The sequence below is a fragment of the Rosa chinensis genome, chromosome 5 (genome assembly GCF_002994745.2).
Source record: "Rosa chinensis cultivar Old Blush chromosome 5, RchiOBHm-V2, whole genome shotgun sequence".
Taxonomy (NCBI): domain Eukaryota; kingdom Viridiplantae; phylum Streptophyta; class Magnoliopsida; order Rosales; family Rosaceae; genus Rosa; species Rosa chinensis.
This window is the reverse complement of record NC_037092.1, coordinates 10946388-11006715: the sequence shown is the minus strand read 5'-3', so window position 1 is coordinate 11006715 and position 60328 is coordinate 10946388. Positions and strand designations below refer to the sequence as shown.

General features: G+C 37.7%; 8 protein-coding genes, 1 long non-coding RNA gene, 1 other non-coding gene and 2 pseudogenes across 11 annotated transcripts; 5 read left to right on the top strand and 7 right to left on the bottom strand.

Annotated features, from left to right (window-relative positions):
* The first annotated feature begins 2120 nt into the window (after window positions 1-2120).
* On the top strand, window positions 2121-2211 carry TRNAY-GUA. The gene is given in 2 exon segments: window positions 2121-2157; window positions 2176-2211. It is a non-coding gene; the product is annotated as a tRNA-Tyr (tRNA).
* A 167-nt stretch (window positions 2212-2378) lies between these two features.
* LOC112165666 (kxDL motif-containing protein 1) lies at window positions 2379-4746 on the top strand. The gene is made up of 3 exons (XM_024302269.2): window positions 2379-2543; window positions 3437-3589; window positions 4398-4746. The coding sequence occupies exons 1-3, from the start codon at window positions 2428-2430 to the stop codon at window positions 4498-4500; spliced, it is 372 nt and encodes a 123-aa protein (XP_024158037.1). The 5' UTR covers window positions 2379-2427; the 3' UTR covers window positions 4501-4746.
* Window positions 4747-5891: 1145 nt separating this feature from the next.
* On the bottom strand, window positions 5892-8988 carry LOC112165664 (DNA-damage-repair/toleration protein DRT111, chloroplastic). The gene is made up of 2 exons (XM_024302266.2): window positions 7920-8988; window positions 5892-6464 (listed from the first exon to the last, which is right to left on the bottom strand). Exons 1-2 carry the CDS (start codon window positions 8796-8798, stop codon window positions 6168-6170), a joined length of 1176 nt encoding a protein of 391 aa, XP_024158034.1. The 5' UTR covers window positions 8799-8988; the 3' UTR covers window positions 5892-6167.
* LOC121049391 lies at window positions 6665-7913 on the bottom strand. Its single transcript, XR_005799906.1, has 2 exons — window positions 7225-7913; window positions 6665-7120 (listed from the first exon to the last, which is right to left on the bottom strand). It is a non-coding gene; the product is annotated as an uncharacterized LOC121049391 (long non-coding RNA).
* A 3040-nt stretch (window positions 8989-12028) lies between the features above and the next one.
* On the bottom strand, window positions 12029-15261 carry LOC112201489. Its single transcript, XM_040519672.1, has 3 exons — window positions 15161-15261; window positions 13680-14621; window positions 12029-13272 (listed from the first exon to the last, which is right to left on the bottom strand). Exon 3 carries the CDS (start codon window positions 12984-12986, stop codon window positions 12279-12281), a length of 708 nt encoding a protein of 235 aa, XP_040375606.1. The 5' UTR covers window positions 12987-13272; window positions 13680-14621; window positions 15161-15261; the 3' UTR covers window positions 12029-12278.
* Window positions 15262-17030: 1769 nt separating this feature from the next.
* Window positions 17031-25673, bottom strand: LOC112164639 (serine/threonine-protein phosphatase 6 regulatory subunit 3). 2 transcript variants are annotated; one of them, XM_024300905.2, is made up of 20 exons: window positions 25320-25673; window positions 24388-24491; window positions 23356-23442; window positions 23191-23266; window positions 23018-23092; window positions 22822-22875; window positions 22130-22189; window positions 21827-21943; window positions 21355-21449; window positions 21043-21245; window positions 20832-20929; window positions 20403-20506; window positions 20151-20316; window positions 19889-20011; window positions 19203-19285; window positions 18800-18941; window positions 18648-18677; window positions 18212-18282; window positions 17693-18089; window positions 17031-17562 (listed from the first exon to the last, which is right to left on the bottom strand). In XM_024300905.2, the coding sequence occupies exons 1-20, from the start codon at window positions 25356-25358 to the stop codon at window positions 17515-17517; spliced, it is 2172 nt and encodes a 723-aa protein (XP_024156673.1). In that variant the 5' UTR covers window positions 25359-25673; the 3' UTR covers window positions 17031-17514. The 2 variants fall into 2 exon arrangements, with proteins under 2 accessions (XP_024156673.1, XP_024156672.1); XM_024300904.2 differs by having other exon boundaries at window positions 17031-18089; window positions 25320-25672.
* Window positions 25674-26793: 1120 nt separating this feature from the next.
* Window positions 26794-30547, bottom strand: LOC112168451 (U3 snoRNP-associated protein-like EMB2271). Its single transcript, XM_024305571.2, has 7 exons — window positions 30041-30547; window positions 29162-29504; window positions 28487-28711; window positions 27921-28149; window positions 27626-27783; window positions 27472-27537; window positions 26794-27110 (listed from the first exon to the last, which is right to left on the bottom strand). Exons 1-7 carry the CDS (start codon window positions 30490-30492, stop codon window positions 27015-27017), a joined length of 1569 nt encoding a protein of 522 aa, XP_024161339.1. The 5' UTR covers window positions 30493-30547; the 3' UTR covers window positions 26794-27014.
* Window positions 30548-31872: 1325 nt separating this feature from the next.
* On the bottom strand, window positions 31873-37384 carry LOC112164992 (30-kDa cleavage and polyadenylation specificity factor 30). The gene is made up of 7 exons (XM_024301370.2): window positions 36818-37384; window positions 35797-36180; window positions 34728-34890; window positions 34482-34592; window positions 33922-33990; window positions 33365-33451; window positions 31873-33093 (listed from the first exon to the last, which is right to left on the bottom strand). The coding sequence occupies exons 1-7, from the start codon at window positions 37195-37197 to the stop codon at window positions 32212-32214; spliced, it is 2076 nt and encodes a 691-aa protein (XP_024157138.1). The 5' UTR covers window positions 37198-37384; the 3' UTR covers window positions 31873-32211.
* An 8428-nt stretch (window positions 37385-45812) lies between these two features.
* LOC112203131 lies at window positions 45813-46278 on the top strand (annotated as a pseudogene).
* A 2309-nt stretch (window positions 46279-48587) lies between these two features.
* Window positions 48588-51302, top strand: LOC112201850. Its single transcript, XM_024342773.2, has 2 exons — window positions 48588-49706; window positions 50057-51302. The coding sequence occupies exons 1-2, from the start codon at window positions 48688-48690 to the stop codon at window positions 51087-51089; spliced, it is 2052 nt and encodes a 683-aa protein (XP_024198541.1). The 5' UTR covers window positions 48588-48687; the 3' UTR covers window positions 51090-51302.
* A 583-nt stretch (window positions 51303-51885) lies between these two features.
* Window positions 51886-52758, bottom strand: LOC112203130 (putative F-box/LRR-repeat protein 23). The gene has a single exon (XM_024344145.1). It carries the CDS (start codon window positions 52756-52758, stop codon window positions 51886-51888), a length of 873 nt encoding a protein of 290 aa, XP_024199913.1.
* A 3404-nt stretch (window positions 52759-56162) lies between these two features.
* On the top strand, window positions 56163-58602 carry LOC112203129 (annotated as a pseudogene).
* Window positions 58603-60328: the final 1726 nt, after the last annotated feature.

Sequence of the window (60328 nt, the reverse complement as noted above, 5' to 3'; positions counted from 1 at the left end):
ATAAACTTTTAATAAGACCACAATTGTTGATTAAATTCCACAAAGCCTTCAAATCAAAGAGGCATGCATTCGATCAACTAGTTGTATTTTTTTGCCGAGGAAGAGAAAAAGGATTTGAATACACCATTAGTATATTTGCAACATGTTTCTAATGAGCACAAAGTTATAATCTGTGCTATTTCGACTCAAATGTAATTTCTGAAAAAATCTAAAGCTGCCATTTACTTCACGTGATTAGCACTTTCTATCCCTTTGATATTAATTTACACTCTCCAATGGTATGTAACTTTTTAATGTAATCAGCAATAATAACTACATTAGTTTTACTCTCTTAAGGGGGTTAAATGTAATAACCAATAAGCGCGTGTCACTACTATTTCCATATAAAAACCATGCATGCATTTATATGCACAACGATACCAATGTAGGGTACGTAATAATAACAATCGCGTATCATGCCAACCATGCCCATACATCATTCATCTTCAAACATGTCATACATGTATACATACATCATGAATGGGGAGTCATATTGGGACACAGCAGTTACATGGGTTGGGGACCCTGCCCCCTGGCGCGACCCCTCTTTTTAACCTTTTCATCGTTTTGAAGAATCGAGGTCTGCGTTTTTTTAAAGGGGCGTGTGAGTGCGAAAGGCACTGTAAATTTTCGTGTCTCGTGCATCCTTCCTGGCTAATCCAAGCTCTAAGTTTGCGTATTTCTTATTCTCATTGCCAGTAAAAAGTAATATTTATTGACATGATCTCTCTATCTTTTGGTGCAGAGTAAATTAAAGTAACTGTTCTCGCATGGAGACTCCCAAACCCTACTTTCCACTTTTGTTAAATTAAAAAAAAAATTGATTTTTTTTAAATTTTTTTATTCCAGGTGAGTGGAGATTCGGACCTTTCAGCACAAGCGTGCCTTTGAAAACCCTTTAGTGAAACTGTTTGCTTCTTCCAACAACAAGAAAGATCACTTTAAATGGAGGAAAGAGATATTAAACTGCAAAGATCCCCGGCTTTTGAAACCCTAGCTAGACACCTAATGGTACCCAGGGTTAGGATTTTGCTGAATTGACTGACTCTGAATTAAAGAGATTGAGATCTAGGATCTTTTGGTTGTTGCAGCTCTATAAGATTTGGTAGGGTGGCATATACTTGCTAGACTATCATGATCTAAGAGGGATTTCAGGGTGTACGTTTTAATTGTAAGTGGTTGGGGTTTGGGGTTTTGACTGGGGGAGTTGAAGTTAACTTGTACATTTTGTGAAATGGGTTTTGGGGGATTAGGGTTTTAGGGGACTGTGGGGGGGGGTTTGCTGTATTGTGGGGAAGATGCAGACTATGCACCAGTAGCTAGATAGGATTATAATGATGAGGACCATGAGGTGGGTTTTTTGGGTTTGGTAATATTTGTTCGTTTGAAGATAGAGGAAGGGGATTTTGTGACTTTGTGTATGGGTTGGGGGATTTGTATGGTGGATTTTGGGAAATAATTAGTGTGGAGTTCATCATTGTCTCCTTTAGATCTTAATTAAGGTTTTGGCCCAAGCAAGAAGCAAGTTTATTTAATTGGGTTCAGAATTCAGATTTCAGACCCTTTGCATTTAATATTCAACTAATACCCAATGAATTTCAATGTATTTATGTTTGTGTTTTTCTGGAGGGACATGTATATGATTGTAAATTGTAAAGTACTTATTTATACTATTTGAATAGTTTTATAATTATAACGACTCGGAACTCATGACTACTATTTTAGTTTAACAATATTTGTCTTTCGTGATGTATGAAGTTCGATTATCTTTTTTAGACATGAAATTTTTCTAGTGAAACTTGTACATATGGAGTCAATGTTATGAGATCATTATTGATCTAACTTTTGAATCATAAAAAATTAACATTGAAAAAAGTCAATTTTTAGACACAGAAAGCTCTTATGATCTCATTATTTACCAGTCCCAGAAGAAATGCTTTTCGAAAATAGATTTTGTTCATAAATATAAATAAATAAAGAAGAATAGTACTATTGCATTGTTCTTACAAGTTACAAGCACTTTTATACTCACCTTTCCTCTTCTATTAATAAAACAATTGTTCGCAGAGGAGTATCAACAACCGACCTTAGCTCAGTTGGTAGAGCGGAGGACTGTAGTTGGTATAACCACCAGATATCCTTAGGTCACTGGTTCGAATCCGGTAGGTCGGAAACTTTTTTAATTACAACTTTTTATTTTTTTCAAAAATCCCACGGGACTTAGTGGGCCGAGCTTGTGCTGATTGTACACAACTTTTGAAGCCCAAATCATATGTAGAGTAGTTGGGCCTTGCACATTTAAAGTGGGCCAATCTCTTTCTTCTTCTTCTTCTTGTTTCTGATTCTGATGATCATAGTTGCAGAGAGTGATAGATAGTTAAAGGTGAGATGGAGCAGATTGAGAAAGAAGCGATTAAGGAGGCATCAGTGGAGGTATCAAATGAATTCAAAACCCTAATCGATGCCCAGGATTTGGATTCCCTCAAACAACTGCAGCACCTCATGTACGTATTCTCTTCTCTCTTCCGCTCACTCAGCTTAAAGTTTTGATCTTTATTTGTTTCTCTAATCATATTGCTCATTAAAATTCTCTAATGTGAGGCTTTAATTCTATATTTTTATATTTCTTAATTGGGTATTTGTAAATGTTGAAAAGGAAGAAACTTGATTGATGTTTTGTTTTACTGTGTATATGTGTAATGGAGATTGAAATGGATTGATGAGTCCTTTTGGATTAATTGTGCTACTTTGTAATTGATGGTAAAGCAGTGTGTTAGATGGGAGAAAAAGTTGAATTTGCATCAAACAGTGAGGGAATGGGATATAGCTTTTGTAGTTTTTGCTTCTAGTCTTGAATGCTTGTCACTCCGAAAGATTTAACTTTTGCATCTGCTCTTTAGAGGTTATCTGTGAAAAAAATGATGCAGACTAGACTACCATAGATTGTTTATGATATCGGTTAAACTACAGAAGTGAGCCGGTTCATCCTTTACCTTTATCTTACTTACAAGCCAGCAGATATTGATACTAGTTGAAATATGCAAGTTGATGTCCATGTCGTCAAGACATGATTTTTCAGTGTCCATATTGTAGGAAGCTAGGATGGAAGTATTACCGTTGAAACTTTATTTCTATTATCAATTACTTCAGTTTTCATATATATTACCATGTAAAGGGATTGCGTACATTTCTTTCACGAAAAATTAGCACTAACATGATGTGGTATGTCAGAGTTAAGTTTGCAGCTTATAATGAATGGGATATTGAATTTGTTTTACTTTCTATATTGTATGATTCATGGTTGATCTCTTGTTGGCATTGGTTGCTTAGTTTCCTTGCATTTTTGATACATGTATTTGATTTCTGTTACACATTTCCTTTCCCTCTTTAATTGCAGATTGGGGAGGTTGCAAGATGGCAATGCGGTCCTGTCACACTTTAATGAAGTTTCAGAGAACTGCTTTGCTGAGGTTTCTGGAGATTTCTCTAAAAACACACGCCTTTTGCGGTCTATGAAGTCTGATCTTGATTACATATTTCAGAAGTTAAGGTGTGATCCTTGCTTTCTCTTTTCTTATTTAGAGTACTCACCCACATTTGTGTATTTCTATCTGGCTACACTGTTCCTTGTTCTGGCTCTTGATGGTAACTAATCTGGAGATTCTTTCTGGCATATGTAATTGAATTTTGAGTATGGTTTCTTACCAAAAATGAAAACAGAAAGAAAAAAAAAATGCCTGTCAAGTGTATCTGTAAAAATTCTTTAGCTTGTACATATCCTAGATAGTTAAAGCCTTAAAGGGGTTGAGATTGTACCGCTTTCTACAGTTCAATTGGTGAAATTTAAGAACATATCTTATCCTACAAAACTAAAAGGTCACAAAGACACACAATGCACAGAAGAACAAACCAGGCTGATCCCTGTGGATTCATGTAATTACTGATTTCTCAACTTCACAAGAAAATGCCAGTTTGGTCCTAGCAATTTTATCTTTAGTGTATTTGAGATTAACCTTGTATGGCCAAAGGTTCTGAGTCATTTTAGTATCAAGGATAAGCTATATATCACATAACTTTGTCTTTCATTAACATGCACTTCCGGCATCAAAGCTTAAAGTATAATGGCATACCTGGAAAAATTCACCTTCAGGGTCTAATATTTAATTTGGTAGTGATTTCATTTCAGCCTCTATCCATTTTGATGATGGACGAGGTTTTGATTTACCTCACAGACCTTGCTCTTTGTTGCCAACCCTCTAATATAGTGATTACCTGTCTTATTCTTTTCTTGGATAGAAAGTTCTTGTCATATTCTACTACTAGGGAATGACACAGACATTTTTGTAATATGATAACAGGAGCATGAAGTCAAGAATTTTGGCTACCTATCCAGATGCATTTCCGGATGACTCGAAACAAGAAGTACATGACCAAAGACCAGACCTTGAAATGCCACTGTGATGTTGGAAAGGATATTCAAGTTTTCTTTTGAATGCCCAGCGCAATTTCCATCAGGGTACTAGAAAGCATAGTCAAGTTCTGTAACATTAGAAAGCATAGTCAAGTTCTGTAACATTAGAAAGCATATTCAAGTTCTGTAACCCGATTACTTTCGTTTTGGTTGGTGTGGTTCTGTGTGAATAATTGGTATCTGTATATGATTTGACCGAAAATGAGAAGTAATCCAATTTGTGAGCATTGTATTGATCTTCTGTTCTCAAGATTTAATTACTAGTGATTTAAGTTTATAGCCCCTTCTAAGTTCTTAAAGCACCATATAGAAATGATTGTTTAAAAATAAAAATGAAACTTCAGATACTCATTTACGTTCAGAGTTGCTGAACCCCTCCCCATGCGTGAAATTGAAACATGCAATTGTGACTCTTCACACCTTTTCTTTTAGTCTCTTGAGTGTCATGCAAAACGAAGATACAGTGCATGCAGACTGCAGAACCATGGCCATTGGCTACTCCTAGCCGCGTGGCTCTCTCCCACCTGTCCGATTCCTCACCAACTCCAACCTACAAAGCTTTGTCTGAAAGCTCACACTTTTCATTCCCATTTCCGTATATTATGTGGGGTTTAAGAGAGTGAGCATAGAGCACCAGTAGCAGTTGGAAATGGCGGGAACCAGTGGGAGTGGGAGGAGCGAGAGTGAGAAAGAGAAGACAAGGATACGGGAGAGGCATAGAAGGGCCATCACCACTAAAATCTTCCATGGTTTACGCAAACACGGTGGCTACAAACTCCCTCCTCGCGCTGACATCAATGAGGTCCTCCGCCATCTTGCTAAAGAGGCCGGCTGGCGCGTGGAACCTGATGGCACCACCTACCGCTCTAATGTACCTCCTCAATCCTCTCCTCTCATTCCCTTTCTTTTCTTACATTATACTCTGTTAATTTGTTCTATTGCTATGTGAAATGCGAGAGAAGGTACTGGATTTCTGTCCGGCTTGTGGGATCTCCAAAGCAAGCACTGCCACAGCAATAGCAACGCCAACACCGAGCAGCAGTGTGGTCATGGCTGGTGGTGAATGTTCGACCACAGCTTCGCCATATCGACTCCCTGAATTTAACAGCAGCGGCAGTGGCACGCACTCCATCTGCCCATTGTCCCTCATGTCCGAAGGTGAGCTACACCACCTGCCAGAGGTCAGGGCGTCCGACCACTCCACACCTGTTGCTTCACCTCACTCTTAGAACTCATATTACACAAAATTTAGTGTTGGTTTTGAAATGCAAATTCTGTGGGGATGCAGTGTGCTGTGGTAGAACAACCCACTTTATGCAATCAAATCTGTTTCAACAAGGAAACCTGGTTTTTACAAAAACAGGATCCCGCCACAAATGCATTATGATAAAATTCTAATGAATAGAATTTCACAATCAAAATTGGTCAAGCACTAGAGCTTTGCGCAATTATAACATTTGCTTCACCTCGTGTAGTTTATAGTTATAGTTACATCAGCTTGATGTCCACAAAAGTAAAGCTACTACAAGTTTGGATGCCACAACTGCCAGCAAGTAACATTCTAACTCTAGCCATGGCAATGTGAATCCAAGACTACCTTGTATTTCTAGTAACTCTACAAATGAAGGAAAGATAACTCGCAGACAGATTCTGTAAATCAAGTGAAACCAGGGATTTCTCCTGGCATTGGAGCCAATTCATTGTTACCAAACCTCTCCTCATCATAGAATGAGGCACGGACCACTCTACCTCCAAAATATCGACCATCAAGGTCAACCAATGCTTTGGTTGTTTCTTCAGGTCTCTCAAACTGCACAAAGATTCTTACTGCTTCATCCACTGGGAAGTTTGGCTCTGTTATCTCAAATATGAGCACCCGGGTCACTGTACCATACTTTGCACACTCTGATGCTACTTCATCTTCTAACTCGTCATCCACCTCACCTGGTCCCACCTTCAAGAATAAAGGACATCACATCAGCTTCACATTTCTTGAGTAGACAGTCACATAAACAAGTAGGAAGATATCATTATATTTCTCTCTTTAGCCTCAATGGTCTACATGCATTAATTGTTTTCAATAATAAAGGTAAGTTCTGAAGATTAAACTCATCAATTTCCGAAAAATCAAACAATATTCTAGCAAGTTGTTTCTCTCAAAGTAAAATTGCAGGGAGAACTCATCCTCAAAATTTATATGGAAGATGAATGTATAAAGTCTGTACAAAGTTACAAACCTTTACGACATTTTCAGGGAAGGAGAACTAATCCTCAACTCTTTAGACATAGGACTACCTGGAATTAGTGATGATTATACTCAAGGTCGACCAAAGGGACACTATTGGCATACAAGATAGAAATAGTGGTCGAGATTATGGTTAAGAAGAGACTAGGCCTGTTTGTTAACAATACAGTTAAGAAATTTCGATGCAGGCATGAAAGAGAACAAGTCACCACAGTATCTCAGAAACTTCAAGACAGTCTTCAAGCTGGATCATATGAAAAGACCTAAGAGCTGACTCATGACTTTTTAAAAGGAAAAGAGTTCGAGCCAACACAGTGAATCAGAACCTGTAAGACAATCTTCAAGCTGGATCATATGAAAAAGACCTAAGAGCTGACTCATGACTCTTTTTAAAAGGAGAAGAGTTTGAGCCACCACAGTGAATCAGAACCTGTAAGACAATCTTCAAGCTGGATCATATGAAAAAGACCCAAGAGCTAACCGCTAACCTCACTGCGATTCTAGATGTGATTCTACATATACAGCTCTTGGGTCCCTAGAGTACAAAGGCAACATGTACAGCCCTCTGGAGAGTTTATAGACATATCACCGGTAGTCAACAAAGTTAACTTAATAAAGCAGTCAAATTGATTAATTTAGGGCCAAAAACTTGAAAGTATAAGATAATGCTTTTGCATGTTATACTAGATAGTAAGTTTTATGCATCAAATGAAGAATATATATGTATTAGAAACAAGTACATTTCAGAAAGTGTTCTGTAGTAAACTTACATATTGTTCACTTCTTCAGCTTCAATACACGTTAGCTTATATAGAAGCAACTGAGTCTATATTAACTAACATGTGTATTGAAGCTGAAGAAGTGAACAATATATAAAGTATACTAACAGTGGATTCAACTAAATCTGAATTTCTGGTTTGATTTAACATCGGCTTGTTCTATTCTAGGCTTGTTTAGAGTCAAATAAGAACCAGGAGTATCCACATATTGATCCTACAATAACACTAATGCAACATGCCAACAATCAGACCTACATTGCAAACTCTTAAGAATTCAAGCAACTGTAAATCGCATAATGCATCATCATCAGTTCATCACACAAAGAACAAAGTAGCAAACTTTCAAATAAATGCATAAAGCATCAATGGTAAACCATACGCATACCATGTTTCTGAGCAACAATACCCGAGTGGGTGGCCCATTAAGATTGACACCCTTGGCCTTCTTCTCCGGCTTTGTTTCACTAGCATTCACAATCACCCCGGCTCTCCTATCCGTCTTCTTGGCCATCAAAGGAGTAGTAATCCCCTGCTCTAGCTTCCCAAGCCCCTGCCCCTGCTTCCACCCCATTTTCGCCATCATTCTCTGAGCTGCAGTCATTTGACCTCCAGCTCCCACGCCCAATCCTCCACTCTCCGACTTCCCAATAGTAAAACCATCCACATTGCTCGGCGGAGACGGTGACCTTGGAGCTTCCGGCACCGCCGCTGAGCCACTCATCGCCGCCCTCCGCCTCCACGCTTCCTCGCCGGAAATGTTCAGCCTCGAATCTCCGAAATCCCTATCCCTATCCCTATCTCTCTCCCTCTCTCTTTCTCTTTCTCTCTCCTCCCTCTCTCTCCTCTCCTTCTCCTCCTCCTCCTGTCTTCTCCGATCGAGCTCTCTCCTCACCTCGGCCTCCATCGCCTTCTTCTTCCTCTCCCTCCGGTACTCCTCGTAGTCATTCGGCCTCGCCGGATCGTACTCCTCCAGCACCGTCGACGTGACGCCCACCAGCGCCGGCTGCACCGACGCGTCGCTGTGCATCACCGGCGCGGCCACCGGAGACGCCGCGGCGATTTTGGAAACCACCGAGCTCGCCGACGGTTTGGGCTTGGTCTGGGATTTGAGGATCGTCTGGGGTGGCGCGAAAATCGAAGAGGGCTTGCGGAGAGTCTGGGGCGCCATTTTGGTGCTGCTCGACCACACCGTCGAGTTGGTGGGTTTGTTTTCTTCGTCCGCCGACGACGGAGGCGGGAGGTCGCCGTAGAGCCCGCCTAGCATTTTTTTTACTGGGCTCTTGGAAAACCTAGAAAAGATTCAAGCTTTATGGATGGATGTGAATTTTGGGGGTTGGGGATTAGGAAGAGAGGGGGGAATTGTTGGGATTAGGGTTTCGGCGGTTTGGATTAGAGATTGTGGCTCTGATTCTATCGCCTTCTGCAAAAGGCTACACTGAAGAACTATTTTACATTTTTACTGGTATGGTCGGTTTGGGACGTAGAATTTAGCTCCTTCGTAAATTTATAATTTTTACTTTTTACTCAACCAAAATAAAATTTAATCTTTACATTTACAGCTCCTCGGCTCAAACAGTAAAAAGGATTGCATCCCTACCTAACCAATTGTAAATTGATTCCCTTCAGCAAGCGGTGGCTTCACGGTGGGGAGGTCCGCGCGGTTCTGGCTTCACGGTGATTGATATCTCCGGCAGCCGCAGCGGTTGAGATAGTAAAGAAAGCTGCGCTAGAGATACTGAAGAAAGTACCGCCTCACTGTCTATAGGATCAAGAGCCGACGGACAAAAATTTGATTCCTATAGTTAATAGTAATAGCATTCTTCAATTTTAGGAGAATGTGAGTTTTTACTCTAACAATTAGTTTCGAGCAGAACATTTATTTGAGAAATCCTCATTTTAACTATTGGAAATCAAAGTGAAGCTTATCTCTTAGCCATTCATCCTTCATTATACGAACAAAGTGAGCTGAGATGTAGTAACCCTAAATAAGTAAATAGTATACCATATGTATGGGCTGAGTATACGAGTATTGCACAAAAACATTATATGCAATCTTTAATTTCCTCCAATACATTAACAAAGTATTCCAAAACTAAAGAAAACAATAATAATTAGATCAATGTCACCCGAGTATCAATTAATGTATTACAGGGAACAATTAGTTAGCTTACAACAGCTAGTTACATGAGAAGGTGTTCGTAGCAAACTACCAAGTCTTTAAATTAGTCCATATCACATAACATCATATCACATAACATACATTTTGTATCAGCCAAACGAAACAAGCTTGGTGTTGGACTATGGTCACACACATAAGGTGAGGATTGATGAAGGCATGAAGCCATTGAATCCATTGAGCATCACATATATGTCATCATGCCAAGAGTATTCACCGCCGGCCCTCTTCTCGATTTAGATTGCTGGACTCGGTATTTAAGTTTTTTGATCAGAACATACCTGAGATCGAGCAGCTGGTTTTACTGGAAGTAGAAGTTTCTGTCATTAGTATGAACTTGACGTTCTGTATTAGTATGAACTTGACGAGTTTGTTCTCAACACCAATGGTTAATAAACATCGAAAGAAATGAGATGAACGATTGCACATTGGCACTTACCAATAGCTAGTAATAAGATTAAACTAGTTATAGACCTGAAGATCGAAGATACTGAAAACACTTACGTATAAGTCTAGCTAAAACTCCATAGGTGATCGATATATGATACGTAGTATCTGCATTGCAGACTGAAAAAAGAAGAAACAAAAGGCTTTTATTATGTACTTGAAATTAAATATTGCGACACTATGAACTTGGGATTTGGGAAGTGATCGGAAAACTTAGCAGCTATATTTAGTGGCTTCTTAGGTACGCATCAACTGCCTGCTCCCGCTAAGCTTTGGGGTTTGCATTTACTATTTAGTAATGTGGAAGTTGAAGATGTCATAATTTGATCAATCGTAAGTAGAACAGTTGTTACTTGACTTGTCATCTACAATAAGCTAAGCTACAGTACTGCCTATACAGTGAAAGTTCTCAACTTCTCATCATGCAAGGGAGGGAGACTAGTGAGGCGAACCATGCGCATGCAAGCGAGTGATGCTAACGATGGCTACGCTCGAGTAAGCAAGCGAGGCGAAGCACATGGAAAGATGTGGTGTGATTTTCAACTCCATTTAGAACCAACTGCAAGCCTATGTCCACTTTTTTTTTTTGTCCAAAATCATAATTTTTACCCAAAATTTTGGATTATAGCACACAGTGTTTGGCCAAAAAATTCATATTCTTATTTCCTCACAATTTTTTTAATTAATAAATTATAATTTTTAAGCAATTTTTATAACTGATAGTCTTCAAAAATCTCGACTTTTTTTTTTTTTTCCGATATCCAAAGTCAAAAAATTAGGATAATCATTACAAAATAACCGGGTCCAGATTTTTTAGGTCTATCAATCAGAGAAACTCCTAAAAATCATGTCTTACCAATGGTGAGATTATGGCATGTAAGAATTTCAATAAAAAATGGTGTTGATAAGTATAAGTGCTCGCATGACACCTCCAAAGTGTCAAACCATGTCAAGGCCTTTATTCTTGAAATTTTTTTCATGTGATCATCTCATTGTTAAAACATGATTTTTAGAATGTGCTCCACTAGATGAACCTCAAAAATCTCAAACGTATTTTTTTGGTTTTTTGACTTTGAAAAATTAAAAAACGTAGAAATGAGGGCATCAATCATATTCGGAGCATCTCCCAACAGAAGCCCTACAAATCTTGAATGAGATAGCAGAGAAGCAGACCACCATGCCTCACCCGATTCAAGATTGAGAGCAGAATCAAGTAAGCCCTTCTCTCCCTCTTGTAAATCCAAGGCATGGACCAATTTCTTGATTTCATGTAGTTTTCGAAATGTTTACCTCACAGCTAAGAGGAAGCAAAACAAAATCAGGTCGAGGTTTCTCAAGTTTGATAATTGGAACATTGCGCTTTATTAATGGTGAAAGTATGTCACGAAAAAATTTCAACAAAAAAAAATGATATTGACAATATTTGATTGTTTCGATATGCCATGACACGTCTAAAAATACATGCCAAAATCAGAATATACTAGTTGATCTTTCTTTCATATGAGAATTTGCAAACAGTTTATGAATATGACACCTAAAACCTAGAAAAATCAAAATTGATTGCAGCGCAAGAATAATCCTAAATATCCTAAAGCAAGTATGTTTATGGAGTAATCAAGCACCATGTTAATTTTCCTGGATGAATAAGGATTGTTTAGAATTGATTACACTGGGCTACCCACACTTAATCCAGGTGGTATAGCCCCATAGAGAACGTGATCTCTAGCTTCCATGTGATTGGAGGGCGTCGGGCCGACGCCCACTTGTCACGTGGCATGGCCGCTCACGTCCCCACCAAATTAAGCCTACTTAAGAAATTCTGAAAACTGCATCAACCTTGTAAATATCAAGTTATCTCAGGCTTTGGCATTACAAGGTATCATTACCGGAAATTTGGTTGCATGACAGAGTAAAACTAAGAAGCTAACAAACACAAATGACTACGGTGATTAAAACAGTAGCAAGATAAACTATATGACTGATGAGTCCAAATTTAAACATAACATAAAAGAAGATGTGTGTTTGACGAAGAACAGAATCACAACATCCAGACAAGTAATGAAACAAGGCAAGGCATCATCAGTAAGACAAGTCATGAAACAAAGCAATGCATCAGTTTCTTCATGTCAAACGCTCCCACACTTGTTCTATGGGCCCTTTCATTTTCTCCAGAACTTGCCTCACTAAAGTAGGAGTATCCTTCTGATCATTGTATAATTCCTCCATCCCTTCCACCACCTCTTCCATACCCACCACATCATCCACACCCTCTATATCATGCACGCCATTCAGATCGTTCTCCACCGGTAAAAAGTGGGTTTTCTCCAGGCTAAATAAGTTGGGAGAAGCTATGCCGAACAACAGCAGTGGAAAGCTCAGATTAGACTCCAATGTTGCAATAATCTCTGCACAGTCATCGAGAATGTCATCGATTTCTGCTTCTGTCATGCTTGCATACCAATTAGTAACAACTTGATCAGCAATGTTTCCTTGGTTTGAATTTTGAACCGTCTTCAGTTCTTGGTCTGCTAGGCTTATGATTGTAATTATCTTTCTGTAAACCACTCCATACCCAGCAGGACCTAAGCAAGTGAACAACTCCAGTAAAAAAGGAAACAGAGACTCCAAGTTCTTGATTTTTAGAACCATTTCTGGTATTCCTTCTGACTTCAGCATCAGTATGAGCTTGACAAGATGTTTAGAGATTTGAGTCCCAAGATGAACTGCATACGCCTTTAGACTCTCCAATTTTGTTCCGGGCACAGGCTGGTGCTCTTCAAGCAATTGCCTTACACTCTTTCTATTTCTAGTGGCATTATATCCTTGCATTGCTGTAACTCTTTCAAAGTAGGGACTAGAAACAGAAAAAGGCCATTCAGGATTTCTTATCTCAGAAGGAACTCCTGCCTCCCAGGTGCTGCAGGATCAGACTTTCTATAAAAGTGTATAGAAGTCACTCTAGCAACATAGAACTTGCCAAAGTCTAAGGCTATGCGGTTAGGTTCCTTAAAATCCGTGAATTTCAGGACCACCTTGACCTGATCCTCAAATGTTGCTTGACATATCTTCAAGCGCTGCTCTGCATCTCTGAAAGTTCCTTCTTCAGAGATATCACCTGTTCAATTTATCAGACATTTTAGTAATTTTTCAGTCTCCAAGGAAACAGAATACAAGTTTCAGAGAATCTGCCTTTAGTTCTATTTTTAAAGGTCAACGCACTTGCTAATAATTCTATTCATCAAGCAAAAAATATATGAAAGTCCTCTTCAAATTCCTTATTCATATAAGATAAGTTGACTTTACTTGACTTGTCGGTTCTTATTCTTATTCTGATTAGGATCGATGCATGATTCGTGACAGGAGCTAACAAGAAAAGCAACAAAATATGCAGAAAACTTTACCAAAACTAGCTAGCATCATTGCCAAAGCAGATATATAGTGACAGCATTCCAAATCAAATCAGAGACTTACTAAATCATGCATGCATGCATTCCTTCCAACTCAATTCATTTAATCAGTTACCTGTCATCTGTCTTTTTTCAGGCCTCTCTCCTAAATGGCCCTCCGATTTGATCAAATCCAGCCATCTCTGTTCTGTGTTATGTTCCACAAGAAATGCATCCATTGCCATCAAACCCGTACTGTTATGCTGAATTTTCCCTTTATTTCATTCACCATACTTTCAAACTTGTTCACTCTTGTCTCCAACCTTGTAAGTCCATTTCCCAGCAATTGCAACATTCGCTCTTCCAGCATTGGACAGCTCAAAAGTGTGTCCAACGTTGAAAGTACGAGTACAAATTGATCAAGAACTTTATTAATTTCTTGTTCTGATTCATACCAGCTGCTTGTACTATTTTTGACATCAATGTCAATATTCATTTCCTTCTTCATTTCTTGATCAACTATTTTGAATAGGGGAAGAATCATCTCATATGCCACACCTATACCAGAATTTGAATCCTCTATACCAGTACCATCTTCCATAGCAGCCATAAAGGAAAATAGAAACTCTAACTGTTGAAATTTCTCAATCAGTTGATTTTTTCCCTCCCACATCATCATAAATAAAAGACAGGCAAGACTCGTAGAAAGGCGAGTTCCAAGACTAACTGATTGAGACTTTATTTCCTCCACAATTATATCTTCATCAAACTCTTTGAGTTTGATCCACTGCATACAGCTCATCTCTACTCCTTTTAATCCTTCTTTCAATTTGTTGAACTCTAAATAACTTGCAGAACTGGTAAATGCTTCTTTCATCTCCTCAACAAGTCTCTTTCTCTGGTCATGGTCTTCTTTGTTAGGGAGTACTTGAGGTGTAGAAATGTGGCTTTTGACAAATTTGATCGCTGAGTCATGCAAATTGAATAGGGCTATAGAAATTTCCAAATATCTCTTACGATAATCATCTGGATCAACAATCTCTGCGGCCATTGTTGAAGTCCTGAAGGAGGATAGGTACTAAAAAAGTGAGGAGAAAATGAAGATCCGGAGGATTAACAACATGACATGTAAGCTAGCAACAATGGCTTTATAACCTTTAAAATGTGATAGTTGAAAGTCTGGATTTCACATAATCCTTTTGCACATGATTTCTGTCGAAAATTAATCAATCACAATTCACAATCCCACAGGCCAAAGCTATCAAACATACTATTGTATGTCACAGTTTGCAGTTAAAAATGCTCAATCTATAACAAGTTTTAAATTGTAATACATCTCTGTTTTTACTCTTTAACCAAAAGTTTCTTAGGATATCCTCTTAATCAGACCTAGAGAATAAATGAAATGACCCTTTTAATCAAACATGAAAATAAGCCTAAAATAAGTGATTCTTAACCCTTTCCTAGCCAAAATTTGTTTTGCTTTCAGTTTTTTATTATTATTATTATTTTTTTCTTAAGAAACTTTGTCTCTTCATATCAAATTAGCATTAATACAATTGAAAATTAAAGGATAAATAGTAAATGGCTTCATGAAAGGGTAATAAGAAGCCTTACCTATTTAGATATTGTCGCCACCAAAAAGTCTTCCTAATAATGTAATGATTTAGTCCAATTAACCTGTCCCCAACAGTTGAAAATTTAAATAAAGTAAATACCATAAATTTAAGGCAGGCATATCATCGTCCAAACATCTATAGTAATCAGAACAATATCTTATTTTTTAGCTCAAGTTTAAAAAAAAAAAAAAAAATAGAGTTCACATAATTTTGAACCGAGTGAAAAATTGAAAAGAAGAGCTTTGGTGAATGATGAAAAGATAAAGAGAAACGATGGAACTCAAAGTCTCTAAATCTGGGTTTACAAAAAGACGAAGAATTTAGAGATATATACACAGTGAAGCATTCAAGAAATTTACAAAAAGAAAAAGAGCTTTGGTGATTTCTTCCCTCATCAGCCAAAAGAAAAAAGAAAAAGCCACAGGCTTTCTGGGTTCTCTGTTAGTACGTAGCTATAGTGCTAAACAAAGGAAATAGCTAGAAAGCTCAAAAAGGTAAGAGCTTTCATTTTCCCTTGGCCCAAAATTTACAGAGCTTCTTGTGTATCAGGTAAAATGAGAGAGAAATCTAGCTCAATAATATTATATACATGCATAGTTTGAAATTCTTTCCTGGGTTCTGTGTTAGCTAGAAGCTAAACAAAGGAAATAGAAAGCTCAAAACTGAAAAAGCTAAGAGCTTTCATTAATTTTCCCTTAGCCCAAATTTACAGAGCTTCATGATCTGTATGAGCTAAAATGGGAGAAATCTGATCATGAACAATATTATATAGTTTGAAATGCATGCATTAATTTAACGAGGAAAGAGAGATCCATTAATTTATTACTTTTTTGAGAGACTAACGTTTGCTTATGATGATGATAATGATGATGATGATGCCTACGCCCGGAGAGGCCTAGGTTACTAGTGACTATGAGACTAGTGTATGAGGATTGTGACCTTCCGTTTATATAGTGGAGTTGGGGCTTTCTTTTCCGACCTCGTCCTCGTGAAGAGTTCTATTTACCTTTCTAAGTCCTTTTGCTTCTTCTTTTTCCCTCACATTTCCTTTATTTTTGGTAATTTTTTTGGCTGTCTTCGATTTTGCGATTAACCTTCTGGAATAGTATTGTACCGTTTTGATTTACTGATAATAGTCTTTTTTTTTGTGTAAGTGAGAGATTTTGACTTCGATTCACAAACTAATTATTGTTTATTCTTAATTGATGATGTAATAAAAATAATAATAAAAAACTTACTAGAGATGTTGGTTTATGTCTTTGATAGAAATACTGCGGGTGCTGACAATTTTGTTAGTTATGACTGTAGTGATAAGGAGGCCTTGCCATAGGGCTATCTAAGAATTTCTCCTATAAGAGCAAGTCCACCCGTTGAGGTTGGATAGTCAAGACTATTCACTGTTTTTTGCCTTTTATTTCCACATTTTTTATTGACCAGTTGGATACTGTTCACAAAAAGTCACTATGGGTCACTTTCTGGGTCAATTTCTTGACCTGCCAACTGACATTTGGTGACCTTTTGTGAACAGTATCTGACTGATCAAGAAAAAAGGGTGGAAATGAACGGCAAAAAGTAGTGAATAGTCTTTGACTAGCCAACTTCAACGGGTGGACTTGCTTTAACAGAAGGTATAAATGAAGCATTTTGGTGGACTTGCTCTAACAGAAGGTATAAATGAAGCATTTTGGTTACGTCAACCCATCAATGAATCGCTAGTTAAGATGGTTCAAATAGAGGATTTCTAAGTTCGAAGTTGTTTCTTCCCAGGCCTTTTGCCATCTTTTATACCAAAGAAAAGAAAAGAAAAATGGATGTGCGATTGATTGTACTGTGAAATCGTTTAAACTGTGTAGAGAAAGAGACTCAAATGAACTCATTTCCAAAATCAAATTTCACATTCAGAGAGAGGGAGGGGACAAGTTTATATATTGACAGGTCCTTGCTAAGGATACACGCACCACGTGAAAAATCCAACTTACGTAACACCTAGCTTTAGACAATTGATGAAAGATCAAATTACTTGCTACGAGGTCTGCAAATGAAAACCTTCCCTTCCCTTTTCCTTGAAAAATATAAATAGAGAGGGCGGGGGAGGGAAGGGTACTAAAAAAAGAGAACAGAGATTTTTTACAGGTGGGGAAAAAATTTCATCAGCCCTATATTCAAAAACACTGCCTTTGATGATGTGCGCAAGGCCCTATGAGTGGCTAGGCGCCAACCAACCAGTGTCCAGAATTCAACTTCCCACCCGATCACCCGATCAATGTTGTGGAGTAATGAGTTAGCCCAGTTAAAACCAACTGATCATAAAGAATTTACATTAGTTCCCTTCCTTTTCATCCTTTTTATCCCCTACAGTGGCTGCTGCTTCTTGAGTGCCCTTTGTTCCAACAGCATTTGCTGCAGTGTCAGAAGTGGTTGAATCAGAACTTGGATTCCCATTTCCAGATTCTAAAAGCTCAGAAGGTTTTGAAGTTTTCTCAGCTGATATTTCTGCTTGATGTCCAGCATCAATTTCATCTTTACTCACCAATGGATCACAGGATGGGGAACTTGTCGCTGCATCTGGAGATACCGTTTGAAGTTCACCATTAGGTAGGGCATCAGATGGTTCCCCAGAATCTGAAGTTTCCCTCCATTCAACCCACTCCGGTGGCTTATCAGTTTCACTGGATCCCACTTCTGTAGAATTGTTGGGCACGCTAACTTCTGAATCTTCAGGTTTTGTTCCCGGTTCTGGAGAAGATGTTGCAGTGTCAACCAAGTCATCATCTTCACCAACAATGACATTATCCTCACCACCACCATTGGTAACATTAGCCTCCATGGTATCAGGAGATGGAGAGGTAAGGGATCCAGTTGCACGATCACTGGAAGCCCTATCGTCCTCAAATGCGAACCAGTTGGAATTTGTAAACAGAGAACCACTGCAAGAGCAATGGTAACCATGTCAAGCCAATCAATAAGCCAAAAACCTAAATCAGCATAGCAACACCACTATTATAAGCCTATTAAGTTATTCAACAGGTCAGGCTCCTTGATCACCTACCTTTCCTGGTCATCTCCAAGACGCAGTGAAGATATGACAACTTCAGCAGATTCATCATCAAAGTATACATCCTGCCAAAAGAATATTATAAGGAACCTTCCCATTTACAAACAAGCAATTGTAACTGTTGCAGCTTCTTAAGACCAAAATCCTCGATAGAACAACCACCTAAATTATTAGATCGGATACCTATATATCTATGTTACAGTTGTTACCAGAAAGTACTCGGTCAATACAAAAGTCCAGACATTTGTGCAACATATTACTCCACTTAAAAGCAATTAAAATGGACACTTCTACTAATAACTAGCTAAATGATAGTGTACTATACAGTTTTGGCACTCTAGTCAGTTCCACCATACATGTTGAGAAGATATTGTTATAACTAAATATCTAACAATGAAATTTTATATTCATGGCATTGATAATACAATACCTCATCATCTCGTTCAAGTGAACCCTGGCCCTGAAAAAGAAAAGGACAGTTACTTAGCTAATCAGATGAATGATAAATAAGAATATCTTCATTTTCAAAGTATTCATGGCGCAAAAATGAACAGCAGGAATCAAATGGTTTCAGAGAGTCACCTCATCTAAATCATCATTGCTGTAAAGGCCATATCGAAAAGCCTGGCTCAAGTTATTAGCGAGAGCTGCAACGTCATAATCTCTATCTTGGTAATCATCATCATCACTATCCCTATTTCGATCATGCAAGGCTGTTGGTCGCCTGAAACAATTATTACACCAGTAAAAAGCATGATCAGTAAAATTAGCACCAATAAAAGTATAAAAAAAAAGTGAAATGATAATAGATCACTTACAGTTTCAACCACCAAAAAATGAAAGGCAATAATTATGCTAGAAAAGTAACCAGAACTTTTTTCATGTGGTATACACTAAAAACTATATGTGATTTAACCAAATAATGTAAAATTGCAAATCATGTGAGATGAGAACAGCAACTGCGTTTAAGGCAACCGGAACATACCCACATGCCCACTGATAGACATTCTCCAGTGCATTACGTTTCGATAGAACATTTGTCTGCCAATCAGTCCACTCGCTGTTCTCCTGTCATAATAAGTGGAACTCTCAAAATGACTTTCACAGTGAAAAAGTAGAGGGATTTTTTTTTTCCCTTTTGTTGAATGACTCTAATAAGAAGGGTTTAAATTCTTTCAAATGAATGATAGTTACTGGTTTTTGTCATTAGGGTCAAATACCATCAAGATTGTGCTATTCTGTATAAAGATTATCACTTTTGAGAACTCATTTTAGCTGGTAATAACTGCATGAGTTGAAGACTGGAGATGGATAGAGTTATCAAGAATAAAGGGAATCAATTGAACTAGTATTAACCAACTGTTGAGCATAATAAAGAACAAAAAAGTTGAGCATATCATTTCTCAACTTCAATGACAGTGCTAATGGCAAAAAGAAAACTTGGATATCATTTCTTGATATTCCATACAGATAGCTTACACTCTTTTGATATTCAAGTAAGAATAACAGGAAGAAGGAAGAAAATCAACAGAAAATATAGAGTTTGTGAAACACTCAAACAGCCATCTAAGACTGGGCTTAATCAATAACTAAATGCTTCGCCCCTAATTATTTGTTTAACAAATATTAAGCTATAACGACCAACAAACAAAAATATGCAGAAATAAAAACCTGCAGATATGCCTCAATCTCGCCGTTGTTATTCCCCAGCTGAATGAGTTTATTGGATATACGTGTTAAATGTCCAATATTCCCTATCCTGGGTGCGGGTCTACCCTCAGCAGGAATAGTTGGCTGCAAGAAAGAAAGAAAGAAAAAATGAAACAAACCAATGCTTACACATCATTTTTCACATACAACCAATGGCAAAAATTTAAAAGTACTAAAATATCTGGATATAAGATAATAATTAACAAATTGATGGAAGCGCCACCTTGTCCGAGTCAGCTGACAATGTAGAATTCTTTTCTGCTTGAAGTATTTTTCCAACAAGATCACATCCGCGAAGAAGATGCTCAACAAGAGGAGCATTCTTGCTTTCCAAACATGACACTAATATATTCTCTATGTGGTGATGCACAAAGTTGTTATACGGGTACCTGGAGTTAAATAAACAAGAGAATAAGGCCTCATATGAAACCATTTATTAAATAATTAAGTTAAATAAATAAAAGCTAAAACTTACTTGAAAAACAAGTCTAAAATTCTTTGCACTGCTCCAAGACTAACCAATTCCTTCTCGGCAGCTTCACTACCGACTGTAAGTAATACCGAAATGAACTCTACAATCTGAAAAGTTTTCCATGTTCAGTGTAAGCACCAGAAAGATACAAATATCAGGTACGAATTTAAATTTGGTTATGATCATATCAATTACTGATGTTACAAAGTGATGAAACTTTTTGTGAATATAGTAATGCAGAAAGACATAAATATTTCCTTCCGCACAAAGTGGTTATGGAATGAATCTAAAGTCAGGTTTTAGATATAAATCATTTGAAATCCTATACAATTACAGCCAAGAAATTTTTGGAAGGTTGAGGATAAGTAACACGAAAAAAATCAAATTCTTGAATTAGGATGAGAATCTAGATCAGCCCTTAAAAGCACTCACCTTTAAGCGATGTTTTCCAAGAGGTGGCTGTAACTTGCCATATGTAGTTAACAACGTATTGTCTACTGATGAAACATCCAAGAGTTTCAGCAAATCACCTGCAGGATGGATCAAAAGCAGCATTCAGTTTCTGAAGATAAACCCAAATTCCCATTGCCATAAAAAGGGAAAAAGATTAGCAGTCTGCAACATTCATAAACAAAATTGTTACCTAGGCTCTCCAACATGCCAACAACAGTCTCAGGGTTGGCAGTAACTGCAGATCCATGAGTCATTTGACGTCCATACATATGATATGTTCCCAAAGTTGGCCTCCTAGGGTCTAACAAAGAGATACATACTGACAAAGAGTTAACAAGAACCGATTTTGGCCGAGAGTCCTCCAAAGCATGCCGAAACAATCTTCCTATGAAACTATGTAAAACATGCAAATAAACATTAGCACAGAGGAAAAAGCTACAGTAGAGGTGCTTGAATATTTAGAGTAAACAAAAGAAACAAAAAAATAAAAAACAAATGCTACCTTGGGCTGGAGATTTTAGAAGAAAGTCCAGGTGGAGCAAACCTAGTTATAGCACAAAGCGTCTCTGCTGCATTAGCATGCACTTCAGGAGAATCCTGCAAAACCGTGCTCATAAGAGTGTGCCCATTACCCATTCGTGTTTTGGCACAGCAAAGAAATAATCCTTTGATAGAGACTATGCCAAAACATATAAAAAGAAAGGAAGGGTACATACATCTGTTAAAACTTTTTAAAAAACGAGCAATGCAAAATTGAACATCTTGTACAACTTATTTTAGAATGATATATTGCAAAGCTATCTTTTAATATCGAAGGAAATGGCAAGTTTATGGTTATAACCTAAGTCCTATTCCTCAAAATATTTAAACAAATTTATCAGTTCAATATATACAAATAGAGAAGAAGAAGAAGCTGACACATTGCATAAATATATCACACGCATTTAGCTTATGATATAAATTCATTCACTTACTGAAGAGCTGAACTTGTCCACAATCATCTCTAGCACATCAGTATCTTGTATCCAGTGCATTGCTTCCATATAGTTTGAATACATATGTTCATCAGCACCAACCAGACGTATTAAAACCTGTCAACATAACAAATTGAGTTTTCAAAAACCAGACTGCTTTAGGACAATCAATTAGCAGCAAATAAATACTATATGGCCAAGAATTTTTGCTTATATTACTAAATGATAATCAAGATCTCAAGATTACTATTGGCAACGAATTGCAGAAATTACAAGAACAGAAAAAAGATACCAACAACCCACCTCCATGATTGATGTTATTCCAATGAGGTCAACTAGCTTCTTGACAATATCCTGATGACCCTGGATGCCCACATAAGAAAACTACATCAGCTTAACAATACCTTTAGAAGCAAATAACTGAAAAAGACACACACTTAAGGTACTGCAGCATTACAACAGTCACGAATGGTTAAATCTGCAAGCTGAAATAAGCTTAAGAGGAGACGCTATAGCTCCGACAAGTGATTACATCAAAGAAGAGACGATATAGCTCTTACAAGTGATTACATCAAAGCGAATAGAAACCTATATATAACTAGTCTTTTCAACATATAAGGCACAGACCATACTCCTTTATTAATAAGAAAAAATTAATAATACAAAAATACACACAAGAATAATAGGAGAGCGCAGATAATTTCATTAAATAAATCACATCAACAATGATTTTGAGAATTAAAAATACAGCACATTAGTTGAAAGACTGCCAAAACAGAAAACAATTATTCTCCATCAACGGTTTGACAAGCCACATGGACAGGCAATCCCTTCCAACACAAACAGGTAGCAACTTAAAAAGTTGCATTTGATCTCATTTTGGCCAATTTTATAATTTGTCTACTTTTCCATTCTATCACAAAACATATGCATTTTAAGACATCACAGATTTAATAAAGTAATGCACAAGCACAAAAAACAAATAATGGGTTTACCTGAATATAGTGCAGAAAAGGAACTGCCTTACGCAACAGCAGGCAAACAACAACCTAGGAGGAGCAATTAGGATATATAAGAACCTAGCGGATATGTTAAAACTTTGGACTTTTATATACATTTATAATTTCACATTAGTAAAAGAATATCTCCATAAAATATCAAGATACAGTTAGAAGTTCAAAAAAGTGATACCTTACTGAAGTAGCCAGCCAAGAGTGTGCTATGGGAATGATTTGGTTCCAAAAAGGAGAACAACAAATTCATCAACTGCCAACAAAACATAACCAAATGAATCAAATTTAAACTCGTTATACAATGCTACTTTCAACCAAAAGCAGGGAGATTGAATAGTTGCTGTTTCTAACCTCCTCATCCTCTACCAATGTTTTGAGTATGATATCAACTTCACAAGTAAAAATCTCACACGCAATAAAAGGAAATCTGTGGACACAAGAAATAGCTAAGATCAATCACACGGGAAGAGAAAAGGAACAAGGTTCATGTCATCATGTGCATTCTAAGAAACATACTTGAAAGTTCGCCTCTTTTCAGCATCCTCGGGAGCTTCTTCAACAATATATCGAATGAGTTGCTCCACCTGGACTCTTTCTCGCAAGCTGCAACATACACAACATAGATAAATACACAATTGACATTGACAAATGAAAATGAGCTTTTCACTATATGGAAAAAACAAAATGAACAATGCAAACATTACAAGTACAATATTAGGAAAAGACGACTATAGACGATTCTTTTTTGTTGAGAAAAAAGTTGGGAAAAATGGTGAATTACACAAATTAATTTTGAACTGTAAAAGAGGAAAATCATTCCATCCACATAAAACAAAAATCAAAAGAGCGTTCTTCATAGAGAAATGGAAATCAAGTAAAATCAAACAAAAAGATAAAAATCGATTTATTAGTAAAATCAATTTCAGATCCAAGGCCACAGGTTCTGAAACTTCAGCCATGCAAAGTTTACTCACATATTGAGTAGATTGGTGAGAAAAAAGCACTGAATTAACTCAAATCTACATTCAATTGCACAGAAAATGTAAAGACGTTCACTTCCATCTGGTAAGGAGAAAATAATAAACCAAGTTCTTAGTCTAGGGATTTCAAATCCACTAAGTATCATATCTAGAATTACAAAGCACTGAATTAACTCAAATCTACATTCAATTGCAAAGAAAATGTAAAGATGCTCACTTCCATCTGGTAAAGAGAAAATAATAAACAAGTTCTTAGTCTAGAGATTTCAAAATGCACTAAGTATCATATCTAGAATTACAAATACTTTTAAGGCGCATTCTGAGAATAAAGTGTTCAATTTATTGTTTCACCTCTGAGACCATTAATCTATTGGCACATCTTGATATATAAAAACAAAGCTTCATTTCTGACAAGTGAAAAACAAATAACCCTCTTCTCAATGCACAGTACGCGATAAAAATAGAAACCTTACGGTAACTCACTGTTGAAGCACAATAACTAAAATGAGTCGAAAGAGAAACTAAAATGTGAAAGATACATATAGTTTAGAAATGAAACGATCATTACAAATTGATTAGGCGCCCATTAAGAGCTTTGCATTCTTGAATAATCTCATCTTCATCAAGAAGCTCTTCCAATGTGAAATTATCCTTGTCCAAAATCGTCTCCACCTGGAACATTAAGAAAAATTAAAATAAGAGACAAAAATGCAAAACTTCAATCTACAAAAGTGGTCATAGGACCAAGCATCGGTGACAGGTGGAAACCATTTCCAGCCCTCTAGAGAGGGTCAGGGGGACTTTTAGGGCAACATATATCCATATCCTAATTTTGCAACCCACACTTACACCAACATACATTCAGCAAGTAAGAAAATCAAGAGTATTAACTACCAACTGTCGCTACAAGGAACCACTTAAGCTTCACACAATCATGTCTAATTTAAAACCCACACTAAAGTTAAAGACTCTAAAATTGGATTTCATATCACCACACAATCCTTAATCACCCCTTTTCGCATTACTGTATTGCATTTCATATACATCACTGTAGTCCAACTTAAACCCCTATAAGACACTCTACCGAGTTTTCTAACTCACCTATAACCAACGAAAAAGAACGAAAACCAAACAACTCAATGCCAACTGCTGCAGACTGATTCATTAAAATTATCTTCACTATAAGCACAATTGGTTCTCACTAAACCACTAATCCCAATTCCGGATCCAATGCATTCTTAAAGAAACCACCCCTAGACCATTTTCAAACAACAATTCGATTCCCCAACCCCGAGAATTATCACCCAAGAACACTCCTTGAGATCCAAGATTCCAAATTTCTATTCCTGATCCCACATTTTCACACCAACCACGCACATAATTAACCCCAAATCAACACAAATCCCAAGATTCAATCCAACTACACGAAAACCAATCCATTACGTGCCCAACGGCACAAGCAAAACCAGAAGGCGGTAAAAACGACGTCGGAGAACTCACCGGAGACGCCGTGGACAAGCCGGCCATACGCCAAAACATGGTTGGAATTGTGCCGAACCGAACCGGGGATCCGCGAATCCCGATGAACAAACCCTAGCGCCGCCCCCAATCGAGGAGGATTCAGCAATCGCCGAAGCACCGTGATTGGATTTGATCCAATTAAAAAAAAAAAAACCCTAGAAATTGGAAGATGGGGGATTCGATTTGGATCTAAACGGGAGCGAATAAGATTAGGAATTGAAGCCAATCGCGGAGAAGAGAGGGATATTTGAAGAATAAGAAGAAGATGAAATAGGGACACTATAGAGAGGAGGGTTGAATTATTATATGGCCTCTCTCAAATTTCAATTTTTTTTTTTTCACTTTTTTTGTGTGTGTGTGTTTTTATATAGTAATTTTTTTTTTTTTTTGGCTCTGTGGGTTCTAGAGTCCAAACTCCAAAGTCCACCTCTTTAGATTGCTTTTTCAAGTTTGTGATAGGATGTTTGACCCAAAAAAACAAAAGTTTATGATAGTATTGTTTAAAATGTTTTTGTTGGGTTAAGATTTTAAGACTTTTTTTTTTTGCCCGACTAAACAAGACTTTGTGATAGGATTAATATGTATTTGTTGGGTTAGGATATAAGGTTTTTTGGGCTAGGATATAAGGTTTTTTTTTTGAATGGGCATGGAAAATGCTAGGTTTTGGTTGCTCTTCCTCTAAAGTTGGAGCCTTGGGGGTTTTGTAAGTTAGTTGACCACTTGCTATTTTATTTTATTTTTTTAATAATATTGTCCACTTGCTTGGGGAAGCATTCATTGTGAAATGCCATCACTTTTTCCTTTTTTTGAGTAGTCTAAAATTTTACTCTTCTTTTTTGAGGTCTTTTCCTTCTTGCATCAAAGACTATGAGATTAGCAATTTCCCTTTACCTACTCTCATAACACCACTTGACTATAATTATGAACATTATTGTTCACATAAACTACAGTTTAAATTCTACGATACATTAATGTACAAATACATCAAGTAGACTAAATTTGATATAAAGGTAGATTGACTCTATGAATAAGTAGACTGGCTTGAATTAGTCTATCACTGTATCGAGATAGTCTAACTCTATATTAAACTAGTTTACTTGATGTATAAGTACATTAATGTACAGTGATCAATCCCATCATAGATTAGGTAGTGTTTGACAAAATATAGATTTTTTAGTCAATTCTAATTACTATTGAATTGGGTTTGAAAGCAACTGATAACCTTGAAACAGATAGAACTCGAGGCTTAAATTGAGAGGGCTTAAACTCATGATGACCGCTGCTACAGAACTAAAATGAATCTGAAAGTCGTAATATTAAACCAATGTCATCATAATGTCCCCACTGGTCACTATTCACTACTGGAATTGATGAATTATGTAGTGTCTTTTGACTAAAATAGAACGATCCAATGGGCGGAGGACCCAGAACATTTCAAGCCTGAAAACTTGACTTCACGTTACAACTGAACTTTTGCCTTCTTCTTCATATTAAAAAATGCTGGCCTTCACCTTGGATAAAATTAGATTTAAAGGTTTGCATAGGAGACACGGTACAACAAGAATGCAAGCCAAACTCTCTAACTTTGAACAAAACGGATATTGTTTCACTTCCTTGTCAACTCATGGTAATCAAAATTGGGAGACAAAACATTTGGTACTCTTATGTTTGGAGCTAAAGCTTATTTGTATCTGACGAAAGCTTAAGGGTGTGGATTGCAACTCCATTCTGAGCAGCTGGGATAAGTCCCCACCTTCCCAGACGCGGTTCCTGTAGCAAAAATAATTGATTAGTTAGAAGATGATATTGTTTTCAGAAACTGAACAGTTTTGAAACAATTATGAAAAAAACTGTAGAAAATAGATACAGGAGATAGAATGTTGGTTGGACTTTAAAGATAATACAATACAAAATCAGATCATTTGTGACCAATCAAACACCACTTGCTTTGCCAATTGTAGTCCTTGATAACGTGACCTACTACTACTCATAAGTACACACAACAAGAAGGTACTCGAACAGTAGACTCTGCCAGAGCTATTCTGTTTCTTTCAAGTTTCACGTGCTCGTTTGAAGTTCAATCTTAAAAATGATTTATTTAAAAAAAGAAAAAAAGGAATAGGGAGGTCACCTTTCCGACTCCTGCAACTAGAAAGCCTCCAGATTTTGCAATAGCTAAAGAATTAACAAATCCAACCTGCAAGAATATTGAGGGAAGTAAAGAAGCTTGTAAGTTTTGATTAACAAGAGGTAATCAAGGGTTACTACTTAAGGCTTTGACATACCACGGGGAGACTGTGTAAGGGCTGAATGGCATTGCTCTCACTTTCAATAGACCATAAACGAACAAAGCCATTACCAGCTCCTGATGCGGCAAGGTCACTGCCTCGACAAGAAGTGACTGAACTGATCCAAGAATATGTTGATGAACAATCATAGCTTTCTGTACAGCAGAAATCAATACCATGCCATTAGAACCAAATAGTACATATCATCGCTACATTGACAAAACTGAACTCTGATTTCTGAGGTAAAAGGAGTCTCCACAGTAAAACTTCGAGCTAGCCAGATTAAACTTACCTATGTGACCATTGGGGACTCTATCACCATCCTTCTGTTCAACATCTTTGTGTGCAGCTAACAAAGGATGAGCATTCTTAACTATGCATACAGGCTTCTTTCGCAGCATGGTCCAAAGCTCAACACTTCCATTATCAGAGCCGGATAAGAATTCATCATTGCTAATAAAAGAACAACACTCCAATGAGCATGCAGGGGCACGGAATACTAAACGCGACTCCTCTGGAACCTATTACAGAGCAACAAAAGATTGTATCTAATTAAACATATCATTTAGAAACACCAGAGTATCTCAAAACATGATACTGAAAGAAAGCATGTGAGTATTCAAGGATGTCCATCAAATTTTTTCAACTTGCTACTACAAAAGAAATGCGACCCTAGTTTATAATAAGCTAGAGTTTCCTAAATGATATTTTGGTGGTTGTAGAAATGTCTACAACCAACATTTCCCCATACCAAAAATATGAATGGTGAAAAATAGTAGCTTTGATTAGTGTGATTTATCTAGATTTAATGTTTTATTTGGAAGCTTTCCCTAAACGCATAAAGGATCTACTTCTTACCTTGAATAACATCATGCTTCGATCATGTCCAACAGTCAAAAGCCGTTCTTTCCGTAGGCAATCCATAGATAATACTTCACCTTGGTGACCATATAATGTATTTATGTAAGTTCTGTCTTCTGCATTCCATATCTTAACTGTTCGATCATATGAACCAGAAAAGAGTTCTGAACTCCCTTGCCTGAAAGTTAAACATGATACAGGTCCCCTGTGACCCGGAAAAGCCTGTTTAAAACAGACAAACCGTGAATTAGAAAGAAATGCGTTCAAAAGTATTCTTTGGAGACATTTTATATCAAAAACCACACAAAACTAACATTCTATTAAGTGCATTTAACATGGAAATAAAACACAGCATATGATCCCAAAAATGAGTCAGCTTAGAGATATCATTGCTTTAGCAACAGAAAAACAAGTACTTTCTGTTGGTTGACTAAAGACATTCTTTTGTTATGATGTAAAGGTAAAATAAAATAAGCAAAAACTACAAATAGACATGTAAGTTGGGACACGGTGCATATAAGCCAATGATACAGACTCCTCACCGAATGAGAGGTCACCTTCATTCCTCAAACCTACTGATTCATGGGTCATTGACACTCCAAAACCTCATAAGAATCTTAATATCTTTATTCGTATTTTATAACCAGCAAACAAATAATCAATTATAACTACCTGAACATGCTGTCTGGTACGAGTATCCCACAAATGAATATGGCGATCTAATCCTCCACTTGCCAAATACCGACCATCAGAACTAACTGCAAGGGCTAACATTTGTTTGCTATGCTTTGTAGCTCTACCTAGTGGATCCTTGACCCCGTGGGACTTCAATACTTCGTCACTGGGCCACTGATACTTCTCTTTCTTCCCACTATCTACATCCCAATGCAAAATCGCGCCGTCCTTAGATGCTGAAAAACCTCTGCCATCATCATCAGAGAGAACCACTGCAGTGACAGATTGGCGATGCTTCACTAATATCCGAAACTCATCAGTAGCTTCTGGCTTCTGAACCCTAAAAATGAAGAAATTAAACATCATGGTTCACGAATCAATAGATGAAATAGTAGAATGCAATTGCTCTCCATTCTACATCAAAATAATCACTAGAGCCATTTCATGATCAAACTCTGTACTTCACATAAAAATGAGGTGCAGGAAGCAAAGATCTTCAGAACGCACAATATAAACACTAATTCTTCCAGTTAAAATGTCGACAACAAGATATGTAAGCTAAAAACCTGACGCTAGTATCTGATCAAAATGCACTTCATCAAAACACAACAGGATCTCAATAACAATCAAAATGCCACTATAGATCCAGTTCTGACACAAAACCATCTGATCAAAATTCAAATCAAAACCGGAAGTCCTAAAGCTCACAACTTTGCATCTCAAAAACAATCAAATGCCACTACACACTGATCCAATCTGACACTAAACAACACCATACTAAGCTAATCACACACTAACAACCACATCGAAAACAAAATCCGTCTCGAAAATTAGAAATTGAAAACTCTAGCAATTGCATAAGAAACGGCTTAATACCTAGAAGCAATGGAGCGGCGGAGGCGGCCGCTGTCCTGGAGCTGCTGCTGCTGCAAAACCTTGGCGACAAGCGAGTCTCTGTCGCCTTCCTTCTCGCTGTCGTCATCGCTATCGTCATCCTCGTCTTCCTTCTTCTTCCTCTCATGCTCTCCAAGCCTCTTCAGATACTCCTTCGTCAGCCTCAGCTTCTTCTCCCCGGGAGTCTCCTCTATAATCTCCTCAGCCGCCTCCTCCTCCTCCTCCTCGCCACTACCGACGGCGTCGTTTCGTTCATCGTCGGACGACTCGTCGCTCCGAATGTCCTCGTCGTATTTGAGCCGCTTCTTGGATTCGTTGGTGAAAAATGGGTCTTCCTTGAACGACTGCCTCTTGCCTTTTTTGGCTCCTCCTCTTCCGCCCTTGGGAGCTGAGCCTCCCCCGCCGCCGCCGCCTCGCTTCTTGTTTCTGTTCATCGGAGAGGGAAACAGTTGGTGCTGGTTTGCTAGGGTTTAAGTTTCAGAGGGTTTAAGAATCGGACATCAAAAATACAAAAACTACTTTAGGGTGTTTGACTATCGGGTCGTGGGTTAAGGTATCCAAATCCACAGGTCTTACCCGATCCGATTTGTCCAAAATGTCTTCTTTTTTAATTTATCTTTTATGGAAAACAAAATACAAAATCCTTACTCTGTTTTAGAGAAACGGAATTGAGATTTCTTATTGATAATAGAGGCCTCTTTATATAGAGAATTACAAGGTATAGAATCCGAACCATACAAGGAAAGGTAATTATACATTGAATAGGAATATCTACATCCTTCTAAACCCTATTACCACTAAGTCAAGTAACCTAGATTTACTTGAACATACTCAAGTTAGTCGAAACAAATAGTTCTACTGAGAGAGGAAAGGATAGAGTGCTCCCTCAATTTCGAGGGCCCTAAAGTTGTAAGGGCGTGTTCGTTTCTCTCAAATTTTTGTGTAGAATGTCATTTGTAGAACGAGTTAGAAGCCTTGCTTCAAATCCAATGCCAAGAAGTTTAAGGACTTCTTCATGCACCCAACAATTTCATCAGTACACCCAACAGACCAAAGTCTTTTACTATACATATTATGACGTGACATTTGATATGATAGACGAATGAGAATCACATCGATCTCCCGTGTGAGGACATAATCTGACACTTGGAAATGCAAATATCATATGAGTCTATAATTATTATAAATTTTTAATTAGAGCCTTTAGTATGACATATAATGGCTAAGATGATGTCATGTAACATGAAACATTAACACATCATGTGCATATTAGGCAGTGTTTCGATAAGGAATTATATTTGGGGGAGATGACATTTTACTGGGATTCTAATATCCCTCTCCACATGTCCCCTGTTTGGCAAAATGAGGTAAAGGGATTTAATTTTATCGGGATTTTAACAGAGAACCTGAACACGGAATTTTATTTAATAGAGTCCCTCCGTCAGACTCCGCCTCCATAGGCGTAGCCTTCAACTCCTCCCGACGGTGCAAACCTCACGATTTCTTCATGGCTTTTGTCTTTCTCCCTAGCTAATCTCTATATTGTATATTTGCCATGGGCTTTCGTTTTCTAATTTTATTATAGGGTTTTGTCCTAGTTTGATGTTGTTTGAGATCTCGAGCAATTTCTTCCCTAAAACTATGAAATGTATAAAGTTAAAAAGCAATTTTCTCAAACAAATATAGTATATAACAATCTCTCAAAGTAAATTTCAACCTGAAAATGTATCGAGCATAAGCAACTCCTTTTGAAATGTTCACACACTTCAACTCAGACAAAAGTAGTTAACACCAATATCATACAAAACTACAGATGATACAATATTTATCTCTATGCATATTGAATAAAGATCTTGAGAAATTTCCTATACATATACGTTAATGTGGATTAGTTCTGGGTTCCAGTAACCCATTCATCACCTTTTACAGAATACAGTTACAAAGTACTACAAAATCAGCAAGCATATTGGAAAAATTATCAAAATGGGACCGCAAGAAATTTCTTTAGAACATCTAAATTTTCTTCAGCAACCTAAAAGAATTCATATATGAAGAATGTCGGTTGGTTTCCTAAGAAAGCCGGGTGAGCCTAAGGGGGAAGATGGCTTCCCTGGTCAGTGGCATTGCTAGTGTTGCTGAGGTAGAAGGACCCGCTAGTGCTCAGAGGTAGCATCTCCTTCCGCGTCTCGCCGTTTCTTCTTTCCCTCCCCATGCCTTGACCGCCTCGGTGCCTCATCTTCACTTTCACTGTCATCATTCCTACCATTGTTCCCACCACCATAATCTTCCTGGTACGATTTTGATGATTGCTGATAATGGGTCTCATCATCTGGTCCACCGGCCTGCATCTCTTTGCCATGGCCTGATCCTGCACTATACCTCTCATTTCGATCATTGCCAGCTCCCCTTGGATCTCTCTTCTGCAACCGGTTATTGTTTTGAGATGATGGTGGTGGGTGTGGGGGGAACATTGGCGGCATACCACCTGGACGACCACCTCGGGCTGGATTTGCACCTCCAACCCCCATCCCTCCCATAAATGGTCCACGTCCAGGACCCATCATCATCCCATAGGGACCAGGTGGAAACATACCACCGGGTTGTGAAGGACGCCCACGAAACATCATGCCAGAATTGGGCCCATTAAAATCACCGGAAAACCTAGGACCATATGGATTGAAACCCCGAGGGCCCATACCAAAAGGATTTGGCATAACAAATCCATCAGGTGTAACCGGTCCATATGGCATTGCATCTGGACCCATCATTCCAGGGGGGAAACCCTGCATCCCAGGCATAGGTCTGCCACCTCTTCCTCCTAGTGGCATATGAGGGGGCCACATACCTCTGCCCCTTCCTCTGTTCTCATTTGCTCCACCAGGAACTTGGTAGTCTTCCTCGTCGTCACTTTCTTCCTCTTCCTCTTCTTCATTGTCCTCAAATGGGACAATGTCTGGGTTCTCGCCACCATTCTCTGGATTGACTCCCTTTGCCTTTTCTTCTTCTCGTTTTGACTCTGCTGCAATGGAGATTGCCTGTAAAGATGAAGATAAACTGATTCAGACCCAAAGAGTTCTCACCATCTAATAAAACATAGGATGGACTACGCAAACCAAATCTTGTCCCCCCGCCCCAATATACCATGTCAAATCATCAAGAAGGATGCACATAAGTTTCAGCATTTGGGAAAAATAGAGATAATCACATTAGTTAAAATTACAAAAGTAATTAACAGTAAATAATTTTGCTCTCCTACTGTTTCTGGTAGAGGGGAACAATTTATCGAATATGAAAAATTTAGCATACCATAAGTTCACTATCTGGCTCAAGATAAAGCAAGGATGCCAACTGCTCACCAATGGAGGGCTCTAGCTCTTGACAATCTCTGCTTATCTGCAAGTGCATAACCACAACAATAAGATTACAAGCTGATTTTATTCTGCTTAATATTATAACTACTACAGGAACCAAAATGCATATCTAGAATAAAAATGATCGCAAATTAAAAAGCACGGTCAGACAGCCTTATGCGGCTATTATAATAGTATCTTATGACATACTTTCACTTAAGCTCAAGTGGTGCATCAAAATTTAGATCCATCTGGAATAAAAAAATTCTCTTTGAACCTTGTATACTATTTTTCTTCTCAGTAATGGTGAAAGCAGAAACAAAAATGCAAGAGCAGAAAGGTGGTGGGGGAAGCAGAAGCATGTTTCACTTGATTGAATTACAGACAAGCCACTACCTACTAATACGTGCTGAAAACCACGACAGAAAAAAAAAATTGGGTGACCTCACAATTAGACAAGGCAGGACACACTAAAACTACTTGTGTTAATGTGGTATTAAGTTCAGAATATACCTTCACTGGTAAGTTCTCATTGTATGGGTTCCTCAAGTGACGAGTTTTGTGAAAGGACAATTCACATAGCTGCAAAAGAAAACCTAGAATTAGTCATCAAATGAAATTATTGGTTTGTCCATGCACATAATTTAAAGAGCTTCAGGTTCTATTATGCTTGTTCTAGTTCCAGATGATTCCTTACTGGACCTTAGCTCACGCAGCTCATAGATGAGAGTTGGTTATTAATAATTCAATTCACTCTTACCATTAAAACAAGAACTGAAATCTTGATTTCAACCCAACAATAGGAAGTAAAAAAACAAAGACAAAATAAGAATGACTATTAAAACCCAAGCCTCAAAAGAACAAAAATAATTATTTTTTATTAAAACCAAGCAGGCACCTTCATCAAAGTATACCAATTTAATTTTATTGCTAATTTTGGTATTGGCTCCGCCGGGGGGGGGGGTGGGGGTGTGTACTTGCAACAGGGGAAAAAAAATAAAGAATCAGAAAGAGGTTGCAAATTCCAGAACATCACACAGAAACTTTGTAAATAAGTTCAACTAAAAGAATACCTTTAACCATTTGACAGAGAAATTACGCCCATAATGTGCAGTTCCATGTGCATATTTCCAGTTCCCTCCACTAACAGACCCACCAATTCTGGACATCATCTTTGCACAACCCTGACAAAGCATATACATAAGTTTAGTTCTACTACATCCAGTAGAGCAGTAGAGTAAAATAGGAAAAGAAATCACTTGATAAAACAAAAATTAGTAAGCTATACGAAATCATTATAATCCAATTTGCAAACCTACCTGGAAATGTCGAGTCCGGTTGACTGAGAAAATTAAAATGACATTTTCTGCAGAGTCGAAAGCTTCATTAAGTTTGGATTCATTGCTCCTTTGAGTTGCCCATACTCCTTGTTGTACGGATAATTCCAAATTTTCACGGTTGCAACTTTTAACAATAAAATACCTAAAGTTCCATGTTAGAAATAAATAAGTCGTTTCAATTTCATAGACAGGTGAATAAATTGGGGAAAAGATGAATACAGAAACTGCCTACAGATTCCTTAGATTGGAAGCATAACAAGATGCCAATATATGAATAAACATTAAATTTGTGTAAAAAAAAATCATTTACATTTCTCCAGCAAGCATTAACCAAAGTACATAATCACTACACCAAAAAGGTTTGCCACAACCTTGAATTCAGAAACTTAGTATTTTAATAGTAATGAGGAAATATATTAGCCCATAAGAGGGTGAATAGTTTAAACATTAATGATAATAGTCCTCTACGGAAGTTAAAAATAATATTCCATAGCCGCATGTGATAAGAAGCATTAAATAGAACCTGGTTGTAGCACCTAAAGTGAAAGTAAGTGTGAAATATATTGGATATTACATATTTTAAACAGATTATTATTATTATTTCCTGTAGCTCCCAGGAAATTAGGTCTCACTGTATATAGCCTTTCTCTGGAGTGGAATACTTCTATTGGCCAGTTTTTCTGGATATAATGAAAGAGTAAAAGCAATAGAAAAGGATGGAATTCATCTTCCAATCCCTTAGAACAATTAGGTCAGAAACTTATTTCCGAGCAACAACCCATGCTGTGCAGAAATCATAGCAAGAAAGTAAACTACATGAGAAAAAGAAATATCCATAACTCACATGGTCAAATACAAATAGTACAAAGTGTGTATTATAAAATTAACTACTATAGGTCTAAAGAAAGCTAGATACAGCTTATGGAAGTAGAGAGAACTTGTTTGGGATACTATCGATCAAACAATTTACCTCACATGATAATGTCCAAAAAAGAACACAAAACTGATTTACATAACCTAATAAAAGACCTTGGGGCTCTGAACACACCTAGATATTCCTTGAGGCAAGGGCAATGCAGCTCTATTTGCCTGACTAGGCAGGCCATTGGGAATACTCTGTGCCTGAGTCTGGCCAACCTGTTGTTGTGTTTGCTGAAATTGTTGAGGCTGCTGGACATTAGCAGACTCTGCTGCTGAAGGTCTTATAACCACTTGATTGAATGAATTGGGGACTTGTGCGGGCTGAGATCTATCAGGTTGTTGGGGAAAACCACCATTCCGTTGTTGGAAAAACTTATTCGAGTTGTTGTAATTGTACGAATTCAAATGCTGAATCTTCTGAAGGACTTCTTCCACAGGGGGTGGAGGTCCAGGAAGCTTTGCATGTCTATACCGGCAATCAGGACCATTTGGACAAAAACCTAGCTTGTACCTGCAATGACAGAATCCTTCCATTAGACCACACACCTTTGTTCAGTAAAATTGATGGTTGAATCACTCCGGAACTGAAATAATAATTAGGCCAAACAAGAACTTTAAGATTATCTCATTCCTTCTACAGCCAACCTCATAATACTTAAACTACATTAAAGCCCCAGTCTGAATCTATACAAAGTAACTTTGACTACATACAACAACATATTAGTCTGATGCCAACACCTTAAAAAATTCATCGAAACAAACAATAACCTTTACTGTATCTAATCTGCTATCTCCTCACTCAACTCCGTATAAAGCCTGACCGCATTGCCATAAAGTCTATACCGACAATTGTTGCCCAACCACAAACCCCTTTACACCGTAACATGGCCTCCCTAAACCCTAATAGTTAAAAGTAACCCCCTTTGATTTCAAATTTCCTGTATTTCCCAACTACACCTCAACACGTATACCTACGCATATGATCCCCAAGATCAATAACCAAACTTGTAACGCAATAACTAATAATCACAGCAATTCAATTCTTACAAATCAAGGCTCCAGATTAGAATAAGCTAAACTAGACACCAAAATCAAGCAGCAAATATGAAGATGAAAAATGGGGCGAGTATATATATACATATACATACATATTACACTCTTTAATGTCCTCGTTGGTGTGCTTATAGACGCAATCCTGCTCCCTACACTCGCCGTACATACGGAAGAAGCGGCACACCGGCATGCGCGACTTGTCGTATTGGTGAAGGAAGCCGCAAGCCTCGCCCTTCATACAGAGGCTGCGGAGCCAGTGACGACACACCGTTTGCCGGAAGCTCTTCCGGCCCGAGGGGTTGACATTCGGGTCGGGTTGTGGCGCGGCGGAGGCCTGGTTGTTGGACTGCGCGACGAGGGAGTCGGACTGGATCGGGGCGTTGGAGGCCGGGCCGGTGTGGATGGGTCCGGCGCCGGCGGTGGCGTCGAGGCCGCCCTCGAAGTCGAAGTTGAGGACTCCATCTGAGTCCTCCATTGCTGGAATTCAATGAGAATTTGAGGATTTGGGGGGTTTTGTTAGGGTTTCGGAGAATTAAAACGACGAAGAAAATATGCGTTTTGGAATAGCCTGGAATGAAGAAGAAGAAGCAGAATGAACTGAAGAAGGGACGAAGAAGAGGAGAGAACTAGAAAAGGGTTCGGGCTTAAAAGACCTGGGTATCTGTCCCGGGTTTGGGCTCAGAGTGTTATTACTATTTCCCTTTTTTTTCAACCGACCTAAAATTGTAAAGGAAAAGTTTTACGGCTGTCTATTTCTATTAGTAGACTTGTAAATAGATCGGATTTGGATTGGATCAACCTAAATCTAAATTCGTTTAGTTAAAAAAAATTTGATCCAAAACCGCTCCGTTAACCCGGCAGATCATTGATAGCTCCATCCAAATCTGTATCCGTCGGATTAACGAATACCCAATCCTCTAATCCGACCAGTTTATAATTTCAATTATTTTAAAATTTTAAATAGTAATGTTATGTTTATATCATGATACCACATAAGATATTAATAAAATATTAAAACAACATGAAAAGTATCACCAAAAGTAGAATTACATTATTAAAATTCTTATTGCTTCTTGGAATCTTGGGTGATGGACTGTCCCTTCGATTTCTGCAAAAAAATTATATAAGAAATTTATCGTATTTTATATTTTATATTTTTTAAAAATAATATTTTATTATTACAAAAACAAGCCGGATCATTAACGGATCGGATCGACCTAAATCCGTATTTGATCCGTTAAATAAACGGGTTAACGGATTTGGATCATTAACTGATCAACAGATCAAAGTTTTAGATCCAAACCCGTCCAATAGCCATGGATCTGGAGCGGGTCCGGATCAAAATCCGGTCCATTTACATGTCTATCTATTAGTGTAAGTGCATGTCGGTGCTCTAAATTCATTTTCATAATGTATAAAATAGAGTTAAAGTTGAGCCGCCGTGAGTTATGGTTAGTTATTTTGGCGTTGTAATCATACGGTTGGGTCGTTGTTTATATATACAAACTTGGAATGTCAGTTTTTGATACGTTTGTTCTTTAACACAACTATGTAGTTTTTTAAAACTCTAATTAACAAACCTCTCTTTTTCTACAATAAAAAAACATATGTTTGTTCTTTAACACAACTATGAGGTTATTAACAACCCTCTCATGAGAGAGGGCGATGAGTTCGTCCTTCTCTCATTTCTTAAAAATAATAATAATAATAATAAAAAATAAAGCCAAACAACAACAACAAAAAACTTCAGTTGGTAGTCTTCTCTCTCTCTCTATGTGTGTGTGTAAAATACACACATATAGAATTGAAGCTTAGTGAGTTTTCTATATATAATCTTGTCTGCAGCATTGCCTAATTTCTTTGCCGCAGTAAAATTGTTCTACTACAAATTTGTTTCTATTATTGCAGTTCATAATCCAGAACGGTTACAAATATAAATTCTTAATAGAGGCATCTCATTGAATAGTATATAAATTTGCTAATTGAAGCCTTGCCAAAATGCTAACTTATAAGCACAGGAAGTTAGGAGAATATTATTCTTATGTGCTTTAGAACTGGTGATGTCTTTTGTATGTTAGATTTTTAATATTAAAGAGATGGAGAGATTATTTTTCACCTTTCTTGGAGCATGAGGTTAGAAGCCTCAGGGCACCTAACTATAAACTCATAGGAGTTGGATATTATTTCTACCAATGACCTGACTATGTGTACTTATTTCAAGTGAATAACTTGATCTGATCAAAATCATTAGAAATTACAAGGAAGTTTATTATGACACACACAATCTGAAATCATATTTCAAAGAAACTCATAAGCGAATGATGCACAAACTCATGGTGGTGACATCTCTATATCTGTCCATCCTGGATAAGGGTTTGAATGATATCTTTGATATTGTACATGCTGGCTCGCTTTCACTGCACATATATCTAAAGTGTAGGTGTAGATAGAGCACCTGAAAACAAATAAGAAGTATGGAATTTTGATGGTAATTTGATTGCTTAATTTTCAACCTGGTGTAGCTGTATCCGCAAATCATATTATGTGTTTATGACTACTGGTGTCTTAACAGGGGGCTGAATAGAATTGATGCTGAGACAAAGGGACCATTTCAATGGTGCAACTAGATACCAGGAAGAGTGCAAAACCACATTCTGCGCAGAATGTAGTGAGGTTATTAGTGGTGTCTTTGCTACAAAGGATCCAGATGTTCACCAAGTTGATTGCCCAATGTTAGAGTATTTTCCTAAGGTTGATAGAAATGTTTAATATGTGATAGGCAATGCATAATTTCATGACCAATTTTCTACTTGGTGTAGTTGTTCAAGATTTCCTTGTTGGTGCAGGTAGATACCTGGAATAGTGCAAAACCACATTCTGCGTAGAATGTAGTGAGGTTATTAGTGGTGTCTTTGCCGCAAAGGATCCGGATGTTCACCAAGTTGATTGCCCAATGTTAGAGTATTTTCCTAAGGTTGATAGAAATGTTTAATATGTGATAGACAATGCATAATTTCATGACCAATTTTCAACCTAGTGTAGATGTATCCGCAAATCATATTATGTGTTTATGACTACTAGTGTCTTAACAGGGGGCTGAATAGAATGGATGGTGAGACAGAGGGATCATTTCAAGATTTCCTTGTTGGTGCAACTAGATACCTGGAAGAGTGCAAAACCACATTCTGCGCAGAATGTAGTGAGGTTATTAGTGGTGTCTTTGCTGCAAAGGATCCGGATGTTCACCAAGTTGATTGCCCAATGTTAGAGTATTTTCCTAAGGTTATAGAAATGTTTAATATGTGATAGACAATGCATAATTTCATGACCAATTTTCTATATGTAAACATAAGAACAATTGTCCAATAAAAAACATTAGAGTTGAACCGCGGCTTGTCACTATTTTTTATTCTGGCGTTGTATTAGATACAGTTGAATTTTTGTTTATATCTACAGACTTCACAATTGAAAATTCAATTGGTCTGACTCTGTCTTTACAATCAAGAAAGGTATAACATTTTGGTTGATTAGTTTTCTCCCATTATTCATATATCATTATACAATATACACAACATAAAGAATGGTAGATTGCCATATATATATATATATATATATATTGTTACTGATATAGCATTATAGTTGGATCCATACAACCATTTTCTTTTAAAGAAGAAGAAGAAAAAAACAATTAATCTACCAAAAACATCATAAGGTCTCCCTTGATTCCTGGGTCGAGGTTTGGGCTTGGGTCCTCCTTTTGCGCCTGGCCTGGGTTGATCTCTTTATTTCTGCTTTTATCTTTATTTATTTTAGTTGGTTAGTGTCATCTCGCCTTTGGCGTGTAATAAGTACCTACATATATTTTGTAGGGAGAGTCGGGGTACATGCCTGTGTGTGCACTCTAAGTGCCTTGTCTGCCCTAGCGAGGGGACGATCTATTGTTAAATGGTCGTAACCTCCTAGTGGCAGAATGAAACTAAGTGTCGTCAGATCTGTTTTCCGGCGACAACATAGTAGGAAAGCTGTGATTTTGGTATTTATGTTTCGTTGTAATCGAGTTATCTTTCCGTTATGTCACCGCTTTGTCAAAGCAAATAGAGTAGCCAATAGTGCACTCTTTGCTAATTGGTGCTTGTTAGAATACATGTATTTTGTAGAGTCTTCTGATATTATTTCAGGACGTGCTCTAGATGCTTCTTGTAATTAGGGGTTTAGGCTCAATGTCCCCCCCTTGTATTCGACAGTTTCATTAATCAAGGCTAGAGGGTAGCCGCACCAAGCCCTCATTTCAAAAAAACAAAAAAACAAAACAAAACAAAATAAATACCAGTAAATCAATCCATTAGAATCAATCAGAGTCCATATAGAATTTAAACAATATGTGGATTAAGTAAATCCATGGATTATATAAACTCAAACAAAATCTTTTAAAATGTGAATTGAATACACCCTCCTAAAAGAACTGCAAGTCTTTTTTCCCCCTTTTTGTGTCTTTACTAGTAATTTAACATGAGTTGACAAAGTCAACTATAACTTGAAAAAAAAATAAAGGTCCGATCCATATGTCAATTTTGGAAATATGAATAGAAGCTCCCAAAATGTAAATGTAAAAAGTTACAATGCGGTTCATTTATATTAGTGTAAGTACACATCGGTGCTCTAAATTCATTCCTGTAATGTATACAACAAAGTTAAAGTTGAGCCGCCTTGAGTTACAATTAGTTATTTTGGCGCTCTAATAATACGATTGCGTCCATGTTTATATATACAAACTTGAAATGTCAATTTTTGGTACATTTATTCTTTACCCAAGATTATATCGTCTTTTGAAACCCTAATTAATGCGCCTCTCTTTCTCTACAATCAAGAAACATATAAGATCTTCAAATTTATTGATTGTCAGACAAAGAATATTGTGGAACTCTTGATTCTCTATATTTGTCTTTTAGTTAATCAGTATCTATTTTTGTGGTTCCAGGTGCTAAAGATGAATTGAATGCTTAGAAGACTTGGTAGCAGCTAGTGGTTGCATCGGCGTCCCCTAGAATAAAAGTTCAAGTTTATTGTTGAAAATTGTTCTAAATTTTAGAATGGAGCTTCCACTACCTTTGGTCTTTGAATGAACTAGAGTGTATTTTGAAGTTTTTCTTTACATCAATTTGACCTAATAAAAGTACAGCTTTCACCTCTAAATTTTGGGGCGTGACAGTATGCCACTACATGAAAAGCTTCACTCTTATTGATGAAATGCAATACCGAAGTAATGAAGTTGAGCAAACTACAAACTTGGCCACTATGATATTCTGCTCGAAGATTACCATAACCATATGTCGATTCCTCGCTTCACCATCGCAGTCGAGCAAATTTTGTAAGGTCGAGATTGATCAACTTGAATGCCTTCGCCAGATAATGGAGTTCTTATATATCATTCCGGCATTCGAATTTCCATATATCCCCAATATTTGATCAAACTTCAATTCAATTTTGTCAGATTTTGTATGGAAACAGTAGAAATTTTGAATTGGCGAACAAAAATGGAAAACTACATGGACACCAATATATCGAATCCCTAGCAAATTATTACAAGCACCAACTATATGATCTTCGACATCTTAGAACATATATAAAAATATCTTTATCACTCGAATGTAATTTCCTTTTCGTTTTCAATTCTTAATCATACTGGAGCAACTTAGAAAGCCTACGACCAATTACGTGACGTGAGGCACATATTCTCCAAACTACCGAGCCTACCGTTGATAAACTAGTAGTCCATATATAGGACCATATGCCGAGAGTTGTCTGAGATATCGGTCGCTCTCAGCCGTGACATTACCGACGCAGTTATGTCCTCCCGGAGATCCAACCAACTTTGGCAGATTTGCTTGTGGCAGTATTCAAGTCTGGTTGTCCCAGCAGCTAGCTTTCGTGGTTGTCCCAAACTTGAGTGGTTTCGTATGAGTTTTTCATTGAAGCTAGGCTTATAAAATTGAAAAACTGGATGATAGTTCATTAATTTTTTTTTGAAAAGGGGTTTGGGATAGTTCATTTATTAGTTCTTGTGGGTTTTGTTTATATCTTCAGTTTTATGGATGACATCATCTCACAACCCAGACTGGCGCTTAATATAGCAATTGAATGTCTAGTTAAACTTGCTCTTCAAGGAAAAAGAAGATTAAGATATAATTACCAGAAAGCAGCCTGGACTTCTATCTTTTAAACTTCAAAACGCAAGTTTCCTAATCTTGGGTCAATTCGTCATAGTACTTGATCTAAATAAAAAGTCCAAAGCACGTTTCGATGTCGATCATTCTTGCTTTGGTCACTACGGAATCTTAATTAAAATTTTGACTTTCAATTGATCCATATGCATGCATGGGTTTTCTCTCTCGTTTTCAAATCAAAGATAGAGTACTTGTTGAGAGCTTAATGTATGAGGAATCGATCAGTTTATGCAGCAAGTAGGCAGCTATTCACCACTTCGCCGTATACGAGGAAATGCGGTAGAAAAATCAAACTTCCGTTTTGAGTACGCATGATGAAATTTGCATCAATTTGAAGTTCCAAAAAAATATTCGAGGCCTTTAATTAGGCAGTTTCATATATGCCCTTTTTCCTGGTTGAACAAAGTATATCCTTGTAGAAATTTAACGCGGATTCATTCTAATTGAGGACTTGAATGTTGCTATATAAACTATGTACGCATTTATGATACGGGAAGGAACGTACCATATTTTCTTGCCAAAATGTTTTTGAAGCCTTTGCACTTTTATTCGATCTACAGCCCTCACAGCCCTAAAGCCTGGGATTATTGAAACGAAGACGTTAATTGTGAGATCTTATCCGTTTATGTACTTGAAATCGAATTGATTTTTTGAAGAAATTTCGTCAATTAAGATTCTAGTGTTTTCCATTGACGGTAGAAAATGTCTGCTGATTATTTATTTCTCTCATTGATTTTCTTGTTCTTTTTAAGGCCACAATTTTTGCCCCATGATTGTATTCATGCAAGTATTATTAATTATTAAAGTCAAAATTAAGATCTCTTCCTAAGTTTACTCTCTGCTAGGGGTTTCTGAAAAAACTCTCTTGCCTCTGTCCGGCGGCGCGTCAATGGACGCTGTCGTCGGACGGGCCTTGTTGTTGGCCTCCTAGCTTAGGTTAACTTCAATTCGATAGATAGTAAAAATATTTCTGATTTATGCCCATCTATATACATGGACAAAGGGTCACTGTTGGGTAGTAATATGGTAAAGGTCGGCACCTTCATTCCCAATAGCAAATGCATGAAATAAAAAGTATTTCAATCCAAAGTTCCAATTTCAAGATGGTTGTTTTTCGGGGCTTGCAGGGAAGAAGAGGAAATGGGTTCTTTAATTAAGGTTAGGGTTAGGGTCAGGGAATAGAAGGGGAAGAGGAGCAAAATCAAGGGGAAACTGCAGCTGGAAATGGTGATCTTAACGATTGTAGTTTCAGAAAACCCAATTTTAAGATGGTTGTTTGTTGTCATTGTTGTTTTTTTATTTTTACCTTATTTATTTATTTATTATTATTATTATTATTATTACTATTTTTTTTTTTTTTACTGATCTACACCTGGAAAAGCCAAGAAGGTCATCTTGAAGCATAAGAGGAGTGGAGTTCAAGGTCATCTTGAAGCATAAGACAAGTGGAATTTAGGAACGTGCAGATAATAGTTGCTCATATTATCATATATAGCTCAGCTAGAACATCTTGATCGAGTTCTATTCTTTTACTTGTGGCAAAGTGAAACGAACTGGTCCGGGCTCCTCAAAATGAGATTAAAACTATCAATGGAATTATATATATATATATATATATATATACACACACACACACAAACACACTATTATTAAGAGAATAGGGTTTGTCAGTCAAAATCTAAAATTTTGAGAAAAATGACTCTAGAAAATTAATAAACTTTTGAGAATTAATTAAATCACAAGGACAATTATGACATTTATAAAAAATATTTTTATTAAAAAAAATAAAAAGAAAAACTCACAACCCACTTTTCTCTCCCATTATCTCTTTTCTATAATAAACTTTTTTTTTTCAAGAAAAAAAAATACTTGCACATGCAAAGCATGTATGGAGAACAGGAGAAATGTCCCCTCATTGGGATTAAGGCTCGGGTGAGAATTGACCTCTTCAATTAGCACTTTCATTACACGCCACATTGATATATACAACAATTGTTCTAGACTTGGTTATTAATTGATTAGTTAATTGGTTTCTAGTAAGCAATATATTGCTATAGCCTAGGTCGAATCGATTAGTTAATTGGTTAGAATGGTAAGCAATTCAATGCCGCCATGCATTTCATTCAGGGACCGACATTCCTTTTCGATCTCCAGACCTTATTTACTATCTCTCCATTGTCCAAATTAAAAAAGTAGCTATCCGTTCAATCCGAAATTAGACTCTGTACGTATTTCCAACCGAATCAAACTATAGCTCAAAGTTCAATCAACAGTGGAACTAGCTAGGAGGCACCGAGGCAGCAAGGTGATTGAGTGAGAGAGAAACTAGCTAGAAAGACAGGAACGATGTAGTAATAAATGCCTAGTTCAACGAAATCCTCGATTGGATGACGTGCCAGGGTGTTGGAAAGAAAAGAAAAAAATTAAATATCAACTATACTGATCCAACCATTGATTTGAGAATATCCATTGAATCATACAAATGGATGAGTCTAAGGTCAATACTGGTTCTTTTACGCGCGTGGTTGATACTCTGGACGTACAATAACGTATTGCGCTCGTGGGAATTGTAAAATGATTTGATGTGATGTGATGAGGAGAGAGCTTCACACTCAAATGAGCTCTGTACTTCTCATTTCCACTAATTAGATGATATTAATTTCTGAGAAGATACTAGGTGATCCTTTCCTATCCAGCTTTTTATAGCTCCGTAATTAGTTACCAAGAGCATCCTCTACAAGGAAGTAAACCACAATGTCTGGCGCATGCCGCGTATCGGTTGCTGTGGCCGGCCCCTAGGTCGGAGCCTGATAAAACTGCAACTGCTGGATCACAACACCAAGAAAAGCCAGCTGTAGGAAATGTCATGGGGTCATTGTGCGTAATGGAGCTCCAGCACGTGGCATTCATCATGGTGTTCTCTGCCAGTGGCCTCGTCCCGCTGCTTGATTTGATCTTCCCTGCTTTCGCCTCTGCCTATCTCTTAGTACTGTCGTGCTTGGCCTTCCGATCACATGGCCTTGTCTCTTCTGGCTCGCAAGAGATTTTCTAAGGAAGCAAATTCTTCAGGCTGTAAGTGATTGTGGGAACTACGATTGGACTGTTCTTGCCTTTAGCCTATGTGTTGGGTGGTTTTGCAAGGGGTGATGATTACGCTGTGCGCTCAGAAATACCTCTTGTTCTTGCTCTCCCTACAGATTCTGACTGAAAATGTCATAAGTGGGTTGTCAGTGTTTTCGCCACCTGTTAGAGCACTCATTTCGTTGCTTTACAGAGTTAGGAGAATCTTTGTCATCCTTGATTGGATATGTGAAGCATGTCGGCTGGCTTAACAAGACTCTCCCTGCCAATGCACAATTGAAGGATGTTGCACGGTTTTTGTCTGGAAGGACCTTGGCTAGCTGTGGCCAACTTCTTGTATTTCTTGAAGGACCTTTGGTTTAATCTGTAGAACCTACCGCTCTAGCTCTCCATTCTCACTTGCACCTTGAGAGCAATTCTCTGTTTGAACCTTGCAGTTTCCTTAACTAGTTTGTTGTAGTCCTTTATGCATGGATTGTCAATCTAAATGTGTTTGCTTTCTGCAACTTTTGTTTAGTATTCTCACACCCGATTTAAAGGGAAGGGTCTTGTTGCCGGCAATAACAGGATATGTAGAATTACATGCTAAAAAAAAATAATAAAATGTTAACTAAAAGAAGTGTTAATTGAATATCGAATTAATACGGGTTTTATCAACTGACCTCTTCAATTAGCTCTTTCTTTACGCGCCACATTGATACGACAATTGTTATTGACTTGGTTAATTGATTAGTTAATTGGTTAGAAAGGTAAGCAAATTGCATGCCGCCATGCATGCAACTCATGCATGGACGTACATTCCTTTTCGATCTCCATTTCTTATTTACGTGCTGTCTCTTCATTGCCCAGATTACAAAAGTAGCGCGCCCGTTCATTAATCCTGAATTAAATTGTGTATTCCCAACCGAATCAAACTATATATAGCTCAAAGTTCAATCAACAGTGGAAGTAGCTTGGAGGCACTGAGTCAGCAGAGTGCATGATTAAGTGAGAGAGAAACTAGCTAGCAATTAAGAGAGGAAGGATGCATGTCGTAAAGCCTAGCAGTTCGACGAATAAATCCTCTATTGGATGACGTGCTAGGGCGTTGGGAAAAAAAAAATCAACTATACTTATATATCACAAATGAATCATATAAATGTTCCCCACAAATCACAAATGAGCGGATTCATCAAGTCAACGGTCAATATTGTTATTAGCATTAATGTGTATTTGATACTTCGAGAGTAGAATAACGTATTGCCCTCGCGGAAATTGTAAAATGATTTGATGCGATGTGATGAGGAGATGAATATTGAGCTATGTACTCCTCATTTTCACTAATCAATTAGTAAGGATTCGAACTTAGGTTAGGGATAACATTAAAAAAAAAAAATGCACCTTGCCAATAAAATCAATCTTATTGTTTAATAAAATACAGTTTTTTTTTTTTTTTTTTTTTTTTTTTTTTTTTAATGATAGAAAAAAGTTACAACGAGAAACAAAAATAACGACTAACAGTCATTCCAAGTTGATCCAAATGGAATGCTGGGCAGATAGAAAGGAGGAGGCAGTAAAACCAAATTTTAGGATGAGAATTATTATAGGCTAAGTTTGCTAAATGATTAGCTTCTCATTAAGTATGTATAAAGATAATGTCCTGAAACTTAGTAGCTAACTGTTTAATGTCCTTAAAAAGAGTCATTAAAGTCCATGGAATCGTCGCAGATCATTTAATACAGTCAATTAGAGTCTTTGAAATGTAGTAAAAGACTTGCGCATTTTATTTTTACTTAATATATATTTTTTAATACCCCTAGAAAATAAAAATGTTATGCCCAACGAGACACCGAGCATGAGACGGCATACTCATGGGCCTCGTGTTAGGTCCGGATCGGATTTGCAGATCCACGACAATCATTCCTTAAAAGATCAACTATACTTATCCAACCATTAATTGATTTTAGAATATACGTACATTGAATCATATAAATGTTCCTTACAAATGCGCGGATTCATCAAGTCAACGGTACATATTGGTAGTAGCTTTTATGTGTGTTTGATACTTCAAGAGTAGAATAACGCGCGTAGCCCTCCCGGAAATTGTAAAATGGTTTGATGTGATGAGGAAAAAAAAAACAGTTATGCCCAATGAGACACCAGGTCTAAGACGGCCGACTCATGGGCCTCGTGTCAGATCCGGATCGGATTTGCAGGTCCACGGCAGTGACCGCATGTATAATTAGCGTGAAAAATAAACTAACTATATGTTATATTATATTAGTTAGAACTCAGCTTAATTAACCCAAAAGAAAAGAAAGAAGCTAGAGTCTCAATTTCCAGTAATCAAGTTTCCATTAATTAGCAAGTTAATTAATATTCTCACACCAGATAATTTGAGCTATATCAAGTTACCATTACTCTTCTCACACCAGGTGACACGCACCATTGCGTTGGACTAAACCTTGACCTTGTCACTTCATAACTTGTTTGTTTCTGGCACGTGGGAGTGACTCGTGGCAGATTGTAAATGGACTAGCGTGCTCCTCAAGCCCATGCGTTGTTTCGAGAAAGATCCCAAAACCGAGTCTGAGCCTCCGTCGTGTAAGAAAAAAAGAAGAAAAGGAAAAAGAAAAAGAAGAAGAAGCGAAAAGAGTTTCAGAGCTCTAGTCCGTACAGCCATGGCGGTTAAGATCGAAGCAGAAGTTCCCGAGGTTTACCGACTCGCCGGAAGAATCGCCGGCCTCAACCGTAATATGACGGCGATGAATCTTCTTCTTGAAGATGCGAACCTGACGTCGGAGTTCCGCGATGCCGTAAACGAAGAAATCCCAAGGACTCGGTCAGACCTAGATACGGCGATGTTGGACTTGGCTCTGTTGACCTCAGAACCAGAGGTTGACGAAGTGTCCGAAATCTTGAAGTCCGTATTCGAATCCAACCAGGTCGAGGTCGCGCTGAGAGTACAAGTACAAGAAACAAGTGAGTTCAGGCTTGATGCGGACGGAGGTAGAATAAGCGCCTTGCATTTGATGGAGGAGGGAGTCAATTTGGACGAGTTGAAGGGCCTCAAAACCCTAGGTCTCCAAATTGGAATCGGAATTTCCAAGTGCTTAATGCATTTAATGTACTTCTTCACGCACAAGGAAGAAGCAGCAGAATCGGAAGAGAAGCTCGAGATCGTAATCACTGACTCAAGATTTCAAAGTTTCAGAAATTCAATACCAGAGCTCTTGGTGTCACTGAGCTGGTTGAGGAAGGAGGATGACCTGGTCTCCAAAAAGCTTGTGCCTCTTCTGCACTTTGCGGATGGACAACTGGCGGGGCTCATTGGATGCAGAAGGGATGACAAGATCTTTCAGCTGCTTGCCAAGGAGGGTTTAGATACTTGTCTTGGTCAATTGGAATTACTCATACTCAACGTCCAATCGGCCTTTGGTGTGCCGATTTTTGCAGCTGACGATTCCGCTAAGCTACCCCTAGCCTGTCTTCAAGATCACCTCAGCAAATTGGAGAGAGGGCTGCGGGGCATTGAACTCCAATTGAGCAACTACGAGGAAATCCTCTGCTTAACTGACAAACTTGCTTTCCGGAATCTGGCTCGTTTTATGCGATTCATGGATGACAAAATAATCGGATTGTGGAAGGATTTGGTGGGCAAACCTCCAGTGAAAGCTGTATGTGGTTTGACAACAAGCAGGTAAATTAAGCTCTGTGTACCATTGCTTGAAAATTCTTTTCTGTATGGTGTTTGTGACTTTTTGTAATGCATTGACACTATGCCCTGTTGCTAATAGTGACTTAGTGAATGTATAAATGGTATGTATGTGTATTAATTTCTAATTTGTGAATGCCCCCTTACCATGATATATATGCCTGATATGGTAACTCTGTGATTGGTATTATTCATTTAGAGCCTTGCATGATATATGAAGAGTATATGAATCATATGATGAATAGACTACCAAATTGGAACATAGGTACATTTGATATGGTAACTCTTTGATTGGTATTATTCATTTAGAACTGGTGATGTCTCATGTTTAACAGGGGGCTAATAGAGGGGCCATTTCAAGATTTCGTTGCTGATGCAACGAGATATTTAGAAGAGAGCAAATCCACATTCTGCACAGAATTTGGTGAGGCTATTGGCAGTGTATTTGCAGCCAGAGATCCAGATGTTCAACAAATTGAGTACTTCTTGCATGCGACATTTGCTGCAGCTAAGAGCTTCTCTGATTTCTATGTTGAGACTAAAGCATCTGTGGAGCTTTCTAAGAGCTTTGACCGAAGGAAACAGCAGGCTTTTGTTGCCCAAACACAAAAGATGATGGTAAGACCTCCTAAGAGTCCAGAAGCAGTGAACTTTAAAATGAAAGTCAAGGCTCTCTGGCTGCATAAGCAATTAAGTTTTCTGAAGATTGTTGAACAAGTCAAGGAGGCTCAAGCAGTTTCAAATAATGATCTCAGAGGGCTTGCAAAGGAAATTCATACGTTAGAGCTTGAAGCTTCACAGCTTGGGATGAAGCTCAGGGCCTGTTTTCTAAGGATGCTGATCATGATGAAGTCTGAGGGGAATTTGACAATGATAAATCTGTTTAACAAGTACCATTCCCTGCTTGACCTAGTCAGTGATATTCTTCATCAAGCCACACCTTCAAATTGTGTGGGATTTGTATTGGGCAAAGTTAACCATTTGCTAACCAAGGGACAAGTGGAGCTGAATAATATCCTGACCAAAAGGAAGTTGAGCAATATCTTTGTGACCACAGAGTGGCTTCCGACCATTCGCATACAGCAGATCGACAGTACACTTGATGATCTCTTAGAAGTCACCACAAGAATGGATCTCCTATTGACCCTTCCCATGCTCCCGGATGCGCCCAAATCTCAGACCTTGGATTGGATAGCTAAGGAGTTGAATGACATGAAAGCAACATTGGCGAAGGTTGAAGAGTTCATAGTACGGATGTACAATGTTTTTCAAATCAATCAGCATCTCAAGGATGTAGCTTCGGTGGACGAGTTTCTAGAGATTTTTGTGAGGCCTGAGCTGGTAAACTGTTGGAAGCAGGGCAATTGACATTGACAAGATGCTTGTTTACTGTGAGGATTACATTTCTGCGTTACTCATATTTCCTATTTTCGGATTATCATTTGCAAACTTTTGTGAAAGAGGAGTAGACCTGTAGGTGGATCTTGGCTATTTTCTGATGATAAGTCATATATGCTTTTGTATATGTTGTGGGACGTGGATCTGGCTATTTTCTGATGATATATAAGCCATGTTTTTGTACTGTATATGTTGTGATATGGTTACGCGTTTGGTAGAGTTGAATAGGTTGATTTCCAATTTTTATCTTATATAATGTTTGGAGCAACATGTTATATAAATTTCAAATTATTAATAAGGGGGCGGATCATGAAATGTCTACATTATGAATGCGCAAATGTAACACAATAATAAATCTGATATGAGTTGCCATATATGGAATTTATTTTCAACCATTGATGTCGTTTTTATTTTATTATCATCATCAATTTGGGGTGTCAATCTATTAAAGTAAAAAAGGAACCAAATTTCAAGCAATTAAGTAAATGTGTCTAAGAAAAGAAAATACCATTAATTATCCCAATCAAAAAAAAAAAAAAAACTGGATAAACATGAATGTTTACATTGTGAATGGAAAAATGTAACACAATATTTTCAAAAAAAAAGAAAGAATTTTGTTTATTAATAATTTGATGTGAGTTGCCACATATCGAATGTGGTACTCCAAATTATAATAGCAAATGAAAAGAAAATACAACACGCTAGTGCCAAAACTTGTCCCCCGTATCGAGTCACGAACATTGATCAATGCATGGTTTGTTTTCGTTCAACTCTTGTTATTCGTTACTTGTGATAAATACTTCTCGATGTCGTAGTTTAGCCTATAGGGAAGCTCCAATTTTTTTCTAATTTGTTCAGCACATCTTCTTCCCAAATCTTCCTCTAGATATGGAAGAAAACTCTCACCCAAATCAAGTGTTTCAAGACCAAGACAGGACTCGAGGATTTTTCGCAATTCATCATTAGTTAGGTTAAATTTGGAAAGCGAAAGGCTGTGTAAACCGCGCATGTTTCGTGCTATAGTGTATCCGTACATAGAGTTGCTCCCCCTCTCGTTGAATCGACGTTTCAGTTTCAATGATACTAAAAGGGGGCAAGATCTTCCAATCACTTCTAGAGTTTTATAAGAGAGAAAGCATTCTGAAATGTCAAGCTCTTTTAACCGAGCAAATTTCGAGGCCACTCCACACAATCCCTCATCTGTTATCGCGGGACAATCTTCCAATCGTAGGCGTCTGATTCCACATGAACTACTATCAGTTATGGACTTAAGAAGCCTGTCGGTGCCGAAGCGCACAACGTTGATATCGACCAAACTACCACAGCTACGATCAATGAGGTCGCGGCACATATGCTCCATGCTGCCGTAGATGAAATCATCCAAAAGGTGATGATCCATGTCGATGGTTCGCCATACCAGAGGGTTAACCTTGCAGATTTTCAACCATCTCTTGCACACAAGCTGACAATCATGCAAGATCTCTGTGGCTTTCAACCTTGAAAATATTGACGCCGTTAGGTCCTCCGGGAGATCCAACCAGTTTCGGCAGGCTCGCTTTTGCTCTCCGCAGTATTCTTGGGTGTCCGAGAAACGTCGCTTCCGACAGTGTTGGGTGGTTTTATATGAGGATCTTCCCATTGATATATTGAAGATTCAAAGAAAATTTGAACTAGGTGTTGGGTGTTTTTTCTTAATTTTATGGCAATATATAGTTCGAGGATGGATCGTGGGGATTTGATTCCTTCGACAACAAACCTTGTGAACACGAATATTTTGATCGATGAAAACAATTGTGATCGATCAGTTTATATATATATGGATCGCCCCTTAACTAGCCTAACTGAAGAAGGAACCCTAGTTTTTTTCTTATTTGAAGAAGGAATCCTAGTCAAATACTTAAATCTTGTTATACATGGAACACCATTTGAAGAAGGAATCCTAGTCAAATACTTAAAGCTTGTTATACATGGAACACCTTAATTATCCATTACCAAGAAAAAGAAAATATGGAAATCCCCAAAAAACTGGACTTATTTTAAATATATAACAAATTACATATAAGTTATTGACAAAAGATGACTTAACAAATACATCATTTAAAGATTGAATTAAACATATAAGGACTAAATCTTACAAATAAGGACAATATGCTCTCTACTTGCCACATGTCATGAGTTAATTTACTTTTTTACCCTTAACTATTTCTTTTGACTTCTAATCCTTTTAAAATGATTAAATCTTACAAATAAAGACAATTTGCTCTCCACTTGCCACATGTCATGAGTTAATTTACTTTTTTCTCCTTAACTACTTCTTTTGACTTCTAATCTTTTTATGTTACTTTTTTTTTTTGAGAATAATCCGTTTATGTTACTTTTTTTTCTTTGAGAATAATCCATTTATGTTATTTTTTTTTTTGCACTCGTCTAATCCTGCTACTGCACTCATCCTCATCCAGTTATGCTACTGCACTTGTACTCGTGTTCTGCTATTGCACTCGTCATCGCCTAATCCTGCTACTGCACTCATGCTCGTTCAATTCTGCTACTGCACTCGCTGAACTCATACTCGTCCAGTTCTGCTACTGCACTCGTCCAATCCTGCTACTACACTTGCTGAACTCATACTCTCATACTCGTCCAGTTTTGCTACTGCACTCGTCCAATCCTGCTACTGTACTCGCTGCATTCATACTCATCCAGTTCTGCTACTGCCTCCGTACTCGTGTTCTGCTACTGCACTCATCATCGCTTAATCCTGCTACTGTACTCGTTCAATCCTGCTACTACACTCACTGCATTCATACTCACCAGTTTTGCTACTGCATTCGTACTCTTGTTCTTCTACTGCACTCATCATCGCCTAATCCTGCTACTGTACTCGTCCAATCCTGCTACTGCACTCATACTCGTCCAATTCTGCTACTGCCCTCGTACTCGTGTTCTGCTACTGCACTCATTCAAAGGTAAATACAAGAACTTAAGGAAGAATTTTTGAATCCTAAAGGCGGCAAAACACATCTTTGGTAAACCTTGAAAGCAATGCTACATTACATTACACACATTGATTGATTCTGAGCATGTTAACCACAAATCAAACCGGAAGCTCCACAAGCAAAAATAGAACACATACTTTAATCTCTAGCCACCAGTGATCCAGAGCCGTCAAGGTGCAAGGAACAGCCAAAGCACATAGCTTTCCAAACTTCGAATAATCAATCTACAAAACAACCAATCACCAAGTCATCAAAAAAAAAAAAAAAACCAATCACCAATCACATCATACAAAATCCACAACCAAATTCCAAATCACCAACCCAAACAAAATTACCGTGTACAAACACTTCATCTCGCTAAGTACAGACCACACACAGAGAAGCAAAAAAAGAAGCTCACAATCTGAACAAACAGTCAACTACAACTAAAGCATAATGAGTTCGGGAATAAAAGCATCCCCAAAGTTGGACATGCCTAGCAAACAATGATCTTGAAGGATAATATTACATTATAGCACTAAAAAATGGAAACAAATGACTCATAATTTCTTGCAATGCAGATTGCATAGCAGTCTAAACAATAGCAGCACTAATAACAAAGCAACCAAAATCAAAAGGCAAAACCATATATGGCGAGACACAAATTGTAAATAACTATGCCAATACCATTCAACCTGCTGACATACACGCATAATTTACAATGATTGAAGAGTACTTCTGAACCCGAAGATTCAACCCAATTCCTCTACCATTGATTTACCATAATTTTCCTAAAATTTTCACGATTTTAAAGTAGCACCTCTTCTTGCTCTTCAATTTCAATTTTGAATTCTGTTTATGATTATCATGAAGTGGGTCTGGGTTGTTAATTAACAATACCAGAATCAGGGGAAACAGAACAAGAATAAGAAGCAGTACCTGTAGAGGCAAAGACACAGCGTTTGAATCAAACAACCAAAGCTGATTAAACTCGACCAAGGAAGAGTTCATACTCAAGAATGCCAGAATTGAATCGAGAAACCCAGAACAGCCGCCGGAAACCATGAACATAGCGACAACCTACCCAAAAATATCGATTGTTCAAAACACCAGCAAAACCAAAAACTAATTATAACATGAGGTGGAGCACGACGAGAGAATAAATTTTCCTACCTCATACACCGCGGGTGATTGCCGGATTAGCTGGAAAATTCCCAGAAACTGACTGAAGATTCAGGATTCACTTCGTCGCCATCCGTCGTTGCACGGGAAATCCGAGACCAGAAATAGATCGGAGCTGAGGAGACGAACCAGAGACCGGTGGTCCACCGTCATTTGGTCGCTGGAAACGGAAATTTCAATCGAGTCTTCTTCTGGGTCGCTGGGTCTCGAAAATGGGTCGAGTTGTCTTGATGCTTCTCTGTTTTGGGGTGTTTGTATTGGGTCAGTGGCATACAAGTAAATATCTCATCAAACTCAGATCTACTTTCTCTCCTCTAAAGTCTCTGTAAACTGAAACCCAGGAGTTGAATGGCTTGATTTTTGGGAGCGGTGACAATGAATAGAAAGAGACCAAAGGAGGGAGATGAAGAGTGGTTTGGTTTTGGGGAGGAGGATCAGAGGAAGAGGAGGAAGAAGAAGAGGACGAATTTTTTTCTTTTTGTCATGGAGTTTTTTTTTCTCTCTTGAAATGACAATTTTAGCCCTTAAAGTGGACTCATTTGTCAAATTTAATGTTTACATTGGACGGATTGGACATGGTTGAGGAAAATTAAAAAACTTGGGGGGTGAACTGATTAAATTGAGAAAATAGGGACTAACATGAAAGTAGCCCCAAACCTGAAGGGGGTAAACTGAATTTAATCCAATGTTAAAATAAAAAAGTTAATAGGTGGTGTATTAAGTATGAGATGTGTATCAAGTATACACACACCCCTATATACTTAATACACACCTCTTAAATTGTTTTTGGTCAACACAATATATGTTTATGCTTCCCTAAGGGGAGCCGAATCATAGGGTGGTAAATGTCCCGAATTTTTTATATAGGTTGATACACCTCGTCTCCATGAGAGTGTGAGTGTTGCAGGATCATAGTTTATGTACCTTATTGATTGTTTTATTGATGAAACCAAGGTTTCTGTTGCAGGTTACTTTCGGCTACTATATCTTGGCCTTTCCCAGCATTCATTTACGTGGGAATAATTCTTTCAACCTTAGGTGCTGCTCTTCAAAGCCTGACTGGTGCTCCCCGTCTGCTTGCTGCGATAGCCAATGATGATTTCTTACCAGTTCTTAACTACTTCAAGGTTGCAGATGGGAGTGAACCTCACTTTGCTAGTAACGCATTCCTTTGTATTGCGTGTGTTATAATTGGGAACCTGGATCTTATCACACCAACTATAACTATGTTTTTCCTTCTGTGTTATGCCGGTGTGAACTTATCTTGCTTCCTTCTGGATCTCCTAGATGCTCCCAGCTGGCGTCCTCGGTGGAAATTCCACCATTGGAGCCTCTCTCTTCTTGGAGCTTCACTATGTATAGGTATTGTTTTACTTATTTTGTACTTTGTTTTCACTACTGTACCTTTTCTTTCTATAGACAATTTCATCAAAGAAGGTGAATATGATTCCATGTAATTTGTGCGACCAGATACAGACCATGCCCGGTATTAACCGCTGTTATCACTGTTAGGATGGATTAAATAATGTCTCATATTGTTATGGTGTGGTTCATGTTCTTGTACCTATATCTGTGTATAAGACTATAAGCAGTTCAAATTTGATTTGCTTTGAGGATTATATTTATATGCTGTGTATTTTGCTGCAGTGATTATGTTCTTGATCTCTTGGGCATTCACTATAGTGTCGCTAGCCCTTGCAAGCCTTATATATTATTATGTGAGCATCAAAGGAAAGGCTGGCGACTGGGGTGATGGTTTCAAGAGCGCATATTTTCAGCTAGCTCTCCGAAGTCTTCGATCGCTAGGAGGTGTGTGTACATTTAAACGTTACAGTTCTAATAAGTGATGGTCATTTTAGTGGGATTCTTTTTTACTTTTTCCGATTTTGAATTATGAAAATATTTTGCTGTTCTACTAATGGATGTAGTACCCTTGCATGTCCATGTCCCCTGCATGCATCTCTGTACCCTATTTTTCTTGTTTCATTACCTATGGGGGTCTAGCAAAGCATATGGCAATGGGTAGAACTGAGTAATTTCATAGTGACTCTAGTTAGATATCCTTAAATGTTCTACCTACTATTGAATGCTTTTGAGCCACCAAGGTTATATGCACTTTGGGGCACAAGGAACCATATATCACTGAGAATATGCTTCTGTGCAACTCTATTGAGCTTTTTCATGCTTAACTTTTCACTTGCAGCAAACCAAGTGCACCCAAAGAATTGGTATCCCATCCCCCTGATATTCTGCCGGCCTTGGGGGAAGCTGCCAGAGAATGTACCCTCCCATCCCAAAATTGCCGACTTCGCCAACTGCATGAAGAAGAAGGGCAGGGGAATGTCTATCTTTGTGTCTATTCTAGACGGTGATTACCATGAATGTGTTGAAGATGCCAAGGCTGCCTGCAAGCAGCTTGATGCTTACATGCATTGAGTACAAGCACTGTCAAGGTGTAGCTGAGATTGTTGTCGCCCCCAGTATGTCTGAAGGCTTCCGCGGCATTGTCCAGACAATGGGTCTTACCGTCTTGGCAATCTCAAGCCAAACATAGTGGTGATGCGGTATCCTGAAATATGGCGTCGCGAAAACTTAACAGAAATTCCAAACACCTTTGTTGAGAGGAGCCGGATCCCTATCTATCCATTGCGTAGTTGCAAACAAGGCAGTAGTTATTGTCAAAGGTCTTGACGAATGGCCCAATGAGTTTCAGAGGCAGTATGGTACTATTGATCTCTCTATTGGATAGTAAGAGATGGAGGTCTGATGCTTCTTCTCTCTCAGCTACTCCTCACTAAGGAAAGCTTTGAAAGTTGTAAAATTCAACTTTTTTTCATTGCGGAGGAGGATACGGATGCAGAGGGGCTCAAGGCTGATGTGAAGAAGTTTCTGTATGATCTTCGCATGCATGCAGAAGTCATTGTTGTAACAATGAAGTCGTGGGATATGCAAGCAGACAGTGGGGCTCCTCAAGATGAATCTGTGGAGGCTTATAATGCTGCTCAAAAGCGGATAGCTGATTACTTGGCTGAGATGAAGTCAACAGCTAAGAAACAAGGGACACCACTGATGGCGGATGGGAAACAGGTCGTCGTGAATGAGCAGCAGGTGGAGAAGTTTCTTTACACTACTCTGAAGTTGAATTCAACAATACTCAGATACTCGAGAATGGTTGCGGTCGTGCTCGTTAGCTTACCTCCTCCTCCAGTCAACCACCCAGCATACTTTTACATGGAATACATGGATTTGTTGGTGGAGAATGTGCCTAGACTTCTGATTGTGAAAGGATACCGTAGGGATGTTGTAACTCTATTCACGTAGTTTCAGGGGACTGCAACGTACGTGGGATGGTATATTGCCACATTCAGTTATTGTTCATATCCCTTCTTTTTTTAACTTTTGTAGTTTAAATTTTACATTCATTCTTTTACCATTGTTCTCTCTAGAGCGGTGTTTTTCTGGTTCCCCATTAACTTAATTGTTTACATAGAAATTTTGACATAGTCCCTTTTCGGGATGTTAAATTTTCAGTAAAATGTTTGCTATATTAAATGAGAAAGTATCAGGGGTGGGAGTTTTTGGAGATTGGATGAGTTTTTCTTCTACAGCTCTTTAGGGTTTGCTTTTGTCTAACTAAGATTGAGAGAGTAGGATTGTTTTTTCTTTGTCTAACCAAGCGCGGGTAATCTTTCTAGTTAATATGAGTGTAGGACGAGGCGCACGAAAAGAAATGATGTACAGTAGAGACCGGTTCGAGTGGTCAAATCATGCGTGGATTACTTGAGCGATTGGGCGTGAGCCTTCCCGATGTTCTTTTTCCTTCCTTTTTGAGGGTTCCCAATGAACGAAGTTACTAGGTGAGGAGGAAGGAAGAAGGGGCATCCATGCCATTTACTGAAGATCCAAGTGACCTTTTCACTGTCTTATCGCCACCGGTGGAGCTGTGCTGTACTGCATGGATTCTTCTCACTTTGCAGATGATATGATATGATTTGATACGAGCCAGTAGCAAAGCCATGCATGAAGACTGAAAAGCGTGTATGTCTTCAATACTTCAGACAAAGCGACATGCTTGTCTCTAGACCCTCGGAGATATGAGATTTTTTAGGTTTTTTTTTAATTTTTATAAGGAAAATGATTTGTGGCCTCAATCCTAGGTGTCATGCCTTGTCACCTACACACATCACTTATTTGTCAAATCATGCCATGTAATTCTTGAGTAAAAAGACTATTTTATCCTTCCAAAATTTAATGGCTCTAAATTATTTTGATTTTCATTTAAAAATAAAATATATTATTTTGGTTTTTTTTTCTTTTTCTTTTTTTCATTATATATATATATATATATTCACAAACATATATATATAATTATATATGTATATATATAATTCTTACAGAAATTTATATATATATATATATATATATTCGATGTAGAATTAATATGGTATATATATATATATTAATGTCATAATTCTAACCCACAAAATTAAAAAAAAAAGTCAAATTTAAAATTGATTCTACAAAAATGGAAAGAAAATATATTAATATCTTAATTATAACCCATCAAATTTGGTAAATTGAAGTAATATTCAACTCTTTTAATAAATGAATTTAATAAAATTAATGGAAGATTAGTTTACCTTACACTAACAAGTTAATTAGAAAAGTCAAAAATTAAATTGGATCCACAAAAATGGAAAGAAAATGTATTGAAATCGTAATTAAAACCTATGAAATCTGGTAATTGAAGAGGTAAGAAAATATCATTAATAAATTGAATTGATAAAATTCTAGATTCCATCATTTCAAAATTTCTAGATAATATAATATTGTCTTATCCAAACACAACATTAGGAAGTGTTCCTTAAAGGTCAAGTGAGACTTCATTAATACAACTGTTCGTTTATTTTTACATGAAAAAACAATCATAATGTTATTAATACTATGTAGAAATTCAATGAATAATAGGTGTATAACACAGCAATAATCAAAGAAAAAGTGCAATTAAGGAAGATGTCAAATAGAAGTCATCGTCCACATTAACATTAAAGT

What these genes read in the sequence shown, in the direction of transcription:
- LOC112165666 (XM_024302269.2), top strand. Translation starts at nt 2,428, where the DNA reads ATGGAGCAGATTGAGAAAGAAGCGATTAAGGAGGCATCAGTGGAGGTA. An exon ending in AAACAACTGCAGCACCTCAT is followed by an intron (nt 2,544 to 3,436) that starts GTACGTATTCTC and finishes CTTTAATTGCAG; the next exon opens with ATTGGGGAGGTTGCAAGATG. An exon ending in TACATATTTCAGAAGTTAAG is followed by an intron (nt 3,590 to 4,397) that starts GTGTGATCCTTG and finishes ATATGATAACAG; the next exon opens with GAGCATGAAGTCAAGAATTT.
- LOC112165664 (XM_024302266.2), bottom strand. Translation starts at nt 8,798, where the DNA reads ATGCTAGGCGGGCTCTACGGCGACCTCCCGCCTCCGTCGTCGGCGGAC. An exon ending in TATTGTTGCTCAGAAACATG is followed by an intron (nt 6,465 to 7,919) that starts GTATGCGTATGG and finishes TTATTCTTGAAG; the next exon opens with GTGGGACCAGGTGAGGTGGA.
- LOC112201489 (XM_040519672.1), bottom strand. Translation starts at nt 12,986, where the DNA reads ATGCAAGGATATAATGCCACTAGAAATAGAAAGAGTGTAAGGCAATTG.
- LOC112164639 (XM_024300904.2), bottom strand. Translation starts at nt 25,358, where the DNA reads ATGTTTTGGCGTATGGCCGGCTTGTCCACGGCGTCTCCG. An exon ending in GAAAAGAGGCGAACTTTCAA is followed by an intron (nt 23,267 to 23,355) that starts GTATGTTTCTTA and finishes TTGTGTCCACAG; the next exon opens with ATTTCCTTTTATTGCGTGTG. An exon ending in TCTAAAATCTCCAGCCCAAG is followed by an intron (nt 21,246 to 21,354) that starts GTAGCATTTGTT and finishes TGTTTTACATAG; the next exon opens with TTTCATAGGAAGATTGTTTC.
- LOC112168451 (XM_024305571.2), bottom strand. Translation starts at nt 30,492, where the DNA reads ATGAACAGAAACAAGAAGCGAGGCGGCGGCGGCGGGGGAGGCTCAGCT. An exon ending in GTACCAGACAGCATGTTCAG is followed by an intron (nt 28,712 to 29,161) that starts GTAGTTATAATT and finishes TGTTTTAAACAG; the next exon opens with GCTTTTCCGGGTCACAGGGG. An exon ending in TAGTTGCAGGAGTCGGAAAG is followed by an intron (nt 27,111 to 27,471) that starts GTGACCTCCCTA and finishes TTTTTGCTACAG; the next exon opens with GAACCGCGTCTGGGAAGGTG.
- LOC112164992 (XM_024301370.2), bottom strand. Translation starts at nt 37,197, where the DNA reads ATGGAGGACTCAGATGGAGTCCTCAACTTCGACTTCGAGGGCGGCCTC. An exon ending in TCTCTGTCAAATGGTTAAAG is followed by an intron (nt 33,991 to 34,481) that starts GTATTCTTTTAG and finishes TTTCTTTTGCAG; the next exon opens with CTATGTGAATTGTCCTTTCA. An exon ending in AGCCAGATAGTGAACTTATG is followed by an intron (nt 33,094 to 33,364) that starts GTATGCTAAATT and finishes TCATCTTTACAG; the next exon opens with GCAATCTCCATTGCAGCAGA.
- LOC112201850 (XM_024342773.2), top strand. Translation starts at nt 48,688, where the DNA reads ATGGCGGTTAAGATCGAAGCAGAAGTTCCCGAGGTTTACCGACTCGCC. An exon ending in TGTGGTTTGACAACAAGCAG is followed by an intron (nt 49,707 to 50,056) that starts GTAAATTAAGCT and finishes CATGTTTAACAG; the next exon opens with GGGGCTAATAGAGGGGCCAT.
- LOC112203130 (XM_024344145.1), bottom strand. Translation starts at nt 52,758, where the DNA reads ATGGGAAGATCCTCATATAAAACCACCCAACACTGTCGGAAGCGACGT.